The sequence below is a fragment of the Ptychodera flava genome, chromosome 14, assembly GCF_041260155.1.
Source record: "Ptychodera flava strain L36383 chromosome 14, AS_Pfla_20210202, whole genome shotgun sequence".
NCBI lineage: Eukaryota > Metazoa > Hemichordata > Enteropneusta > Ptychoderidae > Ptychodera > Ptychodera flava.
In genome coordinates, this window is record NC_091941.1 from 29,033,257 (window position 1) to 29,105,345 (window position 72,089).

The 72,089-nt window shown below is 36.4% G+C and overlaps 2 protein-coding genes across 3 annotated transcripts; both read left to right on the top strand.

Annotated features, from left to right (window-relative positions):
• The first annotated feature begins 11,513 nt into the window (after positions 1-11,513).
• Positions 11,514-39,247, top strand: LOC139150071 (sodium-dependent multivitamin transporter-like). Its single transcript, XM_070722227.1, has 15 exons — positions 11,514-11,695; positions 12,356-12,575; positions 14,062-14,179; positions 15,363-15,430; positions 16,875-17,026; positions 25,087-25,224; positions 26,248-26,333; positions 29,308-29,361; positions 31,208-31,287; positions 31,837-31,925; positions 32,618-32,760; positions 33,060-33,213; positions 33,885-33,990; positions 34,541-34,680; positions 34,805-39,247. The coding sequence occupies exons 1-15, from the start codon at positions 11,568-11,570 to the stop codon at positions 34,959-34,961; spliced, it is 1,833 nt and encodes a 610-aa protein (XP_070578328.1). The 5' UTR covers positions 11,514-11,567; the 3' UTR covers positions 34,962-39,247.
• Positions 39,248-44,871: 5,624 nt separating this feature from the next.
• LOC139150072 (sodium-dependent multivitamin transporter-like) lies at positions 44,872-71,220 on the top strand. 2 transcript variants are annotated; one of them, XR_011556185.1, is made up of 16 exons: positions 44,872-44,962; positions 46,107-46,294; positions 46,930-47,149; positions 47,741-47,858; positions 48,720-48,787; positions 49,138-49,289; positions 53,972-54,109; positions 55,771-55,856; positions 58,744-58,797; positions 59,110-59,189; positions 59,886-59,974; positions 60,732-60,874; positions 61,176-61,329; positions 69,294-69,399; positions 69,985-70,120; positions 70,244-71,220. XR_011556185.1 is itself a non-coding variant. In XM_070722228.1 (16 exons), the coding sequence occupies exons 2-16, from the start codon at positions 46,167-46,169 to the stop codon at positions 70,398-70,400; spliced, it is 1,833 nt and encodes a 610-aa protein (XP_070578329.1). In that variant the 5' UTR covers positions 44,872-44,962; positions 46,107-46,166; the 3' UTR covers positions 70,401-71,220. The 2 variants fall into 2 exon arrangements, 1 of the variants encoding a protein (XP_070578329.1); XM_070722228.1 differs by having other exon boundaries at positions 69,981-70,120.
• The last annotated feature ends 869 nt before the right edge of the window (positions 71,221-72,089 follow it).

The following is a 72,089-nucleotide window of genomic DNA, read 5'->3' on the forward strand; positions in this document are numbered from 1 at the left end:
TCAGCTATTTCCAAAGAAAAGCCGACAACAACATGAAATTCAACAACAACCTATCATCGCTCAAACTATGAAACTCCGAAAATAGTACTAGGCAAAAGCCTTAAAATTCATTCGGACACCAACAAAACCAAACAGAATAAAACCACCTCAGGATTTCAACAAATAAAGTCGTATAATGTGACTACGCTACATCATGAGACACAAACAATCGCAACAACACCAATTCAAAGAAAAGTCAAATTGGACTCCACGAACAACAAAAAAAACAAAAACTTGAAAGCTATCTGAAGCTGCTAAACTCGCACTTCTAGAGATACCCTTTCAAACAAGGAAACAAAACATGTCGCGTGCCAAAAGAATCGCGATAAACCAGCTTGCAAACATTGGACAAATTTTGGGAAAATAACCCTTCGACAAGGGTCGGTTTTTCGTTATTGTCAACACAAACGATTACGTACTCGGATGCGAAAGGCAATTACGTAACACTCAGTATTATACACAACAAGCCAGAACAAACAGTAAACAAAGTAAATGAACTATTAATTAAAATGTACGAGAACAAGCACATCAACCAGGATACTTGTAAGTATCTTGATCCAATAAAAATAAAATCCGTACCCCGCAGTGGTACTTATTGCCTAAAAATTCACAACCTCCGCAAAAATGTAAAAGACACACCAGTCAAAACAAAATTTACCGAAGTAAAGAAATATAGAACAAACAAACCGAACCACCAAACGGACTCACAACGTGACCAAAATTAATATACTTGCCTCGCTAATCGGAAAGCAAGACCACTAAAATGCATTAAAATAAATTTTCACAAACACAAACTAAGGAAAGAATCTACACTGCGACTGATGAGAAACCACACTCGGGTTTCGAAACGCAAGCGTCAAAGGGCGACTCTATCAACTTTTGTAACAACATAGGTCCGGCTGCGTCTCGCCATAACCTTTCCCCACACAAACAAAACATTACCGTACACACTAATCCAAACTTCTCTACAAATATCCAAAGCGAAACAAACATTTCATTAACACAAACAATCGGATAAGAATGTAGGAACACATTTTCGAAACGAATCAAACACAAACTCGACACAAAAACATTTAGGATAGTTAGGTGGGGAGCCTGTTTCACATTTTTTACATCTCGCTATACTGTCTATGATTCTAAAAATAAAGTCATCTGCCACTTTTTCTGTATACGCGGTTTGGCAAAACTCATCTCTTCAATCGAAAGTCGGGCGATTTCATGGTTCTTTGGGGCACTTAAGTGTACGTCGAGCTTAAGGAATGTAGTTACATTCGCGATGTTTTTTCGAAAATTATTTATTCCTTCAAGGGCAAATGCACATAATTTATGCTGTTGGAAATACTGGCCGCTCATAAACAAGACAATAAACTCAATATATGTGCATTTTTACTTATATTGTCAAAGTACCACCGACACCCACAAAAAACCAAATGGTTCAGTCCAGGTATTTGCAACTGTGCCATCCGACTGGTCAACAGGAAATCAACCATAGGTGTCTTTTGGCACGCGTATACGCCAGTCACCTAGGCGACGGTAATCTGCACCACTTATCACCATCGGGAAGGTACTCCTCCCCATATACCACTGGTGATCCCACCCTCAAGGCACTGCGTCATTCGACCAAGCATTGTTATTGTAATTTCCTGCATAAAATTAACAGCGAGGTCAACCGGTCAAACTCTCTCGGCATTTTCTCTCATGTTCGTTTAGGTTGTTGAAAAAATTTAGTTCTATTTAGGCAAGCTAGTAACGAAAATATACGAGCAGACGATGTACAGCGCTGTAAATACCTTTTAAATGTTTTATTCGTCAGTATAGCAACAAAATGTACATGAACGCTATATAGCTTACAGTGTACTCACGTCACGTTTTCCCTTATCCGCTCACAAATTCCTTTCTAAGATGGTAAATTCGGCATATTTGACGTCTGAGGACAATTTATTTCTTGAGGATAAACAGCTACTATATCAACTTTGCATTCATAGATGTCGCAGAACTGCTTGCCCTGTGCTCTCAGCTCTTCATACCCGATTTTTGGCGGGCCCCATAACTTTCGCGAAGGGATGACGTATGCACTTTCAAAACACGAAAACACACTCATTTTACACACTCCAGCCCATGTTTTACATCCATCGCCATTCTAATCTTAAAATAAACCTTCTTCAAATTGTGAAAACCTTCGTCTACATCTTAATATTTTAGCTGTTCACTTTATAAGTGTACCATAAACCCTCCCTTAAAGTGGAATGGCCTAACAGCTGAATAATATCAATAAGTGATACGGTTGCCATCACTCTCTAGCAACCAACTTTTTATGAGTAAAGTGAGGAGCAAGTAAGGTCGATTTCAGTTGGTCCCTAATTTCTGAACGTCCGTAGAAAAAGTCGTAACCAAAGCATGCATGTATGATAAAGGAGCTATTACACGAAGGTTGGTCGATACCGTGTCGTATTCTCGAGATGTGTCCGCATTTTGACTCGTTGCTTCGCAACTCGTTAAAATACGGACACATCACTCGTAACAGTCATGAAAGTTGTTTTAGCAGTTTTAGATAAAGTTATTACTAATTTGCATATCTAAATAACTTTCCTAGTCAGGGATGTGTATCTGAATTGACTCGATCAAAGTTGACAACACTTGTGATGGACATTGAAGATACTAAGTTAAAGCATTATTGACTTCAGCTTATTACTAATTTGCATATTTAATGATCTTTCCTTATTAGCGTATCAACTTGTATACCCTTGTTGTCTTACTCGGGTAATTTCGTCAGTTTAAGCCCCAAATGCAGAAAACGTACGTCTTACAGATCGAACGTCGGAAATTCAGCGCCCGTGACCGTGCATTTTAATACGGTTTGGTTTACGTCGACAACACAAGCTTACAACGATAACATATTCATTACAATCGTCAACATTTCATTAATATTTACATGCAACACCACACTTTATAAAACTACCTGCTGCAGGCACAGATACGGTTCAAGAGTTCAAAGGAAAAAACGTATCAATATTTTTCGTAAATTTACACAAGAACAATAGTCCTGGGTATTTTATTCTTTTTATGCATACTGAATATAGATTTGTTCCATTTCTGTACGGTATGCGCCAACCTTCGCAAGGTTTAGAGGTGGTCCAGTGAGGTTACAGGTTCTATTTTTAATGGATGATTTGGATTGATAATTTGATGGATAATATGTACCAGAAAATGTTCAGTTTTTAAAAAACTCCAGATATTGGATGACTGCAACTGTGATGAACGGTTGAGCAGAGTGTGTTGCCTGATTCAACGAGAGCTGGACGCTGACACTGCATCGTATTGCATCTTATGTCGACTTTCATCGCAGTCGCCAGGAATCATCGCGTTGTTATTTTGACATTCTTGGGCTACATCGTAAGAACATCCTGGTCTATTATAGTCCAAACTTTGGGAAGGAATATCTGACATACCGTTACTGTGAGGAAGAGTCAATGTAATTGTGTATGAACGGATACAAGCTAACTGCATTTTAATGAGCAATATGTCGCGTCTCAAGCAAACAGCCCTATGTGCTGTTACCCAATACATTTGTGTACATCATCACACCCAAATAAATGTGCTGCTTCATCATTTCTTTCATCATCGACCTCCACTTATTTTCACCAACAGGTGAGTTAAATTTTATCTCTGTATCAAAATTCGGACTCCGGCCTTTGAAACAAAGCGGACTGATTCGGATTAAGTTTAGATAGGTATGTTAAAATGTACCGACTGAGCAATTTTCAAAAATGCTGGTTTAAGGGCCCGTTTTAGCACTGTTATCAGTGCTAAAACAGCATTTTAGCATCGGTAGCGTAAGCTCTCGTCCAATTAGAATGGCGCATGATAGCATTATATAATATAATTACTAATTTGCACATCAACAAACTTTCTTAATTAGGGATATATCTCTCGATGGACTTCATCAAAATTAACTATACTTGATCTGTACATCGAAAAAACTATACGACCAAAAGTCTGATTACTTATGTGCATATTCAACGAACCTTCCTAATTAGAGAAATATATGTAGATTGGCGTAATCAAAGTTGACAAAACGTCCTGTATACATTGAAGATACTACGACATAACATTATTCAAGTCATTTAGCATTTTTACAAATTTGCATATGTAACAAACTTTCCCAAATAGGGATGTATGTCTTGATTTACGACCAAAGTTGAAGAAATTTGCTTTGTATATCCATATCGTAGATACTATGATATAATATTACCGAAAGTACAAAATGTAACCTGGTATTCAGTTAAGTTGAGCTTCAATCACTAATTTGCTTTTTTGATAATAAGACTTTTTCTAAAATTTACTCAAGCCAATATGATGATTCTATGTACATATTTTGATCTTCCTATAATGGTGACTGCGTTGAGTGTTTGGTTGGATTTGATGTTCTTTGCCACTGCATTGTCTCCCTTATAAATACCGATTGGCCACGGTGTCCTATCCGGGTCATTTCCAAAATTGGCGATGCTATACCATAATATTATTTACATGATTAGCTAATCACCGATCAGATTACGTCATCGATACGATTGCAGTCACTTCAGGTTCGCCAGCATTATATGAAGTATCGGCCTGCCCATGGCTCTCCGAGGCCTCTTGGGCTGTAACATCCAAAGCTTCGCACTTCTTTCGCGATAAACACGATCCTATGTTTTCCAAGAACACTTTGCAAAACTATAAGACCATAAAGCAAAGCATTAACCAAGATATTTACGATAAATTCGATTCCCCCTTTCCTTATTTCCTTCATCTTTCAAGCGTAGAATTTTTGATAGCTGCCATCTTCGATATAAATACGGTTTTCTGAACGATCTTGGTAGGTATGCGATTTATATTTCGCAGGACTTCAGGCCAGAGTCCGGTCATATTAATATATGGGGTTTTGTTGTCTGAGCTAGACAAAAATGTGTGTTGACAGAGTAGCCACACAACTGCTCGAGACCATGACAGAATACGGCGCGATTGTTTATTTCACAGACGACATTCGTATTTCCATGAAATGTGCGACACCAATTGTTTTGGCAAAACCCCTCTTTCATAACTGACAGTATTTTGACACGGATCTACAATAATACATGAAAAAAGCATTTTGGAGAGGTACCCAGTACAACATATTAAAAGTTTACTCGAATCTACCTTGGAAAAATATGTCTAATTTGCATAAATCAAATATGGTTGCCAGCTGTCTTACAAAATAACATTATTGGCCATATATTACATGTTAAAGAACCTAAAAAGTGATTTTATAGTCATTACTAATTTGACACAGGAAATCATTTTCGAGATACATTGTTTGACGAATGAACTTTGATAATTTTCATAAAACCAATATATGACTGATTACATTCCCACAAAATAACATCTCCCCCTGAACATCACGTCATAAACGAGATATTTCTGTTATTTTTAAGTCAAAGTACATTTTTTTGGTATGGACAAACCGATTTTGGAGGTACAGTGTTTCACATAGGCATTTTAATAAATGTATAACTCCAATATGGCGGCCAAAATTCCTACAAATGACATTTTCTGTAATACACCACGTATTAAAGCAAGCTATTTCAGTGATTTTTAAGTTGAAATATATTTCTTGGGCATAAAGGAACACTTTTAAGGTTCAGTGTTTTAAAAAAACATTATGATAATTTGCATAAATCCAACATGGCTGCCAAATTAATCCCCTATGCTCAACAGTTTCTAATATGAACAGGTTCTGGTATATTTTTAGCACTAGGAATCTATCAAAAAGAAACTGAAGTCCTTGGATATTTATTTTTAAAAATACGGAAAATATGCTATAAACCTATTTATAACGACGACCCGTTTAACATTGAAAGCATAATGTAATAGGTTTGTAGGGCACCTGAATGTGTTAAAATACTCCATCTGTACTTTGTAAAGAAAATTTAAGGGTGATCGAGCCACTAAAATTTTTACCAACAATTTTCGTTACTTTTCTCTGACAGTAAGACTTATATGTGACGAAAAAATCAATATGGCACCAGCATGGTACCAGCATATTGCCAAAAATTGGAAATAGATCCACTTTATCCCATTCGAATGACAGAAATTATGAATTTCCTATAAGCGTTGCCCAACCCAATATATTAACTTTCAGTTCCTTTCTTGAAATGCTGCACTTGTTTTATTTACATGTGAACTACATTGAATAATGAAAGAAAGTTTTAGCGATTTTTCTGCTGAAAATGTGCGTAAAAATTTAAATTATCACTTCTCAGGCCTTCCAAAACAACAGTTTAAGCTGTTAAATATTAAAAATAATTACACCTTATCCATACTTTGTAGAATTATTTAGATTTCCAATCAAACAATTTTGTTTATTTTTACCTAAATTATTGTTCAGATATTTTACATTATATGCATCAAATAAAAATATCCGGGGGTCACAAGCTTAACATCAGCCCCTCCCCATATATGAAACGGTAAAAATCACAGTTTGATGAGAAATACATCCTTTTCAAATTATTTTGTTGGCATTTTTAAATACTTTGTAAATATATCGACATTCAAACATTTAAAACATACAACTCGAAGATAATTTAATTATCATTCAATCATCACTAAAAACGTCCGCTTTCTTGCTTAAAGCTCTGACAATAAGTTGTATGAAGGTAGGTTGTCATCAAAACCACTGTGTAATTTTTACAGTGAGCACGGTCCCGTACGGTGGACGCACATGTCGTAGAGTGCGCGTTCTATTGTTTGTAGGTATGATGACGTAGAAAGGGACTCGATCACCCTTAAGCTGATTTTAGAGACTTCCATATATGACTTACAAACAGATAAAAGCAAGTTATATAATGATATGCCTTTACTACTAAGATGTTAGAAAGTCATGCGATTCTAATTGTATCGTAATATTTCTTTATATGAGACTTGTTAATCATTGTAAGTAGTCTAAATCATTCATTATCTTTCTTGATACAACATTGGCTTACTTTGTATGTGTGATTTGTAGTGGTTTTTAATACCATGCTGTGACAAAACATGTAATCTCTAAAGTTTACAGTTAAAACAGCCGTGTACATTTTTTTTACTTGTTAATTTAGACAGATCCACCTCATTATGAATGAGTTTATCTTTAGTACATTCCCCTAAATGATAGGTAGGATGGCTTCACACATAATGAAAAAGATATAATAAACACAACAAAGCTAATAAACTCTAGGAAAAAAGAATAATAATAAGATGTCAGACTATCACCACACGAAGTAAAAATTTTAAAACGGTATTTTTATTTTTTTGTATGCGACGATTGGTTGTTTTAGAAAACAGATTCTTAAATGTTTTGGGGGTTTTTCCAAGCTCATTCGAGTTTTCTGTCAGGGCTTATATGATTCTCTTTGTTCTAATTTATGGATTACATTGATGTGAACAATAGACTCTCGTCCTTTGTTTGGTTTGCTACTTTTTTCCACTTGCCTTCTTGTTTTATGTTCTTTTACCCCTACGATGTGTTGTATTTCCCGTTTTTAGTATAGTCTACATCATGTCACTTTCTGCATAAAAATAGTCTTTGTTCTTGCATTATACTTAATTTTTCATTTTTAATGAGGCCTTTGAGTATTGCAATAGAATGATATTGCTTTCTGTGTAAGAACCGGAATGTATCAGCTGCTCTTGTGTGTTCCGGAGGGAAAAATCTTCTTTGTTGTATCGCTAAACTGTAAAGATGATTAGGCCTGAATATTGGATTTGTTTATCAGAGTTCCAAACACAAATTTGAAAATTGGATGACTTAGGTACATACATCATCTCAGAATCTCTGCCAGAGCGATATTTGTTTGTATGTTGCCGTAATATTCTCATTTCTGTCTCATGAAATGTAATATCAGGTATTTCCAGTATTTCGTTTTTCATTCATTTCGTGCCATTTGCTGTTAACTTTGTGTAGTATCACTGTATCACTGTGTAGTATCACTGGTTGTCCAGTTGTCACTGACATTTCCTTTGTATGTTATCATCAGTGCCCACCTTAAGTTGCTGTTCTCGTGTCTTATCAAATGTTTGATTGTTATCTTCTCCTTTTAGATGGTATTTTCAATGCGTTGCGTCCTGCAAGCATCATGTGATTCTTTTAAGGAACGTTCACAGGGACCAGTTACGCAGCTTTCAGACAGTTTTCTAAACTTTGTGTTTTCTGTTGTATGTGTGGTCCATTTTGATTTTCATTATATAGAAGTGTCTTTTTTTTCCAAATGAATTTATTTGTATTGTTTAAAAGTTTGATGCTGCTTAGATAAATATGTGTTTGAATAAGTTTAAACCGTTTTTAATCATGTAGTTTTCAATCTTTATGAGTTTGTTTGGTGACAAGGTTGTTATGAATCTAATATTGTCTGCTAAAGTGCTAGGTTTTAATTTGTATGCATTGTGTTATTTTGTTGTTTTTGTCATATCGTTTTTTGTGTCTATGTTTACATTCGTTTTATTCATACTATTTTTGCTGTTAAGTATGTCATTGAGTACTTCTTGCCCATCATCTAGGGTGGGTCTACTAAAGATATTCTCATCCATAATGAGGGCGTAGAGTCTAAATAAAAACTACACATTTTGTACATGTCTGTTTTAACAGTAAGCACACATATTACATGGTTTGTCACTGTAAAGCATACAAATTACAAATAACGCTTTACACAAGTGAATCCGATGTACATTAGGAAGGAGAATAAATGATTTAGATGACTTGCAATCATTACTATTGTACTTCTCAATCAAAAGCTGTCATGTATAGAAAATCACAAAAGAATAACTTCGCACGAATTTCTTACATCTTAATAGTAAAAGCTATCAGTATATCACTTGCTTTATGGAAGTCTCTAAAATCACCCTAAACGTTCTATACAAAATAAAGTATATTTATGAAGTATTTAAACACATTCAGGTGCCCCACAAACCTATTAAAATATACTTTCAGTGTTAAATTGCTCGTTGTTTTAAATAGGTTTTTAGCATATTTTCCATATTTTTTAAAATAAATGTCCTAGGACTTCAGTTTCTTTTTTATAAAGTCCTAGTACTAAAAATATACCAGAACCTTATTCATATTAGAAACTAGTAAGCAATGGGCATTAATTTGCCAGCAATGTTGGATTTATGCAAATTATCATATTGCTTTTGTAAAACATTGAAACTCCAAAAACTGTTCCTTTATGCCAAAGAAATATATTTCAACTTTAAATTCACTTGAAATAGCTTGTTTTAATACGTGGTGTACGACTGAAATGTCATTTGTAGGAATTTTGGCCGCCGTATGGGATTTATACCGATTATTAAAATGCGCATATAAAATATTGTACCTCCAAAATCGTTTGGCCATTGCAAATAAATGTGTTGTGGCTTAAAAATCACAGAAATAGCTTGTCGATTACGTAATGTACGGGCGAAAATGTTATTATGTAGGAATGTTGGCAGTCATATTAGATTTAATGCAAATTGTCGAATTTCCTATTTCAAACATTATATCTGCAAAATGATTCTCTCTGCTAAATAAGTAACGTTAGACTTTAAAATCACTGATATACTATGTTTAACATGTGATAGGTGGTCAATAATGATGTTTTGTCAGACAGCCGGCAGCCATATTTGATTTATGCAGGTTAGACATATTTCCCCATGATAGATTCGAGTAAAGTTTTATTATGTTGATCTGGGTACTTCTCTCAAATGCTTTCTGAAGAAAAATTATGTTGCAATTTGTGGTGCCATGGGTCGGATGGCAAAATGTAGATGGCCTGGACTATTTGGGGTTGCTAAAGGGGAGGCAAATCATTTGAAAGGGAGAGGGAAGATGAAAGTTTTTGTTGTTTGAGTAACAGTCAAGAACTTTGAAATAGGGAAAGGGCCATCACGGAGTTTTTCAAGAGGAGAGGGGAATACTATTTGGTGGGAGGAATATTTTGTCGAAAATTTGCGGGAGGACAGTTGCGAGAAGCTTTCATTTGCCTCTCGAAATATATTATTCTGGGGTATTGACGAAGGATAACACATCCAGCTGGAAATTCTCAACTCTGCTGATTAGCTGCCCCTGATTACTAAATTTGACATCTTTGACAACGCAGTCCACTCTTCAACGAGAGTACCAGTTGGTAAAGAACATACAGTTGGCATCAGATATACGAACTACAAAGTTGATGTGTTGTAAAATAACAGTGCAATTCAATGACAAGTGTATAAAAATTTCGAACAGATGCCGTGCCGTCATACTGGGAGACATTTTCATTGTTGTGCCATTGCATTGCCCACTTTCAGCCGTTTGCTTGCTGTTTTCACACCGTTAGCTTGTACCAAAAGGTAATTTTCCGTCAACAAATGAATCAATCAATGTTTCATTGACCTTTTAAATTTGAAGAGGCAGTCGATCAGCCTATTTTGTTAAAATTGTCGCTAGGAATCTTTTACATGTAAATATATTCTGTTGCTCTATATGTAAAACGAACTTAAAGATTTTATACACAATTTATGGGGAAAGCAGTTCGCGACTTCTCATTCTACTATTTGAAAATTAAAATTTTTTCCCAATTCCAAGCCACATGAACTCCCTGTAGCGGAACTTTATAGCCCTATTTTCCTGTCAAGTGATTTCGCCCTTCCAGTTTGAAAGCCACCGCAAACAACTAAAGCGTTCATCTTATTTAGACACTCTACTTTTTTAAAGTTTTCTGCAAAGTAAACTCGAATTTGTCCATATTATTGATGGTAAAATGCTGTCCACCCGCCCTAAGCGTTCTCTGAAACGTAAAAAATCCTCTTACTCCGACAAAAATCTCTTTCTGAACCCTTGTTGTCACGAACAGTCTCATTGGCTACCTATGGGTTTGTTTGTTTGGGGTTATTTTTACTTATCAACGAGAGAGGTTTTCAGTCGTTAAACCTTGGCTGACAGTCTGTTATACTCCTCGATACAATCTCGCATTGAACCTTTGTCCTCAAATACGACCCCGTATCTTTTACACTCAATAAGCGTAATTGCGCACCATACGTCAAAGTTCTATATCGCTTCCAAGGCAAGCTAATAACCTAGATAGGTGACGTTATTCGCTTTCCAAGAACACGCTGATAAGGTAAGGTAAGCCGCCATTCATGCCCTAGCCGTTCCATCTCCTCTCATGTCAAGTTTAAGATGAGGTTTTCTGAGATGAAAGAGAAATAAATCATGAGAGTCGAAAAGATGTACGCTGACCTGGTTTAGCTAGTATCGAAAATCATTCATCAAATTTTATGTGGAACATATGCCAAGGTGACATGACTAACAGTGTGCGCAGATTGATAGTTATGTTCTATAGTCTAGATCTGAAGTCATATTTGAAAGTCTGATAATAGTCTGGTTATACGCTTCACGCTATAAAGGTGCAAGGATTTGATTTCCAGCAGAGTGAGTAATTTCATAAACTGTAAATTTTGTTCAGGCTTACAGTACCAAAGAGAAAGGGTAATTATTCTCAGTTTATCGTGTCGCATATCACAAGATGTCTGACGGGCTGGCGACTCCACTGGGTGTAGTGGACTGGATAGTCTTTATCGCAGTGCTGGCTGTATCTGCTATCACTGGTGTGTATTTTTGTTTAGCAAAAGGAGGCCAGAAGACAACCCCAAAGTGAGTGTTTTCAAAGCAACCTTTTTTCAATCGAAGCCTTTACCTTAGCTTCAAATATTATAAAAGTCATTTCATTGAAATAAATTCCTCCAGTGCACCCTCACAATAGTTTCTTCGAAATGTGTAAGCAAATTTGTACCTGTATTGTATTTGTACATGTATTGTAATTTACAATCATTAATTTGCGCACCTTATCTCACGCATGTTGACATGTCTCAAATATCAATTCCGCTCAATCATGTACTATATCTACTATGTACTATGTACTGCGGTGCAAGCTTGCCCGCAATGCTAAAGCATCCTGCGGATGTCTGGAAGTAGTTTGCCTTCTAACAATCATCATCTGTAGTCATAACAACAAAATAAGATCTCTCGTGTCACTTTTCTCAGCGGCTTTCAATCCTTGTGTAATATTTGCGATTTATCAATTGCAAGAATTATATCAAGAAAGTTTTTGATATTGCCTGATATAAAACCGGACGTAGACTACAAGATAACACCCCTCGTCTAAAGCGCATTCAATTTATCTCATGAAATATTTTAGTTTATTGATCACATAGTTCGTTTATGCTGTCTGATTTGCCCATAACGCCACAGTGATCTTGAGTGAACATTGATGAATATATTAATCATTGCCTCTGATATTTTACATCTATTCAGATATTTTTTGGCCAATCGTAAGCTCGGATGTGTAGTGCTGGCGACGTCATATTTTGTGACCTTCACATCTAGCATGTCAATCCTCGGGCTGCCTGCTGAAATATACGTCAACGGTATAGCATTTGTGTTTGCTTTGATTGGAGTGGTCCTTTCTGGTTTGTTGGTTGTGTTCACCTTTGTACCTGTTATCCGAGGGCTGGACATTATAAGTGTTTACGAGGTATGTTGGCTTTGATGGACTGTCGGGGTAATACGCATCGCGAGTTGTTGTTGGTGTTCTTGTTATTGTTGTTGTTGTTGTTGTTGTTGTTTTGTAATGCGTGTGCGCGTGTATGTGTGTGTGTTTTGAAGTTAAAATTCTCCCAGGGTTTATGGGGCCAATCAAACCACAACTAAACATTTTTGCTTGGCGAGAGTATCCTGCAGTTTGGACAAATGTGGTTGGAACAGTTGGCAACAGATACCAGCCAGCAATACTTCCTTTCTTGATTAAATGTTGCTTTCCCAGCAGAGTTTCCGAAATCAGAAAAATTAATCAACATGGATAGGTACATTATTCAGAGTGTAAATAAAAACATGGTGAACGCAATGTCGGTTGATCGTTCAGAACAAATAGGACTTTCTGAGAAAAATCAATTAAAAATCTGCAAATTTCAAAAGCATGGTTCTGCTAAATCCACGACTGTGATGGAACATACTGTGTGCAGTTAGGATGATCTTGACTGTTATCTTATCATATTGTACAAACAACGTCAGGAAGCCGTCATTATTTACGGCCTAGACGGTCGGAGGAATGTGAGGGGGTCATCTAAATATGTGAAAGCTACAAGGAGGGTTGCTCAAAATGTGGAGGAAAAGAAGGAGAAGTTACTCAATTTTTGGTGCAAAATGGATTCAAACAACTCTCAGATTGTACCACGGCACTCAATTTCTCAAATTTTTCGATGCGAGAGGGGGCACACCCCCTCTCGTGCTCTAACACCTAGGGGTGTTCTAACAGTTTTACTTGGTAAAAATACACATTAAAAAACATCTCAGATTGCACCAGACTGGATCATTGCACACATTAATTTCTCAAAATTTTCGACGCAAGAGAGGGGACAACCCCCTCTGACACTTTCTCCCCAAGCCTCTGCGTGTTCTCCCCCTGTACTTTCAGTTTCTGCCCTGTCAGATATCTTACTGAAGCCCTGTCATGATACCATATGGTTGGATACTGGTTAAAACGTGAGCATTTATATCTACATTTTGTTGCATCTTTGAATTTCATTTTGTTGACTTCACTTTTTCCACCATCCTGAGATAACCGATGATAATCTAGCAGGGCACAACAGGCTTTGAAAGGTCTTTACTATTGCTGTATTTTTGTATAGTTTACAAATACATCTATTAATATTTTACTTTTCCACGAGGGGGTCAGTATATATTTCTGTGTAAGACAGGGGGTTACTCAAATTCATCATAGTTGGCAGGGGGGGGGGTTACTCAAAATTTCAGAGTTTTCGATGAAATTCCTCTGGACCCCTCCAACAGCCGTTAATAATGACAGCTCCCTTATGGAACTTGTGTATAATTGCAAATGGCTGTTATGAAACATATCCTTATTTGGTCTCCATGGTGCCTAAAATAAGCAGCTTTAATTACACTAACTTACTTGTTATCGATTCCGTTAGTCGTATTAGCATTCATTTTCTTCATATTTTCAGTACATGGCATTGAGGTTCCATCCCGCCGTACAAATCACTTGCGCTGGTTGCTTTGCTTTTCTCGTGTTGCTTTACATGGGGAGTACGATGATTGGACCAGGGATCGCTTTGGAAGCCAGTAAGAACGAAAAGAAATTTCAAACAAGGGGAGCATGAAAGCAATAAGCCTCCCTCCACCAGTGACGATTGTATTACGACATTTGACAAGTTCACGACATATACACACGAGCGACACATACATTCAACAGAGTGGACTGGTTAAAAACGAACAGTATACCCGTCGCTAGGGTAGTTTGTCACCATATTCTCTTATAAAGGTTACGTGCTATATGGAATCCGAAATATAAATATGACTAATTAAAGTTGACAATCCCGCACAGCTTACATGAGATTCTGCGAGCGCACATTATAGACTAACAGATTCAACGACATCACTAATAGTGAAGAATTTGTAAGCGACTTGGTTTAAAATGGAGAAAAAATTCACTGCAATCATTTTATCTCATTTGAATTATTTGAATAGATAAATCCGTACTGCACTTATTTAATACATCTTACTGAACTTCGTTGATCAAGTATGCACGATGCAGAAAATTCATTTTATTTCTGAACCAGTTCGACGGGTTCAGAATGAAATATATCATGAATGCCGGCCAATCTAATCACTCTATTTCGCTATCAAATTGATATAAGTTCCTGTGTATGCGTAAGCCTATTTTCTTTCCCGAAAAATTATACGGGGTTTCTGCTCTTGTTGTTCTGCACCACGACATTCTGCACCTACTTCTGATTTTGTTGAGTCGAAACCAGTTTAAGTCGATATTCGACATACTTGTATATGTCTCCGGTAGCCGGTATTTATCCGCGGTCGAAAATCAAGACTAACGTGAAAATTTCAAAAAAGTCAATTGTCAGTATTAAAATATTGCAAGGTATATCCACGCTGTAAATTTTGAGTGTGTGTGTGGTGTTGTTTAATCGCCGATGCGGAGGTTCGTATTCGTATGCATAGAGACCAGATGATTAAAAATAAAATGGACAGATGGCTACGTTTCCATCTTTGCTTGTCCTTCACAATCTCGTCAGCAAAAGAACTAACAAAGGTGGATATGTCGCTATCTCTATATTTGATTTTAGTCACATTGGTCTGGACACGAACGTCTCAACCATTGAGATATAATGATGCCTGAATCTACAAAAATGGGGGGTTCTGTGTCCCGACAGCACGTTGGGCCCCGAAGTTGTGATAGACTACTAGTTACATGTCCTTCAATGAAATTTATTGATTGTTTTTTCAACAGCTGATAATGCAGCTTACTGGATCACAGTCGTGGCTACTGGTTCTGTTTGCACTTTCTACACAACCCTTGTGAGTAAAATATAGACCTATTTTAGAGTTGATTACGTTTACGTCGTATGTATGTATGTATGTATGTATACGGCTAGTTTTCAATCGGATTCGAACCCACAACATACGGCATCAGTCGCCTAGCTGAGAGGCCATAGACAGAACCGCTCGTATGTATGTATGTATGTATGTATGTATGTATGTATGTATGTATGTATCAATCACAGTCACTTGTGATCGGCCTATTCCGCTCGGTGATTTTCGGCCGAATTCGACGGACACATCGCTAAAACATAAGCGTGAGCAACATTCCGGTCACCTCATAGTTGACGTTGGGCATCTCCACTTTACTGACGTTAGCGCCGCGTACCCATGAGGGGTAACTGGAAGATTGCTCACGCCTTATGAAAATCACACGAAAATTCATACCTGATACTTCATCTGCTAAGAAAATGCTCGTTTCGTGTGATTTTCGGCCGAGTTCGAAAGACACCTCACCAAAACATAAGCGTGAGCAACATTTCAGTCACCCTTCATGGGTAGGCGGCGCCAACGTCCGTAAAGTGGAGGTACCAAAGAGGTTACCGGAATGTCGCTCACGCAAATGCTTATGCTTATGTGTCCGTCGAATTCGGCCGAAAATCACACGAAACGAGCGTTTTTGAAGCAAATTAAGTACCAGGTATGAATTTTGAGAATGATAGGGAACGATCGACGGTTACATGATAGATGAACGTGCTACTTTTCACGTTAAAAATCGAACGTCGAAGATGACATGGTGGCATAATCCCTAGGAAATAGCCATTCGGTTTCCTGACTTGGTTTTTCTCAGGCATATGTACACACGTCTATGAGGGCATAGACGCCGAGCGGAATAGACCGATCACAAGTGACTGTGGTATGTATGTATGTATGTATGTATGTATGCATGCATGTATGTATGTATGTATGTATGTATGTATGTATGTATGTATGTATGTATGTATGTATGTATGTATGTATGTATGTATGTATGTATGTATGCATCTATGTATCTATGTATCTATCTATCTATCTATCTATCTATCTATCTATCTATCTATCTATCTATCTATCTATCTATCTGTGTTTCTATGTATCTATCTCTGTAACTATGTATGTATGTATCTCTGTATCTATTCATGTTTCTATGTATGTATTCGTTATAGTAAAAAAGTAAGCTTATATTCTTAATTTTATTTTTATTGCAGATAATTTGGGTTTTTTTACGTTTGAAAAAATATATATACTACATGCAGAAAACGATGTTATTTTTATTGACTCGAGAAATCTCACTCCCAACGCATGTGCAATGTTTAATGGTCATCAGATCGGGTTAATTGTCCGCCTATTAAGAAAAAGCGTCATTCTTGAACCCAAAATCGATAATTGTTTTACCCAAAGTTATTATCTTACCCTTAATGCGTAAATGTTTTTACCCAAAAAGGGTGGCCTGAGTGCTGTTGTTTGGTCTGACGTGTTTCAATTCATGGTGATGTTTGCGTCAATCGTCGCTGTGTTAGTCATTGGAACGATCGATTCTGGCGGGATTACAGAGGTTCTTCGGCGCAACTATCAGAAAGGACATTTGCAAATTGAGTAAGTTTACTGCGTGGTATAACATCGACAACCATATATTTATACAATGTTGCAGTTGTCTATAAATTGTAACTTTTGCTACAAGTTTGCAACTTCACTGAAACTGCTATGATCAACATCATAAATGATATTCAAGACAGGTGAATGCCAAAGGTCATCAAGTATACAAATATGTAATTAGCTGAAATACTATTACTTAATCTCTCTGACTGCTGTCATTGTATCACCACTTTGTATAGCAAGTGTATAGCCTTTGGTCGAGGTCTTCAAGCTTTATGCCAAACTGTAAAAGCTCATTGGATATGCGAATTATAAATTAAAAGAATTGGGGGAAAATATTATTATACTACTACATAAAAACGATGACACCAGAAGTCTAAATAATTATAGAGGTATTTCATTGAGCTCAGTCATTGGGAAAATATACGATAGAATCACAGGAAAAGAGGTAACAAAGTCAGTTGAATCGATGGATATTTTAGATGAAATTCAAGGCGAACAATTGACCAAATTTTCATTTTAAAAGGATTAACAACAATTCGAAAACATGAAAATAAACACACATATCTTGCTTTTTGAGACTTCAGGATAGCTTATGACGGCGTTTGGAGAGACGGATTATGGTACACATTGTGGAATTATGGAATCAAAGGGAAAATGTGATAAAACATACATACGATTAATGACATTTTGAAAGTAAAGTGTCTTTGATGACATTGAGACAGAAGTGTCTTTGATGACATTGAGACAGATTACAGTGGTTTGCTTTGAAGCATTGGCATTAGACGAACTAGACATATTGTCTAAAGCGAGGTGTTGCAAACACTGTTGGATGCAATTAACAGCTAAGCGGTAACATGAGTCGATCATGAAAAAATCAACTCTGCAAAAGCTGAAACATTGTCTATCAGGAGGTCAGACGTAGTCTAAACAACACCACCACATATGTCCAAACACTGTCCAAGTCTTATCGTTTGCTTTCAGGTGTAGTTGTTTCGACTACATCTAACCTGCTGTAAGACAATGTTTCAACTTTGGCAGAGTTGATTTCTGTGTGATCGACTTGAATTACTGCCCAGCTGATAATTACACCTGACAGTGTTAGCAACACCTCAATTTAGACATATGTCTACTTCGCGTAATGCCAATGCTTCAAAGCAAACCATTGTATTTTGACCAAAATAAGGGTCTCAGGCAAGGATGTGTTTTAGCACCAATTTTATTTGTAGTGTACATCAATGAATTCAAAAGCAACTTAATGAATCACTTGGAGTATACCTTGATTCAGTACTCACAAGTGGCCTGTTTTAGCTAATAATGTAGTCCTTATGGCACCAAATGAAAAACAAATGAAGTATGTGTTATGCATTGCTAATAAATATTGTAAACTATGGAACATGTCAATGAATAAAGAAAAGTAATATTTTGATAGTAAATAAGAAAGTTGATGAAGATAAAGAATGGACGATCGGTAATCTTAAGATTAAAGAATCATCTTATTGTAACTATCTAGGCTACTGGATGTCACATAATCTTTCTGACCATACTCATTTTATGAAAATGACAACAAATTTCGACAGCTTGTTTCCTCCATGAGGGGATTGGCCGGCACAAACCATTTAGGTAGACTAATCCCCTGAGAGCGGAAAAATTCCGCATACCGAATTAACGGCTTATGACTCCCCAGAGAGTAAATAAACTACCGATCAAGTAGAACAAAAGATCACAATGTTTATGAATATGACATCACTCGTGATATTTGTAGAGCAATCACCGATTGACAGTCAGTTCACACGTCAAGTAAGGTATTTTTTCATATGGAAATGATTTCGAACCTACAGCGTTTGTGCCAGGGAATCTTGGCATGTTATGAAAGTAATCCTTCGCAATCATGCAAACATTGATAGAACTGATTATTGTTTGTCATCATGGAATCATATTGTACGTCCTGCTTTAGAATATACGGGAGAAATATTGATACTTAGTACAACTGACACAGAAAGTCTTGAAATAATGCAACGCCTAGTGGGTAAATTCATCCTAAAAACATGCAGATATGCAGCAAATGAAACGATTCTCGGTGACCTTGGTTGTAATACTATGAGAAGTAGACTTAATATTATGAAACTTAAATATTTTAAGAGACTGTGTGATATGGATAATTCAAGGTAGACAAAACTTGCCTTTAATCACCTGAAGTTAATTAACGATGAAGCCGAACGCTAACCAAAAGTTGTGTGGAACAGGACGAAATCTGCCAATGACATAATGACGAATTTAAACATAACAAACATTGAACAGCTCACTGATCAAAATATTGAACAAATTGTCCTTGACTATGATGAAAATGAAAGGAGAGAAAATATTACTTAAAACATCTACCCTAGCTCCCTATCAAAGACTTAAAAACAAGCTGCAATGTGAAGATTATCTAAAATCTATCAATGATTTCAAGGGTGCTCAATTAAAGTTTAAAGCAAGATCATATTCTTTTGGTCTGAAATGTGAAACGAGAAGGTTGGAAAACAATGAAGATGATTGAATATGCCATTGCTGTGGAAAAGAAGCTGAGACATTGGAACATTTTTCTTTTCACATGTGATCAATTCACAAAAATTAATGATACTGAACAAATGCTGTTGAATAATAGCAAATCGACCTTACTCAAGGATTTCAGAGAAAGAAGGGAGTTGATATGTTTTTCCTGGGTGATTCTACAAAGAATTACAAAAAATGTCTGTACAAAGAAATTAACAACTTTTTCAGACCTTTCTAAAGAGATGTAGTATATAGAAAGAAGGAACCTTTAATTTAACTAACATTTCCTTTTCAGCTTTAGTCACTGAGTAAAGATATGGTTTTGTTGATAATAATGGCTCTTTTTCTTTGTAAGATATTTTCAGCTAGCTCTTCTTTAACTTTTTATTTGCATTTCCAGTGCCCAGTGTAATTTGCTGCTCCTTTCGTTTTTAGTGAGCCCCTGCTTTAAAAGGATTGCAAAAAAATAAAATAAATAAATAAATGAATTAGCTGACGTGAAATGCAAAATAACTTTTCACTGATACAGTGTAATTATTTAATCAATATACACAGTAAGTTTCATAAAGTATGGTAGTATCCTTCCGGTTATATTTTCCCAATTTGGAAAGTTAGTTCAATGTTCAAATAAGAAGCTTGTGTAAAAATGCTTAGAGACTTTAAGTAATATTTTATTATAGTATCGTTAATGAACTTAGCATGTTTTGTCAACTTCGATCAAGTCTATAAGATATATCTCTCTTTAAGAAAGTTCTAGATATATCCCTAATTAAGAAAGTTCATTAGATATGCAAATGACTTATCAGTTTATCTAAACATGTTAATACAACTTTCATGAATGTTATATCATAGTTTTCCCAATCTACCACTGAGCGCGTTCATTGTACGTCCATTGTACGATTTGCTATTGTCCGAATACCCCGGCTGCACGGTACAAAAATGTTATATTTTGTGAATAACCTTATGTAGAGTGCACAGAACAGAGGACAGTATATAGCGAGAGGAATATACTTAGACTAAAAAACTAAAAGTGTTCTTCTGTACTTCAAAAGGAGTTAGCACATACTGCACTTCTAAGTCAGTTATTTTCTTAATGTTTATAATTGCTTTTATTAAGTGTGTTATATGTTGCATAACGCAATGGGTATGTTAGTTTATGATCATGTTCTGGTGCGTGCCAGAATGTCCACAAGATGAAAATCTAGATTTATGCGCAGCATAAAGGTGACATAAAGTTGCATAAAGATGATCTGTAGGCGCATTAGATCCAGTTTTATTCTAAACCTGGGAAATTTTAGCCCAGAATTTATTAACGGAACACAGTCCCTGATGTAGACTGGCCCCAGTCGCGCTTTCTCTTCAGTTGAGTTACTTGCTGACCAAGCGCCATTCACTCCACGAGCCATGAAACAGCCTACCATTAGCACAACGATTTGCCGATGTTTAGTCCTTCAATATGTTTTGATATGCCGGAAGACTTTGAGAAGTCTATCCCTGATACTCTTACACTTACATACCAAATAAGCAAACCTGGTGGTCACACCGTAATATGAGATACAACGTTTGCAACTCTAAGATCTGACCAGAAAATACTTGGTACACTGGAAGCACTAGGAAAAATTTAAAAAAAAGAAGACAATCTTAATTACCTACCAGAGCAAAATAATTTGACCTTACAGCATTGATGTATCTTTTCACATTCATGCTTACCGATGGCTGGCTGTAGCGATTTACTCATATGGATAAGTAGGTTCGCTTTGAGAGTATTTCAAATTACTTGTGCCATCAGCTACAGCAAAGTATTTTCAGTAATGTCGATTCTGTGTTCAGCATTTAATTTTACTCATCATTTTAAAACATTCCTTGTTCGATTTTGAAAGGTAGTCGATTCGCCAGATAATTGCTATGCACTCGCCAGGGCACGGGCGACTTGATAGTAACTATGCGAAACCCCCACGATGCAAATGAGAAGTTGTATCATAGAGTTTTCGTCAAGGCACAGACCCTCTGCACACAAACGACGTTTGAAGCATTCGTGCACCAGAGTGTTCATAACATTATGCCATACACTTAATGTGGGAGGACATCAGGCAACCTCTCCACATTCCGACATTGACCACGGTAATTAGGGAAGTCCCTGCCCTGACAATGCTTCTTGCACACACAAACAAATAATTCCCCTTGTCTGTGTTGCACACTTCACCCTGACTGTACTGCATATGCGTTGTGACCACAGAGTGCATACCGGGGGCCTTGGTTCGAACACTTAATATCGAAAAGGACTGAATCATCTAGATAAAATGACCAATACATTCACAATTTTCAAATTTGATAATGGTCTTCCCGTCTCTGCAGTCTCCGACTTTTGCCATGGTAGTCGGCTGAGGTCGAGTAAGACAGCAAACAAAGGCTGTTTCAATCACGGCTATCACGGTCATCTTTATTTCACGCAAAACTACTCAAGTTACTTTTTGGAGTGTAGACGTTCTTAAAAGTTGTAGAATGCACTAAAAGTGGAGTCTGTGCGGTCATGGATGTAAGGGTACAGGACGGCCTGATAATCCCTTTCACACCTATTATTTTATCTTTGTCGACGCTGGCCTTTTCAGCTGTGTCATGGCTGCCATTATCAGGACGGCCAAGACACTCCATGGACGTATCTGTGGTACGTCCAGGGACACACACACACACACAAACTTCACTGATAATTTTCTATGCATCACAAAAATCTTTCAAATTTATGACATTCCTTTTTTCATCCATAGTGCAGTAGGGCTGACAGCGATCCTGCAAATGTGATTTCGGGTGCAACTCCATGACAATGCGTTCAATCAACTTTTAAAAGAAAACAAGTTTACAAGAATTTGATGTAAATTGCAGACTTGAACAAAGTCTATTTTCAGTTAAACTTTCTAGCAACAGTGACTGAAGCAAGAAAACCGCTTTTGTTTATACATTCAAGGGGTTCCTCCTGATTGTTGTTAATGACATATGGCTATTTACACCTTGAGACAATGGAGCAATGAATCAGAGCCCTGCATGACTTGCCATTACCTGACCTATCACTATTTTCTTCATGATATACCGGTGCAAAATGTAATGCAGGTCTCCTGGTTATGTGTCAAATAAGCAATTTTGGTAGCAGGTCATATCTTTTTTTTCACAAAGTCGAACTCGCAAGAGGGCAGATCGTCTGTGCAGCCGACACGAACACAAACTGTCTGATACTGGCTACCAAATACTATCACAAGATAGGCAGTCATCTACTGACTCCACACATTTTTCATTTGAATGAACAATGACGAAAAGGGAAGAATCCCATGTGTAACTGCTGTGGCGATATCGATGGCAACCTTTCTGATATGTTAATGACATATGGCTATTTACACCTTGAGACAATGGAGCAATGAATCAGAGCCGTGCATGATTTGCCATTGCCTGAACCATTTTACATCCATGCCTGAACTATCACTATTTTCGTCATGACTGCAACAACATATACTGTGGTATACAAAACGCAATCTTTATTTCGGTTGAAAGATAAAGAGACAGTTGCAAAATGATAAGAATTAAAGGAGGGGGATGTGTCTTCTACAGTGCGGGGACTCCAAAGTGCAAACCCTAAGCCCTTCAAGATGGTTTCCAGATGGGTAGAGTGAACGTTAGAAATGTGAGCTCAGGGAAGTGACTAGATGTTTCTCACTATACATCCAGCTATTCTTTAACACATATAGTCCTTTCCAATTTGTAGAGACTGTAAATTGTCATCCTCAGTGTTGTTTTACAATCTTTACCTCACACGTAAAATTATGCAACTTTATTGGATTGCATAAAGGTGCATAATTTTAGTGAGCCATTAAACCCTTTTATACAAGTGCATAAAGATGCATATAGGCACCACCACTGACACCATGTTTACACACCTTTATGCACTGCATAAAGGTGCGTAAAGGAGCTGACCAACTTTATGCAAATTTATGCAATTGCATAAAGAATGTTAAATTTGGCTTTTGATCCTGTGGTCTGATACAATAACATTTTGAAGTTGACGTGTTAACACACGTGAGCTGATGTCGCAGTGATGTCAGCCTGACTGTCTGTCTGTCAGTCTGTCTGTCTTTCTGTCTGTCTGTCTATCCATTGGCGCGATATCTAAAGAACAGGTTATCGGATCAGAATGAAATCTGGTAAGTACTTTTAGTTTGAAAATTGCAAGAGGGTGTGGCTTGCATATTTTAAACTCATTTGCATAATTAGTGATTGTAGAAAAATGGATCTACGATGAGAACGGATGTACACAATTTGATGAGAATTGCTAGCAATGTTGATCGCAGTAGAATATATCAACGATGAAGATACCAAGGATTTACGTGGAAGTTAATTGCTAATTTGCATATTTAATAATTTTTCCTTATAAGGGATATATCTGGATTGACTCAATAAAAGTTTATAAAATTTGCTGTGTACATTGGCGATACCATGATATAACAACAGTAAAAGTTGTTCAGCATTTTGAGAGAAGCTTATTACTAATTTGCATATTGAACGGACTTTCCTAATTAGCTATTCATCTGAATTGAGCTGATCAAAGTTTACGAAATTTGCGATATACATTAGAGATACTATGACATAACAAAAATAAAAGTTGCTTAGCATTTTGAGATAAGCTAATTACTACTTTAGATATTTAACAAAAATTTCCTAAATAGTTATATATCTAAATTGGCCTGATCAAAGTTTACGAAACTTGATTTGTCCATTGGCAATAGATAACATTACTGAAAGTCGTGACGCATTTTTACTTCAGCTATTGCTATTTTGCATATGTGATGAATTTTAGTCACTTAGATCAAGTCAATCTAGATACATATCCCGAAACTTGATAGTTACATACTGATAGCGCACAAATTGTTTTGGTTCTTTTCAGAAAAAGAATTCAATTCTACCTTACTTAAATCCGTTGTTTTCATAGTTGCAGTGTACACCGTGTCTACGCTTTCCATGCTCACCGAGATTTAGTTTTATTTATTCATCTGTTTATTTTTTGCATTCTTTGAAAAGCCACTATTCATGACTTGTCATCAGATTTTAATTTTTTACAGACAGTTATAATTTCTTTTTCTTCTCCTCAAGCGTGTCAAGATACACAGAGTTTAGCTTGTTGAACCAGACTATACATGTGTAAACTGGTTTGTGATTGTTGATTGACGAGTGATTTCTGGTCCGGACACAAAGTGAACAACATTGCATTTTACACTTACAGACTCTGTGTTGACAGGCCACACGGTTTATGTTTCATCATGCTAACGGGAATCAGTACAAGAACTTTCAATTGATACACAGAACAAAAAAAAAAGTGAAGTTACGTATACAGCTACTGGCTCTTTTATCTCGAACTTCACAAGAGAAGTATAAAATGTCGCGGCCTCGTACTTTCCTAATATGAAAATCTTCACATTACAGCATATCAAAGGCAAATATTTATCATATTTTATAAGAACGATTAACCTGCTTCCTTTTAGCACACGGTTTGATCTCACAGCACGCTCATCGATGTGGTCTATGCTTCTTAGTGGAATAATGACAGCTTTAATTAACGTTATTAACCAAGGCGCTGTCCAACGTATCATGGCCGCCAAGTCTGTACGCAGAGCGCAGGGGTGAGTTCAGTATCAACTCATGAGTTTCACCTTGAATGCAAATAACGCGTCATATTCAGTAGTGTGAAAGTCGTGTTAAACGAAGTTATGCATGTTCTGCATCCAATAATGGGTATACAGTTAACTGCAAGAAATTCCATGGATCTTGACAGTCATTTACAAACAGACAAGAGCCAAACAGGCCTATGAATACTGTTGTGGTGTTCTCCATATTGCAGACTCAGGAACAGAGGCTACTACACATGGAATATATGTTTCTGTCTTTAAATTAGAGATAACTCAAAAGATCTTGGAAGGGTTGGTACAAGTGTGCAACTGTTTTCTCACAAATACACGACAATGCAAACTTTCTCTTAGGCGGTGTATTCATACCTTTTTATTAAGTCAATATTTTTGTGAAATACGGTCGACCTAGCCCTGTCTTTAATTTTTTCATTTTTATTATGTTTTTTTTTTGACAAATTCCTTTCAAAATGTAATGACAGTTTTCACTACCCTAAATAGCCTTGTCAAACTGAATGACAATTAAATACATTGTGGGTTAAAAGTCGACTTCTCGTTATAGCAAGATAGTGATTAGATAAAAACTTAGAGAAAATGCAATCGTTTTCATGGCAAGAGAAACTGGCTAAACTCTTTCATCTCGTGTTAGGCATTTCTTGTATGAAATTCCTGTACAACCTAAAGTTCAACTTTAGCTTCTGTAATCGTATGTGTTTTACCTTTAGAAATCCGCCAAGTTGAAAATATGGTCGACCGCCTGAGACCTTAATGACTCAGTCAAGTGCCAAATGCTAATAAAGGTACAGGGTCAAAGATGATCGGTTGTGGCGATATTTTCCCTCTCGATACAAATGAACATTCTAGAATTTATGATCCCATGGTTTTTTTTAATCAACATTGTGTGACGATATTAATTTTAGGCATCCTTATAGCCCACCAGTTGATACTTTGTCGCATCGGTTCCTTAAAGAAGAAGCCTATTCCGAACCGGATGAATGAGTTATTGCTTTTTCCTTCCAGGACATTGCTTTTGACCGTACCGTTCAAACTAGCCGTATATTCAATGATGATTCTTACTGGTCTGGCGCTCTTCTCCTTTTATAACAGTAAGTTGCCTTTTTTCCCACGCTCTACAAACATAACATTCCTAAGTCTATCATCCGCTGGGGTGATTAACCAACCCTTGTCTGTCATAACAGCAACAGTACAAGTTCCCCGATCCATTGTCTCACTATTTCCAAAGACTGTCTGGGCAACAGACAGTACCGGTGGGAAATAAATGTATACTAAATAGTCGAATATGACCAGTAAATATTTATGATAGATCTCACCTAATTTCCTCACTGAAAAATCGAAAATTTTTCTGCTATTATATTACTCGTCTCAGTAGTAGAACACCGCCAACTTTGTGCACATTTCCGGAATGTGAACATGCGTATAGATTGGGCTTTCAAATTTACCCAGGTAGCAGTTGTCATGACTCTTACAAGGTCGGAAAAAAACTACGAAACTGTTAACTAGTAAGGCAGTCATCGATATTCACGGCCCTTGGAGATCGGTGGAATCTTAGAGGTATCATTCAGAAAATTGAGCTACGACAATGGGGTGGGGGTGCTTAAAATGTGGAAGGAAAGAAGGTGGTTACTAAATTTTTGGTGCAAATGAAACACTTTTCAGATAGCACAATTTCACAAATCAATTTTTCGGTATTTTCATTGCGAGGGGGGTTATAACGTGAGCTTTCATGACTACATTTTGTTGTTACTTTGAATTACATTTTGTAGGTGTCACCTTTTTTCAACCGTCATGTAATAACCGATGATAATTAGTAGGGCAACACCAGGAGTTAAAAGGTCTTTACTAATGCTATATTTGGGTAAATGTTATGAATATATGTATTGGTATTTTAACTTTTCTAATGGGGGTTCAGTCAAAATGTCTGTGTTAGAGAAGTTCAGTTACTCAAATTCATCATGGTCGGTAGGGGGCGGTTACTCGAAATTTAAGAGTTTCCGATGAAATTCCTCCGACCCCAAGGCCGTAAATAATGATGGCTCTCTAGGTTATTTTTGCATTATCAACGCCAACATGACATTTACCTGTTGACCATACAATGACGAGTCACGATAGAGATTTGGATGCTGTGTGTTGCAAAAGATATGACGATATTGAATAGTTAGGCTAAAAGCAAGAACTGATTACCTAAAAATAATATCAAGAGGGTTTTCGTTTTGTTTGTTTGTTTGTGTTTGTCTGTTTGTTTGTCTAGGAGAGCGGTCGTAAAAAAAATGTACCATTACAGTGACTATGCTTTTTTTATGTCTGATTGCGGTTGTGTTCGGTGGCTTTGTCGATCATTTTCTGTCACACATTGCAAAAATTCCCGGTCTGAACCCCTTACTGAGTGTTGATGCACTACGTCGCTAGGTGTGGCGGCGCGAGTGATTCGGATGAAGGAGCCTTCAGTTAGTACAGGGGTGGGCCGGGGAATTCCATGCACACCTGTGCTGTAAAATGTAACCCTCCCCTGTTCTCCTGTCTAAAATGACACTCTCTCCCCTGTCCGACATTCTAAAACTTCTCCTTCCCAACCACTGCAGTATCCTCCGGAGGAAAAACTGAAACAGGATCAATTAATTTCCATAACACTTGATTTAATTGTTTTGTAAGTGAGGCACAGAAATTACAGGGGAAGAGCTGGCGTTTTGTGAGGGAAGGTCGCAATTTATCAAGCAAGCATTTTTGAAGGGACATGACATTTCGTAAATTAAATTTTGTAGGAGGGTCACCATATTTTGCGCAACTATAAGAAGGCAAGATGTGGCTGATATAGTGCTTCTCCCAAAAATATCAAATCATAACACATAGGAGTCTATGAGGCAAACTATTGACAATCCCCCCCAAAAAAAATCAAAACAAAACAAGTTATATCTATACATTTATATTGTTTGATCATACATTTAAATTAACTTTACTGGAAGTGGGAAGTAAAAGGTGCATTTTTGTGCAAGAAATTAGATTTTGTATTTCATCGAAAGTGTTGATTCACTATACATGGTAGTCTATGAGAGAACCATGAACAATTTTTTCAAACATAAAACCAGCAATATCTGTTCATTTATGAATTGATATAAATGTTCTTCATTAGACTGGGGTGGCTACAAGTCCGTGTGTGTGCGAGGAATTTGATTTTTTCACTTCCGCGTCTTCATACTCTAAAAAGTCTAGGGTCGGCGGATAAAAAATAGGGTAGGTCGGCTTATCGGAAGAGCTAATTATTTTTGTTTGGCCTAACTTCTTTTCTCTATTCAGTAGAAGTCTCATTGTCATATATAGACTTACTTCTTTCGGGGTTTCTAGGTCTGTATTGCGCACGTTTGATACGTTTTAGATGCACATTTTTTGATACATGATTTTGTTATCTACCTGTAATTCTTCGGTGCATTTGTAGTGTTACCTTAGGTGAATATTTTGCATTTTGCAGCTGTTAAGTTTGCTTGGGTAGTCTTTCACATACCATAATTGCTACGTCCATTCTTTACTAAAGTCAAAGGATAAAAACAAAATCAAGAGCAAAACCTGCACACCTTTGAGTTCACGATGTGGTCTGGAATTCAGTATGCCACTCACTCCTTGTATTTCTTACTGATATCCGGGTTGTTAGGTTACCCTTTATTCGTTGACGTTACTTTACCAACCGGTAACAGAGAATTGATACACAAAATATAAAACAAGACTTCGTTGTAAATAAAAGGTGTTCGTATCATTACAGTCATTTTACTGCACCAACATTGATTTGTTACCAGGTTGGACCTTCTTGGGATTGTATAGTACTATATCGTTTTTTGTCGGACCAACCCATATTTTATAGACCTTGTGGTGAGAAACAAACGAACAAGTCCAAACGTCAAGAACGATTGATTTGTCTAAATAGTAACAGATGTTGTATTTGTGGTAACTCGAATGGACAAAGATATTATCATTTCCTGTTGCTGGTTTTTGGGTTTTTCGTTTCTGTGTTTTTCGTTGTTTGTTTGTTACCGTTTGCGTTAATGATGTCTTCGATTTGTCAATTCGTAGATAAGCTTACACCTCTGTTTCCGCCGATTAACGGAACATTCTCACCGACTGAAAGTAAGTATACTTGAAACTACCGAGCGAAAACAACGCACTGAAATTTGGCTTTATCATCAAAATACTGTAAAAGATAGAGGAAACAAGATACACACAAATCTTAATGATTGCCTCACTCTGCGATTATTCTGAGATGCAATTCTCGTTATTTTATAAATACAATCCTCTCATTGATCCAATACCATTAAAAATCATACTCCAGAGAACATATTAAAAACACTGCAAGAATAAACGCTCGAAGGCAATATGTGCTACATCATCAAAAAAACCAGATATGAACTGAAAATCCTCACGTGTTTCAGTATAAATTGCAGTTGCCTGTAAATTTAAACTTTTGCCGCATGTTTACCATTTGAAAGTGTTATGATCAACATCATGAACATTATTTACCACAAAGTAATTCCAAAGGTCATTAAAGATACAAATGTGTAATTATCGGAAATAAAGATGCTAAATTTCTTTGACTGCTGTCATTTGGATGACGATGACGATCAGGAAAGAAAGATTACGGACAAATTAAATCAGGTGAAAACACCTTCAGCAATATTCAATAAATTCACTGAACTTCAGTGGTTCATTGACAGGAAACAAGTTAATATTTCTCAGTGTAGGCCAGATATCTTTCACTTTCTGATATGTAGCAAGTGTAATAAGACGTGGTTAAGTAATTTTGACTCATATTACTAATTACAAAAGTTCATTAAATATGCACATACGCCTTAATTGACACGGCTAAACGCTTCACTTAAGAGTAAGATATCTGTCAAATCGATATCTGTAGCAGCCTTCATCGAGTTAGGTAATGTTGAGTCAAATTACTAATTACAAAATTAATCAATGTTCTACAGTACAATCAGACATCTGCCAGATCAATATCTGTAGCAACTTTCATCACAATTTTGTGTTGTAATTTCGTCTGTATATTACTATTATAATATATGCAAAGGAACCATGAATTGAGTAGTCTCTGCAAAATGCTTCACTGAACAATAAATGTCTGTAGTGGGCTTCATCAAATTTGGTGCTGTGATTTCGGAGCTATATAACTAATTACAAAGATATAATATAAGCAAAGAGCCATTAATGAACTTGACACTGCTAATTGCTTCAGAGAACAATCAGATATCATTCAGGTCAGTATCTGTAGCATGTGTCATCAACTTTCACACAGGACTTTCGGAGTTAAATCACTAATTACAAAACTTTTAATGCGCAAAATTAGCAGTTTATAGACTTGACACGGCTCAATGCTTCATTTGACAATTAGATGCTCCATTATTTCGGAGTTATATAACTAACCAGAAAACTTCATTAAATATGCAAACGAGCTGTTTGTTAACTTGACACTGCTCAATGCTTTTCAGTACAATTAGATATTCATCAGATCGATATTTTTAGCAGATATCTTCCAATGTAGTTAAGGAATTTGGGAGTTATATCACTAAATACAAAAGTTCATTAAATAAACGAATGAGCAAACAGTTGCCATGAGACTCACAGTGTCATCATATTTTCTTGGATTATCGGCAGCGAAGTTGCATAAAATTTTGTGCAGTATTCCTTGATGCACGTGTCATAATTGTCTCCATAGGGAACCAATTACTTGAAAGAAATTATATTTCTTAACTTCCATTAGCATATGGTATCTCTCTACTAAATCTGACTTGACTTGAGTTATCATTTAAACAAAACGACTGACTGACAGACAGACAGACAGACAGACAGACAGATAGACAGATACACAAACACACACATACACACACAGACATCGGTACTACATATGCTCACATGTATGAACACTTTAGCTAGACTTGTACATGTGCTGTTGGTATTATTTACTTTACAGACTTCACCGTTAACTTAGAGCTACTGTACGAAGAGTTGGATACAGTTAACTACGAACCTCATTTTAAAAGACCGGATCAGGTAGAATACATACAATATATATATATATATATATATATATATATATATATATATATATATATATATATATATATATATATATATATATATATATATATATATATATATATATATATATATTGTATCTTCTCAAAGGGGTAAAGTGCCGTATGCATGGATGCAAAGCAATATTACAATTAACATGAGAACACATCAAGTATGTTTGTTACCTATTGCTCGAGTTTCAAGCATTCACGCGATCGCCAAATAGCTAGATTTTATTGAAATAAAATCTACCTTTTTAACAATCGCGTATATGCGTGAAACACGAGTAATAGGTACCAAACATGCTTGATGTGTCCTCATAATAAATACATAAATACAATATATATATATATATATATATATATATATATATATATATGTATGTATATGTGTGTAATATTACCTTTTCGAACATTAAGCACAACATAGACAAATCAACGTCGATATATCATCTCTCATGACCCTTAAAGACTTTTATTGCATCACGCTTAGCTTAAACTAATGATTGCTTGTTTTCTTCCCAAGATACTTGTGTATTTCGTGAGTGGCACGCTTGGTTATATCCCGGGTATACAGGGACTCTTCATTTCATCTTTATTCGCTGGATCGCTCAGGTATGGGATTTTTTCAACCGGCACTTGACAGCTGCGACGCACAGCGCAATTTAAGACAATCTTCAAAACAACGTACACAATGTCAGTCCATCTAATCCGTGAAACTTCTCTTTTCTTTTTTCTCTTTTAATTTCCGTAAACAAGAAAGATATGTATGTGAGTGTGACTGTATATGTGTATATTTGAGTGTGAGTGTATTACATATTAACACAGACACAGACTTTATATATATATATATATATATATATATATATATATATATATATATATATATATATATATATATATATATATATATATATATATCAATGCTTATTATGGGTGATATATCTGAATTCTAAGCTTTATTACTGGAACTAAGTTCATCTTAGCTCAGATGAATCGCATTTTTCAGACTAAACACTGTATTTGGTTCGATGTCTAAATATAATAGTGTCCGTTGAATTTAAGTCTCAATCACAGATTATAAAACCATGTGCAACAATAGTTTTATCAAACTGAATGAGATTTTGTCGATAGAAACGTTGTTGACATTTTTCCTGGAAACTAATCATTTTGACGCTCAAAGTGAAACGCTGTGAGCCCTAACATTGCAGCATAGAATGTTTGTCATTTTGCAATTTATCATTCTGTTATGTTTTGCCTGAGAAGCTAAATTTAAAAGTATCTATGCTTACACCCCACCCTTTTAGTTCAATCTCATCTGGTCTGAATGCAATGGTAGCTGTGGCTCTTAGGGATATTGTTAAACCTTGGCGGCGATGGCGATCAAGGCGCTCAAATTGTCCGCTCCAAGAAAGTGACGCAAGGGATATTGTAATATCCAAAATATTAAGTAAGTGGACCGTACTAACCGAAGAAAGATTATATCATTTGGTACATCATTCTCAGTCTTTTCGATATCACAAGATTTGAAGTAACAATTTATAACGATTGCGCGGAACAATTTCGAAGAACTTTCGATACAAACAAATCTAAATGCAGATCATGTGAGGTTGTTTTGCTCCAATCTTCAAATTTGGTATAATGTCTTTTATGTTGTGAAGGGTTCATGAAATCACCACCTATTGTAATAATCTGACATCCCAAGGTACATTGTAAACGGGGATACCGACTATCTATTATTCTCCACAGCTCTGGTCTTCGGTTTAATCAGTACGGCTCTGGCTCTCGTCTTACCTCACCTTGGTACTTTGATTAATATCTCCATGATAACATTTGGCGCTATTGGAGGACCAATCGCAGGTGCCTTCACATTAGGCTTGTCCTATCCAAGAGCGAACTCATGGTATGAGATTGGAAAGTTGACATTTATATTATATCCTTGTTGTTGAACTTCTCAGTGGGATATAAGGTCTCTGCTGCAAAAAATTATTATTATTATTATTATTATTATTATTGTTGTTGTTGTTGTTGTTGTTGTTGTTATTGTTGTTTGTTTGTTTGTTAATGGAAGGCTGTTCGAATAGAGGCCCCCAGAAGACTGACATACAACAATAAAACGTACAATCACTATAGGAAAAAATATTTCATATGACACTTATTATATGGTATATATAGCGCAAGCTCGTAATCGAGGGAAGACCCACATTATTAATTTTTTAAATTGGGTATGAAGAAAAGAATACAATCCAGTTATTAACCTTTTCAAGATAACAATGTTGCTTAAACAGAGGGAAATTTGTTTTTAATTTTGAAGGGCTGCACCGTTGTCGATTAAATTTGTTGATGTTGTTGTTGGTGGTGTTCTTCTTCTTCTTCTTAAATTAAAATCTGGTGCTGTCTACCTTCATTACCAATGTAACCATGGTAATGTTCGTTCACGTACAAAGTTTATGCCTGAAGGACGGATCCAAGAATCAGCCATGTCTACAGTGCTTCCCTGCCTCAGTAAAGTTCGAATACATTAACAGTTTTCACTTCTGTACAATTTTAACTCGGTGATTTTTCTACTCTAAGGGGCACGCTTGTTGGTATTTGTATTGGAATATTGCTCGGTATGTGGATCGGTGTAGGAACGATGCTCGCACGGATGGGCACAGCAACGATGTTACCAGTTTACAAAGTAAGTTCGAAGAACAAGTAGATTAGACTTCATAGCATTCATCTCTCCTCTCAATGACAAGAGAGCTATGCGTAGATAGATTAACTTGAGTGCCGTTGTTCAGTACTCTAGATTTGTATTATTGCGCAAGTTTATCGTGTGAAAGAAAGACAAGCAAGCCGTTTGACGTAAACCTCAATATCTCTAATTACGCCTTCGTCGATGATTTGACGATAATCAGGTTTCCATCAACAACTCCCTTAATATTGCTACAGATGAACACTTGTTTGTTTAAGATGAACACTTGTTTGTTTGAAAGTTATCTATGTGCTTTGGATTGTGAAATCTTCAAGCTACTTAAATACGCCAATGCATTTTCTGCGGTCATACAACCATTCCGGGATAAATATTTCGGGTTGCTTGCACTGTGAACAAATACACCAGCCTCTTTGTTTATGGACAATGTGTATCAATTTTGATGATCATAAGGTTTGTTTCGTCCCCTCTGAATTCTCAGACTGCACAAAGTGATACGATTTATGACTGACAAGTGTTTTCCCCATTTTACAAGATAACTCCACCTTTGTATGGCATGGCGAGTTTCGTTGTGACTATATCCGTTGGGATACTTATCAGTGAAATTGTAAGGTGTATCAAACCGTCAGAAAAGCGTAAGAATGTGGACCCAAAACTTCTGATACCGTGCTTCAGGTGAGCATGAAAGTTTAATACTCGTTAGTGGCATTTTATTTTGCTCCTTGGTCTGCCAGTTCATTAGCTGTGACCTATCAAGAAAATCGCAGTTACAAACCAGAGCGTGTATCTTTTCCTACAGGCCTAAAGAAGTCAAACCAGATAATATTGATATTCCGGGTGAATTCATTCCCTCGAACGATAACAGCAACACGCCTGACAAGTCTTGGAGACACTGGGAACCAGCAACAACAGAGAAACGATTCGGAAGAATGCAATCAAAAGAGACATACCTGTGATGTAGATGAAATTTAACAAATATTACAAAAATGGTGAATAATTTATAGCGATGATTGAGGATTTGTAGTCTAAGAACCTATACATCTCGTCTTTTGTAAAGCGAGTTATTTTCACAATTTAAGATTGCGAACGTTATTTTATTACGTTCTGTCAGTAAATACATAATATCATTTAGGCCTCAACCTTGTTCGGGTTGCAGTGCGAAAATTTACCACGACCTGTTGACCGGACTCATCGTTCCTGTATTCAGACATCTTGGCATAATTTGTTTGCCATAGAAATTGCCAACACTTCATGAATCACTGACAAATTGCGTCCACCCCTTCTGATGTCGAAATTCTTGATATATCATATTCTAAAACACTTGTTCTGACATTTTTGATTTGAAATTACGATAATCTAAGTCGCGACAATGCACCGGTACTCAAACGTTCACTGTGAACGTTTGAAGACCGGGGCATTGTCATGACTTAGGTCATCGAAATTTCAAACCGAAAATGTCAAAAGAAGTGTTTTAGAATATGATATATCAAGCATTTAGACATCAGTAGGAGTGGACGCAATTTGTCAGGGATTTTCATGCTATCTTGCCATCCTCTGTGGATTTCTCTCCAACTATATTGATACAACCCCAGGACACAGGATAATTTAGCATAAACTGTTTTCTGGTGAAAAAAATACATTGTACCATGCTTTGATGTCAATACGTTCCAAATACTCAAACTTTCTGTGTGACAATTGAGTTTTTGTTTAGACCTGGCCTTTCGAATCCTTTCTCGATTTAACCGACCGTAAATTTTATGAGCAATTTATTTGTTTACTCAATGTTCCGACACTCTCATCTAATCTTATATCTGTATTGTAACACTTGTGTGCGTTACGTATTTTCATACATAGCTCTTTGGTTTAAAACGTAATGGGGAGTCTACGTTTGAGACTGTTTCAAAAATAACACAGAAATTTGCCAATTTGAAATTCGGATTTGTCACTAAATTGAAGAAAACATTGTGCGTACAATTTAAAAGTTATTGCACGGCAAGTCAGATTTATTCGTACTTTATATCCTGAAATAGCATTTTCCATGCCGAGAATAAAAAGAGTATTGGCACAATGATATAGAGGCTTTAGAAATCATTCAATTTACACGAGAAAGGTGCAAGCTTGTTTCGTTTTGAGCAAATCAACTGTAAACACTGGCTGGCTCTGGTGGAGGATACAGTAGGAATGCCCCCTCCCCGACATCGGGTAACGGACATCAGTAGATGAGGAAGTACGGCTCCTGTTAAGACAGTGTAGTCATTTACCATATAGTAAATAATACAGATTATGTCGAAATGTGACATTCAACAAGTGAACTTATCAAAAATCCTTTCATCCTCTGCATTTTCTCCCTAATATATACCAATTGGCCACAGTGTCCACTTAACAGTCCGGGTCATTTCCGAAATTGGGGGCACTATACCACAACATGATTTCCACGAGTAACCAATCACCGATCCGATTACGTCATCGACCAAATTGCAGTCACTGCTGGCTCGCCAGCATTGTATGAATCATTATTGGGCTACCTTTGGCCCTCGGAGGCCTCGTGTGGGCCGAAAAATCCAAAGTTTCGCACTTCTTTCGTGATAAACATGATCCTTTAACAAACAATAAGACCATCAAGCAAATCAGTAACCAAGATATTTCACTTTCAGCCGTTTGCTTGCTGTTTGAACACCGTAAACGTGTACCCGGTACCAAAAGGTAATTTGCCGTCCACAAATGAATCAGTCAATTTGTCAGCGAGCTGTTAAGTTTTTAGGGGCAATCTACAAACCGATTTTGTTAAAATTGCCGCTAGGAATGTTTTACACTAAATATATTCTGTTGCTGGATATGTTAAATATACTTAAAAACTGTATGCACAATTTATGGGAAAGTAGTTCGCGACTGATCTTTCTACTATTTGAAAAAAATTGTCCACCCACCCGCCAGTCTTTTCCCATTCAAAACCACATGAATTCCTCGTAGCGGAAGCTGTAATGCTCTATTTCCCCATCATGTGATTTCGCCCTTCAAGTCTGCTAGCCACCGCAAACAACGTAATCCTACATCTTAGGGAGCGTTCAGTTATTATGGCCGGGGGTGGGCCGGCAAATTCTTCCTGCGCATCAGTCAAAATAAGTGAACCCCCTACCCATTGTACCAAAAAATTGATGACCCCCCTTTCAAGATGACAAAAATTTCATGACCCCCCCCCCCCCACATTGATTGAGTAAAGCTGCACACACAAACACCTGGGGGGTATGGAGCAATAAAATCCCCCAAAAGAGCTTAGATTTTTTCAAATGATCTTCCTTACAGACTCAAAAGGTGTTAATGCTCAGATTTCCCTTCTGACTTGCTATAATTTGAAATTACCCCTCAAAGGGGTTGGACAGAAATTACTGGTGGATCACAATATTTTTGCGCAAGCGTGTGTGTACAAATTTTTATATTTGGATTTAATTAAAAATCAGCTGTTGATAATGTTGATTCACCATACATGGTATACAATATTTTCTCATACATGTATGAGAAATCTATGTAATACTTTTTCAATGCAAAACTATATCTGTGCATGTATAGATATTTGATAATTTACATAAATGTACTTAAATGAAATAGGGTTGTTACAACTGGCATGTGGACAAAGAGTTTGACCTTAGAATTTCACCAAAAATGTTCATCCACTATACATGGGAGTCAATGATAAAATTGTGAATAATTTTTTTCAATGAAAAACTTGGTATACTTGTGCATATACAGATGTTCAATAATTAACATAATTTTACTTGATTAGAAAATGATGGTTAAAGGTGCATATTATGTGTAAAAGAAATCTGATTATGGAACTTCTTGAAAATGTTCATCCACTATACATGGGAGTCTATGAGGAAAGTATGAATAATTTTTTTTTTCAAACGAGGCTGGACATGTGATCGATCCAGACGTCTTTTTCGAACGCTCCTCCGGCTGCATGGCAAATTTGCAGAATCAGACCCGAAAAGAGTTTAGCAGAGGTTGAATTTAGGACTAAGAACATATATAGTACTTACAGAAACAGCAATGCCTCCGAGAGTGGACAAGAAAAAGGGAAAGAAAGAGAAAACAGGCAAGTCAGTTGAGCCAAGGTTATCTCGAGCACGTGGAGCCACGTCACCGCTGAGTCTACATACGCAAGAAGAAATGAGCGATGAAAGTGTAGAAGAAAGTCAAACGGAAGAAAACGTAACGATTGAAATGGTTTTCAGTCTTCTGCAAAAGTTGGACAGAAAGACAGATAAACAACACAAAGATATCGAAGCAGCTTTGAGAAGGCTGAATGAAGTAGAAGACAAACAGACGCAGTTGCAAGAAAAGATAGACGAAATTACCGACGCGGTGAAAAACCTCGACTACCAAGAAACTCAGATACAGTTAGAACGTATGGAGGCAGAGCTGAAAGATACGAAAGCTGAGACGGAGAAATTAAAGGAGGAAAATCTAAGAATGCAGAGATATACGCATGGATTTAATTTGAGATTCGGTGGAATCAAGGAAACTGAAGGTGAAAACTCTATAGAAAAGTTGCAACTTTTACTGCAAGAGACACTCAATATAGACGCCGACGCTGTTGAATATGCACACCGTACAGGTCAACCACGTGGAGGTCCACGACACATTATTGCCAGATTTGTGAGACGTACTACACGTCGCCAAGTATGGATGAAGAAGGAAAAATTGAAGGAAAAGGGTGTCTTTGTAAAAGATGACCTATGTGATGCAGATTTCAGAATGAAAATGAAAGTAAAACCGCTAATGAAGGAAGCATTTGAAAAAGGCCATAAGGTGAGCTTCAGAAATGGGTCCCTATTTATCGATGGACATCGGCATCGGGGAGGAGAAATTGTTAACCGAAACAAGTAAAGTACAATATTTGGGATGTGCAGACGTATAGAATGATTTAAATTGAAGTGTGAATATGCACGGGCAAACTTTTATTTAACTGAGGATATGATGAAACCGATACGCCGTCTCTGTCGGCGAGAGGCACAGCAAGGGTGAAAGTGTTTCCTGGCTGACAAGCAGGATTTGCTCCCGGGCCAACGCGGCTTGGAACATCGTTCGTCGACCGCCCGCGCTCGTTTGGTGTGCACGACATGGAATTTAGTTGTCGATAAAAGGGGACTGGCTGTGAACACAGGTGTAAATTTTTTCGTTGTTGGAGGTGATTGGACAAAAGGTCTGAACACATTAAAACAAAGTGTGAAGTAGTTTATTTAAAAAAAATTGTATAAAAGATTGTAATGTTAGAGTGCAGCTGGGGGAGTTCCGATTTTTTTGCCTGTTCCCCTTTTCTGTTTCTTTTGCTGCAGATATTGCAGCTGTTTTCGTGTACATGCCTTCCTACTGTGGTAGGAACTGTTTTGTTTGTTTTTTTGTTTTTGTTTTTTTTTCGCCTTTTCTGTTTGCATTGTTTTGTTTTTGTCCTTTTTGTCTTTTTTTTTTCTCTGTAAATTTTTCAAAATGGGTTACAAAAATAAGAGGTTGTATGAGTGTATTGTATACAAAATAAGTGAAAAATCATGGTATGTAATATAAAAATTATAAGTGTGAACACTAGAGGTCTTGGACATTACAAAAAACGTAAGAGTTTATTTAAGTGGATATCTGAGAGAAATCCAAACATAATTTTGCTACAAGAAACACACAGCACAAATGAAACCTCCAAATACTGGTCTTCCCAATTGAAAGGTCATAAAATTTTTGCTCATGGTTCTAGTAATAGTAAAGGAGTTCTTACTGTATTTAATGGTATGGATTTTAATGTAAACAAAGTGGTAAGTGATCCTTGGGGACGATTTATTATATCTGATATTGACATTTCAGACAAAAATTTATTATAGTTAATTCATATCCACCAAATGAGGAAAAAAGTCACATGTCATTTTTGAAAGACTTATTTTTAAATATGAAAAAATTTTGCTCAAGATCCAAATGTTAACATTATCTGGGTGGGGACCATAACATTGTGCTTGATCCAATTAAAGATAGAATGGGGGGTAACCCTAGACCCTGGAAGCACTCATGTAAGATCTTTAAAGAGATCTAGATAATGGAGTCCTTTGAGTTAGTAGATATTTGGAGAGTGAGAAATCCAGATAACAATGCTTTTACTTGGAAAAGGTATAGACCAGATTTAATACAGAGTAGACTAGACTACTTTATAATCAGTGATAATTTACAGTTAGACATCCAAAATACTGGTATAATACCTTGCTTTCTATCAGATCATTCTGCTATCACCCTTGAAGTGGGTTGGGAGGAAACAATAAGAGGCCCGTCTTATTGGAAGCTGAATAATAGCTTTTTGAAGGATAATGATTATATTGAGTTGATTGAGGATAATTTTCAGTCATGGGTTCAAGAAAGTATGTGTATAGAGGATCCCCGAGTCAAGTGGGACTGGCTGAAATATAAAATCAAACAGAAGTCAATAGAGTATGGTAAAAAGAAAGCAAAGAAGCGCAAGAATGTTATGAATGATTTAGAACAGAAACTCTGGTTCATTTGGAAAAACAATTGAGTGATGCCCCTAGTGAAGAAATTATTTCTGAAATTGAAAGGGTTCAAAATGATATTCAAAATGAGTTTGACAAAAAAATAGAGGGATTAATCATTAGGTCAAGGTGTAACTGGGTGGAAAACGGGGAAAAAAATACCAAGTATTTTCTGCAATTAGAAAAATATAATAGTAGTAGAAGCCAAATAAATAAACTTACTAGGGAGGATGGAATTGAAATTAGGGGATTAGATAAAATAAATCAGGAAATTAAGAATTTTTATCAGAACTTGTATTCATCTAAGCTTGACCATAATATAAGTAGTATGCTAGAAAGTGAAGGTTTTTTCCTAAATAATTGTAACATTCCAAAATTAGATGATGAAATGTCAAATTCATGTGATGGTCATATTACTGAAGATGAAGCATTAACAGCCTTGAAATCCATGAAAAAAATAAGACTCCTGGGAATGATGGTATAACTTGTGAATTTTATTTACAATTTTGGGCACTTGTTAAAACATTTTTGTTCAACTCCTTTATTGCTTCTTTTGAACATGGTGAATTTTCACCATCCCAAAGACAAGGTGTTATTTCCCTTATTGAAAAAAAAGGGAAAGATAAAAGGTATATTCGTAACTGGAGACCTGTTACTTTATTAAATGTTGATTATAAGATAGTAACAAAGTGTTTGGCAAAAAGGTTGGACAATATTCTTCCTGTGTTAATACATGAAACTCAGTCAGCTTTTGTAAGAAACAGATATATTGGTGATGTAATCAGACTTATTGAAGGGGTGATGGATTACACAGAAGATATGAATTTTCCTGGTATTTTAATAACAGTTGATTTAGAAAAAGCATTTGACTCACTTGAATGTTATACCTGTTTAAAGTTCTAAAAACTTTAAATTTTGGACAAAGTTTTATAAGTTGGATTAAAACATGTTATAAAAATAGTGAAAGCTGTGTCATGAATAAGGGCACAAGTACAGTTTAACTATTCAGGGGAGTCAGACAAGGAGATTGTATATCACCAATGTTATTTGTGCTGGCTTTGGAATTTTTTTTGATTTCTCTCAGGTCTGAGAAAGATATAGAAGGTATTGATGTACATGGGGAAGAAATTAAAAATGCTTCATTTGCAGATGATCTTACTTGTTTTATACAAGATGTAAATTCTGCAAGAAATATGTTTAAATTATTGGACAGATTTACATGTGTTTCAGGTCTCAAAGTAAATATAAATAAAAGTGAAGCTATGTGGCTTGGAAAACAAAAACACTGTAAAGATAAACCTTTGGAGGTAAAATGGACAGATGACCAAATTAAAGTTGTTGGAATTTATATTTCATACGATAGAGAAAGAGCTCTCCATATGAATTTAGCAGAACCTTTAGAAAAACTTAGATGTAGCTTAAATTTTTGGAAAAGTAGAGACCTGACTATTCTGGGAAAAATTCAAATAATTAAAAGTATGGGCATTTCTAGAATTCAGTATGTAATGAATATGATTGAAATTCCATGTATTGATTTGAAAAGGGTTAATTCTTTGATTTACAAGTTTCTTTGAAGGGTCCTGATAAGATCTCTCGACAAACAATGATTGGTACTGTAGAACAAGGGGGAATCTCTATGCCAGATATTAGAACAATTTATAAAGCTCAGCGTATTAATTGGATTAGAAGATTATGTGATTCTGGTATAAGACACCGTGGAAAAGAATTTTTATGAAAGAATTGGAAAGAATTGGGGGTATAGAAATGTTGTTAAATTGTAATTTTAATGTTAAGAAATTATCTGTGAATTTTTCTAATTTTCTCAGATGTATGTTACAGGTTTGGTCTGAGATTAATAATTATGCAAAATGTGATGAAGAAAGTGTATTTTATCAAATAATCTGGAATAATCAAAACATTTTATTTCAGGGGAATCATGTTCTTTAAAGAATTTGTACGAGCAAATATTGTGTATCTGGGACAATTGTTTGATCAAAATGGTAAAATTATTTCATGGGAAAAAGTAAGACAAATGGGAGTTCCAAATTCATCTGTGCTGCGATGGTTTGGAATTATTAATGCCATACCACAAAAAACTGGAAACGTAAAGTAGATAAGCAGATGATTGACAGTTTTAGAGTTCCTGAACAAGAGATTTTATTTAAGATTGGCACAGTGTGTACAGAGATAAAATGTTGTAATACAAGAAATGTGTCCAAGTGGATAAATGATTGTAATTTTATTACCCCAAAATCTGAGTTCTTTTTTACTAGAGTGTTTAATGAGTTTATTGAAGATTGGGATTTGCTGTATCAGTTACCTTATAAAGTGACAATTGATAATAAGCTTAGAGCATTCCAGTTTAAAGTACTGCATAATATACTTCCAACCAATATAACGTTATCAAAAATGACACCACCTAGAGTTGACTCTGAGAAATGTACCTTTTGTGAGGATCAGAGTGAAACACTGGTTCATTTGTTTCATGAATGTGTATTTGTGGTGGAATTTTGGGAGGGAATTTATAGGGTATGGGGAAATAGAATTGGATTTCAGAGTCACCCAACTGTTAGACAAATTATTCTTGGAAATGGAAGATTTTCTTTATTTTTAAACTTTGTAATCCTTGCTGCTATTAAAATACTACATTTATAGATCAAAATATCAAAAACAAAAACCAAGTTTGGGTGCTTTCAAAAAATATCTGCAAAATATTCAAAACTTGGAATTTCATATTTCTAACAAAAAGAATAAGTTGAACTCTCATCTTAAGAAATGGGGACAGTTTCTAAGATTATAAGTTTTCTTTTTCTCTTTCTTTCTGTCTCTTGTGTGTGTCAACTTGATATTCCTTTTATTTACAAGCACAAGACCTGTATTATTATTATTATTATTATTATTATTATTATAATCTGTATTACTACATGAAAATCATAAGATATGTAAAATACATTCATGTAACAATTGGAAAACAACTTTTTTTGTAAACCTCAAGTAACCCAATAAAATATTTAATACAAAACAAAAGTATGAATAATTTTTTTCCAATACAAAAATAGGTAAACCCATGTATTTATGTACTCTCGATTATTGATATCAATGTACTTGATTAGATTAGGATGGTAACAAATGGATGTGTTCGCCAGAAATTGGATTTTGAAATTATACCAAAATGCGGTAGATTCACTGTACATGGGAGTCTATGAGGAAAATGAATAATTTTTTTCCAATACAAATCTATCAAAATCTGTGTATTTATAGACATTTGATAATTCATTTTAAAGTACTTAGTTAGCCTAGGATGGTTAAAGGTTGATATGTGTGCAAGAAATTGGATTTTGGAATTTCACCGAAATGTTGATTCACTATACATTGGAGTCTATGAGAAAACTAAGAATAATTTTTTTACAATGCTGAACTAAATTAATTTGTGCTTTTATAAGTGTTTGATAATTGATACAAATGTACTTGATTCAAATAGGGTATTTAAAAGTTCAGATGTGGACAACAATTATGATATTGGGATTTCACCTAAAAGTATTATTTAACTTTTCATGGTACCCTCAGTACAGGTAACTGTTAAATAATTTCCCTGACAAAACTTGCTATATCTCTAATATGTAAGTAATAGGAATTGTTCATCGCCCTCAGTGGAGTGAGCTTGATTTACAATAAGACAAGCCTCAGAGTTGTCAAGTCAAGATGTTCATGTGACAGATAATTATACTTTTGTTCAGATTTACAGGTGAATAACTTCAGAGAATGAAATCATGCACTAAATCATTTTTTTTATCTCCCAGAACATTTCTGAACACTGAAACTGCTTTTTGACTGGACGGATACTTATGAAAATTAAGTGACCTCCCCTCTGAGTTGTTTGAAAAATACATGACCCCCCCCCCCCTTTGCAGTTTTCAAATTTGAGGTGAAACCCCCCCCCCCTGGATTTTGCCGGCCCACCCCCGGCCATAATAACTGAACGCTCCCTTATTCGGACACTCTGCTTTTTTAAAAGTTTTCTGCAAAGTAAAATAATTGGATCTGTCCGTATCCTTGATGGTAAAATGCTGTCCATCCGTCCTAACCACCCAGTGAAACTTTAAAAATGCCTCCCCTTCCGACAAAAGTCTGTTCGTGAAACCCTTTTTTTACGATCAGCCTCATTTGGCTACCTCTGGGTTTGTTTGGTTGGTTTGTTTTGTTTTCTTTACTTATCAACTCAAGAGATGTTGAGTCGGTGGACCTTGGGTGACAGTCCTTTATACCCCGCCCCTGATACAATCTCGCATTGAACCGCTGTCCTCAAATCAGACCCATATTTTTTACACTCAATGAGTGTAATTGTGCACCACAGGTCCAAATTCTATATCGCTTCCACGGCAAGCTAATAACCTAGACAGGTGACGTTATTCGCTCTCCAAGAACACACTGATAAGGTAAGGTTAACTCTGCTGTCACAGTGTGATTTAATTGTACAACGATGACTTGCCTTTCCAAGTCGTAGTATCCTTTTAATGTGTGTAGCTCCAGGTGTGCTACCACGTGGCACAAAAAGTCTTTCAAAAACCACTTAAATACACTCTGCCATTTCCAATGAAGAAAAACTCTCTGTTAAATTCCGCTGGTTTGCAACTTTGGGCCAGTGTCAATACTTCAGGGTACACGTTCATTTCAGATTCTTGATACAGCCGTCTTCAGAATGATCCTTCGGTCTCCTGGTGCATTGTGTTAATGTGCTTGCGTACGTGAACGTGATAAGTTGGACATATCATAAATGAAAATTTCATGGTCACTTTTTAATGTAGGAATAAAATATCACGCCTGGCATTACGTGTGATTTCTTCGCCACTGAAATCTGTGCTGAAGTATCTCATGTAATACCTCTACAATGTTTTTTTTTTCTTTTAGCGCATGCTTCTTTGCTGACCTAATACAGTTAGTCAGTCCTTGTAAAATATGCTTGCTTGTGATTACACTGATAAGACGATACAATACACTACGCCTACTTGACATATTAACTTAAGCAAAGTTTACTGTAACTCAGGCCATTCCAAGTCTAGTCCTTTCATGATTATTACGATTCTTACAACTCTCCGCTCACCAGTAGTCCTGAAGCAATACTTTCCATTCTAGATTGTAGCATTTTAAGTTACCATGACGCGCCAAACGAACGACCTCCATAACGAACGTCGAGTCATGATCCTGCTCAAGAGGTCATAAAATACTAATTTGTTGACCTCTGATCATGCACGTTGAAGTCGCCATTCGTGCCCTAGCCGTTCCATCTCCTCTCAGGTCAACGTTAAGATAAGGTTTTTCTAGATAAAAGAGAAATAAATCAAGAAAGTCTGCAAGGAGAATCTCTACCTGGTCTAGCTAAAGGGTCGATCTTATTTTATTTTGAATATGTGCCAAGGTGACATGACATTACTGTGTGCATACACATATTGACAGTTACGTCTTAAAGTCTAAAGTCAGATTTGAAGGTCCGATAATAGTCGGTTTATACGCTTTACACTATAAAGGTGTAAGTGTTTGATTTCGATCAGAGTAATTTCATAAATTGCAAATTTTGTTCAGGCTTACAGAGCCAAAGAGAAAGGGCAAAGGTTCTCAGTTTATCGTGTCGGATACCACAAGATGTCTGACGGGCAAGTGACGCCACTAGGTGTAGTGGACTGGATAGTGTTCATCGCAGTGCTAGCCGTATCAGCTTTCACTGGTGTGTATTTTTGTCTGGTAAAAGGAGGCCAGAAGACAACCTCAAAGTGAGTGCTTACAAAGCAAGCTTTTTCACTCAAAGCGTGTTCATCTTTGATTAAATGTTACAAAACTCATTTCATCTAAACACATTGGAAAATGGAAAGAAGCCGCATATGTTTTTCATTGCATTCTCAAAATAATTTCTTTGAACGGTGTAAGCAAATTAACATGACTAGAAGATCAAATGCCGTAAACATCTATTGATATTCACCTTATCTCACGCATGTTGATATGTCTAAAATATCGACTCACTCAATCATGTACTACAGTGCAAGCATGTCCGTAATGCTAAAGTATCCTGCGGGTGTTTTGAAGTACCTTGTCTTCGGACAATCATCATCTGTAGTCATAGCAACAAAATAGGATCTCTCGTATCTGTTTTCTCAGCAGCGTTTCAAACTTGTGAAAGATTTGTGGTTTATCGATTGCAAGAATGATATCAAGAAAGTTTTTGATATTTCCTGATATAAGACCGGATGTAAACCCCTCGTCTAAAGCGCATTCAATGTATCTTGTGAAATTTTCTAGTTTACTGATCACATAGTTCTTTTATGCTGTCTGATTGCACATAACGCCACAGTGATCTTGAGGGAATATTGATGAATATATTAATCATTGCCTCTATTTTACATGTATCCAGATATCTTTTGGCCAATCGTAAGCTCGGATGTGTAGTGCTAGCGATGTCATATTTTGTGACCTTCACATCTGGCATGTCAATCCTCGGGCTGCCTGCTGAAATATACGTCAACGGTGTAGCACTTGTGTGTTCTTTCATTGGAGCGGCCGTTTCTGGTTTGTTGGTTACGTTCACCTTTGTACCTGTTATCCGAGGGCTGGGCATAGTAAGCGTTTATGAGGTATGTCGGCTGTGATGGGCTGTCGGGGTAACGCATGGCGAGTTGTTGTTTTTTTTTTGAACTTTTTAGAAGTTCTCCAATGGCCAATTCAACCACAATTAAATATTTGTTGCTTGGCGAGAGTATTGGCGTAATCCTGTAGTTTTGACAAATATGGTTCAAGTTGGAACAGTTGACAACAGATACCAGCCAGCACTACTATCTTTCTTGATTAAATGTTAATCAACATGGATAGGTACATTTTTCTGAGTGCAAATAAAAAGATGGTGAACACAATGTCGAATGATCGTTAAGAACAAATAGGCCAATCTGAGAAAAAATAATTAAAAAATATGAAAATGGCCAAAGCATAGCTCTGCGAAATCCATGACTTCTGATGTAATAGACTGTGTGCAGTTAGGACGGCTTTGACTTTAATCTTATCACATCGTACAAAAAAAATTATGAAAGTTGTTTTTAATTGCCAATGACTGTTATGGAACTTATCTTAATTTGGTTCAAAGCGAATAAAATAATCAGCTTGAATTACACGAACTTCCTTGTTAACGACCCCGTCAGCTGTATTTATACTCATTTTCTTTAAATTTACAGTACATGGCATTGAGGTTCCACCCCACCGTACAAATCACTTGCGCTGGCTGCTTTGCTTTTCTCGTGTTGCTTTACATGGGAAGTACGATGATTGGACCAGGGATCGCATTAGAAGCAAGTAGGAACGAAAATAAATGAAACGAGGGTAGCATGGATAAGCCCCCTCAAGCGACGATTGTATTACGAGATTTTGACCGGTTCACGACATATTTGCTCGAGCGACACATACAATAACGGAGTGGACTGGTCAAAATCGAATGGTATACCCGTCGCTTGGGTGGTTTGTTGCTATTATAGTATAACATTATATTTGAATTTGATGTGAAGCCTTTTATTTATGATTTCTCTGTACCTACAAATCCCTTATATGGATTACTTGCTATATGGACCCGAAATATGACTAATTACAGTTAAAAATTCCGTACAGCTTACGTGAGTTTCTGAGAATGCGCATTGAGACTGACAGATTCGACGACTTCACTAATAATCAAGAATTTGTAAGCGACATTCTGCAAAATTCTGACGTGAAAATTTCATAACAATCAGTTCTTAGTATTAAAATCTTGCAAGGTATATCCACTCAGCAAATTTTGAGTGTTGGTGGTGTAGTTTAGTCGCCAATGCTGAGGTTGCTATTCGTATGCAATGCACAATATGATTTGAAATAAAATGAAAAGATGGCGACGTTTCCATCTTTGCCTGTCCTTAGCAGTCTCGTCAGCAAATAACTAACAAAGGTGGAGATGTTGCCATCGCTGTATTTGTTTTTAATCAGATTGGCATAGACCCGAACACTTTAAGCATGATCGTATGTTGATGTTTGAATCTACAAAAATGGGGGTTCTGTGTCTCGGCCCCACGTTGAGCCCCGAAATCGTGATAGACTACGACGAAAATAATCGCAATAGTTACATTCCACTGTCCATACCTTACTAGTTAAATATCTTTCAGTTAAATTTATTATTTGTTATTTCTACAGCCAATAATGCAGCTTACTGGATCACAGTCGTGGTTTCTGGTTCTATTTGTACTTTCTACACAACCCTTGTGAGTAAACTATAGACCTACTATCGAGTTGAGTATGTATGTATGTATGTATGTTTGTATTCTTAATAGTAAACTTTGTATGTTCTGCATTTATTTTAATAGCAGATAATATTTGTTTTTACGTTTGAAAAACAAAAACCTACTACATGCAGAAAACGTTGTTATCTTTATTGACTTGAGAAATCTCACTCCAAACATATGTATATATTTAATTGGCGTCAGTTCAAGTTGATTTTCGGCGTATTGAGAAAAACGCGTTATTATTTTACCCTAAATCGGGTAACTGTTTTATCCAAAGAAAAATGTGTCACCATCTAACCCCAAAATGCGCAATATTTTTAACCAAAAAGGGTGGCCTGAGTGCTGTTGTTTGGTCTGACGTATTTCAATTCATGGTGATGCTTGCATCAATCGTCGCTGTGTTAGTCATTGGAACGATCGATTCTGGCGGGATTACAGAGGTTCTTCGGCACAACTATCAAGAAGGACATTTGCAAATTGAGTAAGTTTACTGCGTGTTACAACATCAACAACCAGATATGAACTGAAAATGCTTACGTGTTTCAGCAGATGTTGCAGTTGTCTGTAAATCGAACTTTTGCTACAAGTTTGCAACTTCATTGAAACTGTTATGATCAACATCATGAATGATACAAATATGTAATTAGCTGAAATAAAAATACTTAATTTCTTTGACTGCTGTCATTGTATCACCACTTTATACAGCAAGCGTTATTGCATTTGGCCAAGTTCTATAAGCTTATATATGCCAAAGTGTAAAGCTAATTGAATATGCGAGTTATAAATTAGCTGACATTAAAATGCAAAATAACTATTTAACCGTCTCATCAATATACAGAAAAAATTTCATAAAGTGTGGTAGTGTTCTTCCAGTAAAATGTCCCGAATTTGGAAAGTTAGATCAACATGCAAATTAGTAACCAGCTGGTGTAAAAATGCTAAACGACTTTCAGTAATATTTCATCATAGTATCTTAATGAAACTGGCATGTTTTGTCAACTTCGATCAAGTCTATTCAGATATATCCCTTAATATGAAAGTTCATTATATAAGCAAATGAGTTATCAGTTTATCGAAAAATGCTTACACAACTTTCATTAATGTTATATTATACTATCCCCAAAAATACATAGTCAAGTTTCGACACTTTTGATGAAGTCAATCCAGATGTATATTCCTAATTAGAAAAGTTCATTAAATATGCAAATTAGTAAAAGCTGAAGTTAAAATACGCCATGACTTTCAGCAATGTTATATCACAGTATCTCCAGTGTACGTAGCAAGTTTCTTAATCTTTGATCTGGTCAATTCAGATATATAACTTATAAGGAAAGTTCGTGATATATGCAAATTAGTCATTAGTTTATCTCAAAATCCTTCACAACTTTTATTATTGTTATATCATTGTATCTCCAATGAACATAGCAAGTTTCATAAAGTGATACATCGTCAGGCATATTCTAGTACGCACCAGAACATGCTCATAAACGTATATGCCCATTTGCTTTATAAGTTCACGTGTCCACACTCGTGAGCTAATGTCTTAGCGATGTCTATCTGTCTGTGTCTGTCTGTCTGTCTGTCTGTCTGTCTGTCTGTCTGTCTGTGTGTTAACACGATATCTCAAAATTGCCTGAACGGATTCAACTCAGATTTGATAGACAGTTACCACATGCTAATGGCAAGAAGTGATTAGATTTTGATTAGTTTGCATATTTCATCAACTTTCCTAATTAGGGATATATATCGGAATTGACTCAATCAAAATTTACAAAACGTTGTACGTATATTGAAGATACTATGATTTAATATTACTGAAAGTCCTTAAGCATTTTCACTTCAGCCAATTCCTAATTTCAATATCTAATGATCTTCCCTGATTAGGGTTATATATCTTGATTGACATGACCAAAGTTGACTAAACTTTCAATGTACATTGAAGATACTATGATACAACATTATTGATAGTCATGAAGCATTTTTACTTCAGTCATTTCCTAATTTGCATATTCAATGAACTTTCTTAATTTGGGCAATGTATCTGGATTGCCTTGATCGAAATTGACAAAACTTGTTCTGTATATAGCAGAAACTATAAGACCAAAAGTCTTTTGTGATTTTGTATAACATCTAATTACTAATTTGCATATTTAACAAACTTTTCTAATAGGGGATATATCTTGATTGACTTTATCAAAGTCGATGAAAACTTATATGCACATTGAAGAAATATGATAAAATATCAATGAAAGTTGTTCAGCATTTTCACATCAGCAATTCCCATATTTAACTAACTTTCCTAATTAGGGATATAAGACTGAAAGGACTCTTAGAAAAGTATATTAAACTTGCTATGTATATTGATGAGACACTTGTGTTGTATAAGTGAAGGATAATTTACTTTTTCATGTCAGCTAATTTATAATTAGGATATCCCATGAGCTTTCACAGTTTAGCATATATAGCTTATAGGACAAGACCAAAGGCAATCACACATGCTATATAAAGTGGTGATACAATGACAGCAGTCAAAGAGATTACGTATTCTTATTTCAGCTAATTATATATCTATACATTTAATGACCTTTGGAAATCATCTGTGATTAATCTTGTTGCCAAAACACTTGTGTTAACATTATTTCATTACGTTTACATATTTCGTTTTCTAATTGTGTTTGCATTCTTATTTCATTATTTTTTTTCATTTTTATTTCATTTTGTTTGCATTTTTACTTGTTTGAATTTTTATTTCGATTTCTCATTTTATTTGTATTTTTATTTTATTATGTTTGAATTTTTGTTTCGTTTTCTGTTTTTGTTTGCATTTTTATTTCATTGTTTAAACTTATCTTTCATTCTTTCACTTTGTTTACATTTTATTTCATTGTGTTTGCATTTTTGTTTCTTTTTCCTATTTTCTTTACATTTTCTTCATTATGTTCGCATTTTTGTTTCACTTTCTCGTGTTGTTTGCATTTTTATTTGAATATGTTTACATCTTCATTTCGTTTTCTATTTTTATTTGCATTTTATTTCATTCAGTTTACATGTATATTTTAATTTTTTCATTTTGTTTGTAGTTTTATTTCGCAATGTTTAAATTTTTATTTCGTTTTCTCATTTTGTTTGCATTTTTATTTTCATTATGCTTGCATTTTTTATTTATATTGTTTGCATTTTTATTTTGTTCTATCAATTTTATTTTATTATGTGTACATTTTTATTTAGTTTTCTCATTTTGTTTGCATTTTTATTCATAATGTTAGCATTTTTATTTCATTATTTTGATATTTTGATTTATCTAAACAAAAAAAGAATGAAATAATGTAAACACGAAACAAAAATGCGAACATAATAAAATAAAAATGCAAAGAAAATGAGAAAACGAAATAAAAACTCAAACATAATATAAGAATGAAATAAAATGTTAACATAAGTAAATAAAAACACAAACAAATTGATTAATGAAATGAAAATTAAATAAGTGAAACGAAATGAAAATATAAACATAATAAAGTAAAAATGAGAAAAATGAGAAAACGAAAAAAGAAACTAAACAATGAAATAAAAATACAAACAAAATGAGAGAGTGAAATAAAAATGTACACAGAATGAAATAAAAATGCAAACAAAATAAAGCAATGAAACAAAAATGTAAACATAATAAAATAGAAACACTAATGAAATCAAAGAATGAAATAAAATTTAAACAAAATAAACGAGTGAAAAAAAATGTACACAAATTGAAAATTGAAATAAAAATGTAAAGATAATGAAATAAAAATGCAAACAAAATAAGAGAATGTGATTAAAATACAAATATAATGAGAACATAAGACAATTGATTAAAAATGTAAACACAATAAAAAAGTTACATCAAAATAAAAATAATGTTAACACAAGTGATTTGGCACTAATCTCATCCTGTACTATGTACATGAGGGCAATATCGCAAGTCTGTACCCGGAGGGACGATGCGTTACAAGAAATGCATCACTATTCCCAAAGGCCGTAGACCAAAGGGCATAGGGATTTGTTTCTGGTTGAGGCCACGAGGAGTAATGAACAGGTGATATGCCCCGAATAATGACCAGGTTATAGATGTTTAACAGACTACATAAATCCATTATCAGAAATTTACTTGGCGATTTCTCCTCCTTGGTAACAGTATTACTAATTTCTTCACAAAAAGAGCAAAATTATCCTAAGCATACCACTCAACGTCCATTAGTGTACTTACATCTTTGTTGGACGATAAGCTGTTCAAGTTCCTTACGGAATGAAGGCTCGTCGCTCATCATGTTCTAGTCACCAAACATATCACGTGACCACTATTTTCCAAGGAGAAGTTTTTTCAAAAATACCCACCTCTAATGTCACTTTTATCGAGCCAATTGGGACTAGTGTATCTATTTTCTCACCACTTAACGTATATTCTGGCGAATCACAACGCGGAATGAGCACATGACATGTTATAATGTGTGTCTTTCGTACATTTGGTACGATCCTTTGGTCGGAGCATATATCTACTGATAGCACGCCCAAATTGTTATGTTTCTTTTCAGAAAAAGAATCAAATCTACCTGACTTAAAATCCGGGGTTTTTCATAGTTACAGTTTCGTACACTGTGTCTACACCTTTCAGGCTCAGTTTTATTTTCATTTATTTATTTGGTTATTTTGCATGCTTTGGAAAGCCACTTTGATGACTTTTCGTTAGATTTTAATTTTTTACCGTCAATTTCAATTTCTTGTTCAACTTCCCGAATCGTGTTTAGATACACAGTGTTTAGCTTATCAACCCAGCCTGTACATGTCAGTGTAAACAGTTTTTAATTGTTGATGGACGAGTGATTTCTGGTCCGGAAAAACAGTGAACAGCATATACGCATATAGACGCAATGTTGACAAAACCATTCAGTTTGTGTTTCATCATGCTCGCCGGAATCAGTACAAGATCTTGCAATTGATATAAAAAACAAAAAAGTGAAGTTACAGCAACTTGCTCTTTCATTCAGAACTTCATTTGAGAAGTATAAAATGGCGCAGCTTTGGCCTTCAAAATATGATTATCTTCACATTACTGCATATTAAGGGCAAACATTTATCATGTGTATAAATATAAGTCCACTTTATAAGAACGATTAACGTGCTTCTTTGCAGCACACGGTTTGATCTCACAGCACGCGCATCGATGTGGTCGATGCTTGCTAATGGAATAATGTTAACGTTCGCTACCGTTGTTAACCAAGGCGCTGTCCAACGTGTCATGGCCTCCAAGTCTGTACGAAGAGCACAGGGGTGAGTTCAGTTTCTCAACTCATGCGTTTTATCTTGAATGCAAATGATGCGTTATATTCAGCAGTGTAAAGGCCGCGTAAATCGAAATTATGCATGCTTTGCATCCGGTAATGGTGTACAGTTCTACTGTATGAAAAGTCCATGGATGTTGACAGTCATGCACGAACATACAGACCAGACCCAAACAGGTCACTCTATGAATATTGTGCATGAATACTGGTGATCTCCATATTGCAGACTCATGGACAGAGGTTACTACACATGGAGTCTGTTTCCGTTTTTAAGGGTTGGTAAAAGTGTGCAAGTGCAAATGTTTTCGTCACGAATATATATTCGACGACATACACTTTATCGTAGGCGGTGCATTCATATATTTTAGTTAAGGGGTTGCTGCAACAAACACAGCGTATTTAGCTCAAAAAATCACCTTTTTGCAAATATTTATTCGATTTCAATTAATTTGTTGATCCAAGATTAAAATATTGATTCGGTTCACTCATTGGCTTTTCAAGCAATTGTAAGTTGCGTGATAAAGAAGTGTCAATTTATGCAAATCACCCGATTTCCTGGAATTTAACTCCGCTCAGGCTGCGTCCAATTTTCTTAAATTTTCACATTATGTCCTCTAAATACTAATTAAATTTTGCTGATCATGATTTTAATCACTTCTTTTGAGCGTAAGTTTTTCAACCTTTGCCATTTTACGATGAGGATAGGTAATGCTAATTAAAATAGTCGTTTTTATCTACATATACTCCTCTTTTAAGTGAAATATTACCAGGAAATAGCGTCATTTTTTACTTAAATTAATTGTAATCAGTAATGCCAAAATTGAGGTTTTTACCCCAAATAATCACCCACTTCATCCTTCGAGTAAGCTACTGCTACCGTACTTTACTTAAGATTCTCTACGTTTTGAAAATATATAGTATGAGGGAATTTCCTTGTATCTGTGATGAGAAATATTGCTTTGAAAAAAACTGTGTTGGCAACATGCAGCGCCACCATGTCAATATTTCTGCGAAATACAGTCGATCTAGCCCTGTTTTTAACTTTATCATTTTATTGTTGGTTGTTTTTTACGATTTCCTTTCAAAATGTAATGACAATTCTCACTACCCTAAATAGTTTTTTGTCAAACTGCATAACATTGAAATGTATTGTGGGTAAAACGTCGACTTCTCACTACAGCAAGAGTTTACGAAAGTGATCAGATAAATACTTTTACAGAAAATGCAATCGTTTTCATGACTAAAAGAAACTTGCTAAACTCTTGCAGCTTTCATCTCGTTTTAGGCATCTCTGGTAAGAAATTCCTGCATAACCTAAACTTCCACTTTGGATTGTGTAATCTTATGTTTTTCTACCTGTAGAAATCCGCCATGTTGAAAATATGGTCGACCGACTGAGACTTTAATGACTCAGTCAGGTGCCAAAATCGTAATTAAGGTACCGGAAATTACTGTTCTGGCGATAATTTCCCTCTCGTTAAGTGAACATCCTAAATTTTATGATCCTTTGGCTGAATTATCAACATTGTATGAGGATTTTAATGTTAGGAATGCATATAGCGCATGAGTTGCCACTTTGTCGCATCGGTTCCTTGAAGGAGAAGCCTATTCGAACCGGATGAATGAGTTATTGGTTTTTTTTCCTTCCAGTACAATGCTTTTGACCATACCATTCAAACTAGCTGTATATTCAATGATGACTCTCACTGGTCTGGTGCTCGTCGCATTTTATAACAGTAAGTTGCCTTTTCCAAGTAGGTTGCCTCTGCAAACATCACATTCCTAATGCTATCATCCGGTGGTGTATTTGAGCTACCATCGTCTGTCATGACAGCAACAGTACAAGTTCCCCGATGCATTGTCTCCCCTTTTCCAAAGATTGTCTGGGCTAACGGACAGTTCCGGTGGGAAATAAATGTATAATAAATAGTCGAATATGACCAGTGAATATTTATGATAGATCTCACCTAATTTCCTCAATGCAGAATCGAAAATTGTTCTACTATCACTAGTCTCAGCAGTAAAACACCGCCACCTTTGTGCACATTTCCGGAATGGGAACATGCGTAGATGGGCTTTCAAACTCACCCAGGTAGCAGTTGCCATGACTCGTACAAGGTCGGGAACAGTTACGAAACTGTTAGCTATTATCAACATGTATCAGCGCCAAGATTGACATATACTAGGTGACCGTACAATGACTGATTACCTAAAAATAGTTATCTAAAGGGGTTTCCTTTTTGTTTGTGTGTTTGTTTGGTTTGTTTGTTGGGAAATTGGCTGTTTGCAAAATGTACCATTACAGTGAGTTTGTTACGTTTATGACTGACTGCGGTTGTGTTAGGTAGCTTTGTCGATCGTTTTCGGGCATACATCGCACGATTCCACTAAGGTCTGAACCTCTTTTTGAGTACACGTGCGCCACGTCGCATGGTGTAGCGGTGCGAGTGATTTGGATAAAAATATGATTTGGTGAATATGCAGTGTCGATTCGCGTTTGTTCTCCAGCATGGAACCACTTTTCTCTGTTCAATAGAAGTCTTACTGTCAGGTATAGAATTACTTCTATTGGGTTGTCTAGGTTTGTATTGCGCAAGTTGTATGCGTTTTGGGTGCACATTTCTTCGATACATGCTTGTGCTATGTACTTATATTTCTTTGGTGCATTCATGGTGTTGTCGTTGGTGAAGACTGCGTTGTGCATATTTTTGGGTAGTTTTTCACGTACCATAATTACTACGCCTATTCTTTATCAAAGTCAAAGGGTGAAAACAAAATCAAGAGCAGAACCTGAACATCTTTAAAGTTCATGATGTACTCTAGAATTCAGTATATCATTCATTCCTTTACAGTGTTGTTTATATCAGTTCGTTTTCGAACGACTGCGCTTGCCCAGATCTCAACTCGATTACGTCACTGACTTCAAAGTCTTCGTGTTTGCTTTGGGACATCGGCTAATTTCGGCCTTTGTTTTAACGCTATGCAAGGCCAAGTTGGGAAAAAATCGGTCACGGTTAACCTCGTGACTAACCTCACTACAACATCATGGCAGCAAGAGAGCATGGCAAATAGTAATTTGCCAACTTTTCGAGCTTTCTGTTTGACGTAGTGCGATCGTCACCTCAATGTTTTCAGTATCGGCAGTGACAGGTCAAGCACCTGCAGTTCAAAAAAGTCCCATTTTCGCGTACTTATGTGTTTGTGAGCAATGTCATTCGAGTTATTCAATCGATAAATATACATGAACAAAGGATGGCAGTTTCATTGAGCTACGTTGACAGGGGACGTTGGGGACATTTTTGAAAATCGGTTACCCTTCCAAATTGTATTCGTTTAGCCTGGTCAAGCCAGCGAAATTGATGAACGCCGAACTGTGGATGGTTCAAAGACTGGAAGTGCAGATTTTTGATAAAGAGCTATGTTTATTGACTGAATGTTTCAAAGTTGTCTTTCCCGGGGTTGATGCATTTGACAAACTTAATAAGATTATTTCCAAATACCCCACACTAGGGTAGTACGTGGGTAGGGGCTGACATTGACTTCGTACTTTCCACTGTCCCTATACACTCCCTTCGCCTGTTCTCAGCCAGTATCTATTCTCGGCCAGGGCATGAAAAAGAGTTCCGTAGTTAAACCACATCGTAACAATATGTTGAAGCTTCAGCATGCTCGAGATACATGTTTTAATACAGATACACTGCTGTAACTAGTCAAACACGTGTATGTCACACATTCAGAACCGACCTAGACACATTGGGCATGGAGTAAAATCAGTTACTTTGCACGTCGCCTTCAAGTTCAACTTAATTCGCATTCCGAAACTTCATCATTTAGTAGGCCTACATACAGTGGTAATACCAATGAATTATCCCCGGGCATTCACCAATGCATGATGGGCGCTCAGTTATGAATACAGAGGAAAATGTGAGGCGAAGCCAAACTTGAGGTCTAAATCGGCTTGAAATTGGTGTGTAAACAACCTATTTATCTTCGCTAAGTGATCGGTCCCGGCATTATTACCACTTGCCCGGCTGCACTGTGGCAGATCACCGTCCATTTCCGAGTGAGTACAGTTCAATAGTTGATTCTCGCTGTAATCTGTGTGACGTAATCGGGATTGAATAGGCATGCGCGTATCAAAGTTCACGAGGTCGTACAATCTGCGATTGCGCGAACGAACCTCCAAATTAAGAGTGGCAACGAACTCTATATTTCTGAGTGATATCCTCGACAATTGTTAGGTTAGCTTGACCCGTTGACGTGACCTCACCAACCGGCAACAGAGAATTGATACGCAAAATATAAAACAAGACTTCGTTGTAAATAAAAGGTGTTCGTATCCTAACAGTCATTTTACTGAACCAACATTGTTTTGTTACCAGGCTGGACCTTCTTGGAATTGTATAGAACTATGTCGTCTTTTTGTCGGACCAACCCATATTTTATCGACCTTACGGTGAGAAATAAATGAACAACCCTAAATGTCAAGAACAATTCAAATTACCTAAATAGTAACAAAGGGTATACTTGAGTAAACTCGAAGATATAGTCATTTCCTTTTTGTTTGCTTTTTTGTTTGTTACGGTTTGCGTAAATGATGTCTTTTGATTTGTCGATTTGTAGATAAGCTTACACCTCTATTTCCGCCGATTAATGGAACATTCTCACCGACTGAAAGTAAGTATACTTTAAAATACCGAGCGAAAACAGCGCACTGAGATTTTGGCTTCATCATCAAAATACTTTAAAAGACAGAGAAAACACTAACACACAACTCTTAACGACTGCCTCACTCCTTGATACTTATTACTTTGAGATGCAATTCTCCATATTCTATAAATTCAATTATTTCATTGATCCAAAACCAGAAAGAAATCATACTCAACAGAGCATATTAAAAACACTCCCAGAATGGGCAATCGCAGAGAGTATGTTTCATCAAAGTTAAAAAACATGTACAAGTGCCGTTTTGCATGATTTACTTTACAGACTTCACCACTGACTTAGAGCTACTGTACGAAGAGTTGGATACAGTTCACTACGAACCTCGGTTTAAAAGACCGGATCAGGTAGGACACATACATACATGGCATACATTCATAAAAACATAATATATCACCTTTATGTACATTAAAGCACACATACATACATACATACATACATACATACATACATACATACATACATACATACATATATATCACCTCTCTCTCTCTCTTCCCCCCCCCCCCTCCCCAAATAAAAGTACCGCCATAACACTTAGGGATTTTTAAAGGCGGAGCCTCCCTTTAAAAGGGGGCCAACCTATGGCGGCGTTCATTGTGTAAGTGGACACCAAGCAGGTAACATGAGGGCACACGCTCCAGAAAATGCCACTTTTTAGTTTTTTTCCGACCGCAAAAACGCTGACAGACTGCCAAGCGGTCAGCACAAAGCTGCTGCCGATCGAACTCAGTGGTTATATTCAAATTCTAACATGACTGGAAGACGTTTTTTAAGGAAATTCGAGTGTGGTGCTGGGGAATAAATGACCGTTGGCAATTTGAACCGACCGTCAATCAAACGATTATATAAGCTCTGTTTGCAGGATTAGCAAAAGGTGACAAAAGATTGAAATCAGTTTGTGTAATTAATGTTATAGAAATCAAACATCGTACTGGCCATGTGTTTGACTGGGAGGAGAACTCCACTAATGCGAGAACCAGGGATTGAAAAGTGCGGCTTTAATGCATTCACCCTTAATGATAGCTTGTTTCCTTCCCCAGATACTTGTTTATTTCGTGAGTGGCACGCTTGGTCATATCCCTGGGATACAGGGACTCTTCATTTCATCTTTATTCGCTGGATCACTCAGGTAGGGAAATCTTTCAACCGCCACATGATCGCTGCGATGCATAGCGCGGACTATCTTCAAAACAGCACATACATGTACACTGCGTCAGTCCATCTAATCCATGAAATCTCTCTTTTACTTTTTTTCTTTTTAATTTCCGTGAACAAGAAAGATGTATGTGAGTATATACATATATATATATATATATATATATATATATATATATATATATATATATATGTTATATATTATAAATATGACCTTGCCTTATATATATATATATATATATATATATATATATATATATATATATATATATATATATATATATAATATATATATTTGAAAGTCACTGCTCAGCAAGGGTAATGTATGTACATTCTAAGCTGAAATTAACAGAAACTGAGTATATCTAAGCTCAGATGAATTTGTGTTTCGCCGACTAGTTTGATCCCTAAATAGAGTGTTCGTTGAATCTTAGTGTCAATAGTTGGAATTAAATCATCATCTTTGCAATTATGTCTTCAAGCATAAGAATGTGTGCAAAATGAGTTTTATTAAATTGAATTGAATTTTGTCAATAGAAACGTTGTTGACATTTTGCCTAGAAAATAATCATTTTGACGCTCAAGTTGAAACGTTGTGACCTCAACATTGTAGCACATGTTTGTTCATGGTCTATTTTTAATTCACAAAATCATTTTGCGATTTATCATTCTATTATGTTTTGCTTGAGAAGCTAATTAAAAGTATTTATGTTTTCACCCTATTTTTTCAGTTCAATTTCATCCGGTCTGAATGCAATGGTAGCTGTGGCTCTCAGGGATATTGTTAAACCTTGGCGGCGATGGCGATCAAGGCGCTCAAAAAGTCCGCTCCAAGAAAGTGACGCAAGGGATATTGTAATGTCCAAAATATTAAGTAAGTACACCGTAACAGCCGAAGAAAGATTATATCACTTGATACATAATTTTCAGTCTTTTCGATATCACAATATTTGAAGTAACAATTTATAACGATTGTGTGGAACACTTTCGAAGAACTTTCGATACAAACAAATCTAAATCAGATCATGTGAGGCTGTTTATTCCAAATCTTCAAATTTGGTATAATGTCTTTTATGTTGTCTGAAGATCCGTGAAATCACCACCTATTCTAATAAATTGTAACATCCCAAGGTACATTGTAAACGGGGATACCGACTGTCTATTATTCTCCACAGCTCTGGTCTTCGGTATAATCAGCACGGCTCTGGCGCTCGGCTTACCTTACCTTGGCAGTTTGGTGAGTATCTCCATGATAACATTTGGCACGATTGGAGGACCCATCGCAGGTGCCTTCACATTAGGCATGGCCTATCCAAGAGCGAACTCATGGTAAGAGATTGGAAAGTTGACATTTAGATTATATCCTTGATGTTGTACATCTCAGTGGAATATACATAGACTTCTGCTTCCAACTAGTAGTAGTAGTAGTAGTAGTAGTAGTAGTAGTAGTAGTAGTTTTTCAAATATCTTTATTTCACATAGGTCCCTACATACTAAAACTGTAAAAAGAAATTTTACATTTCACGGAACCAAAAGAAATATAAGATACAAATAAAATAAAATCACTATAAAGTGATGGTCGGCATTGAACAGAAAACGTCATGAATGACAACAGTAAATGTCAGCAAGAAAGACATATCTTAAACCTATCACATAATATTTCAAAGATGACACAACCTGGCGATGCACAAAAGCAGGGTAGTATCTTAAATGTGAAAATTGAGTTGACCATCATGTGTGTCACAAAGAATATCATCAAAAGCCCAAGTAATATTAAAAGAATGTAAATTTTCATTGAACGATGATATTCAAATTCAAGTCTCAATCTGGTGAAAATCTTGCTTTTAAATATGTCCAAAGGATCAACAGGACCCTGGTTTCTAAACACATTTCTTCTTGCTAAATGTATACACAACTTAGCCATTGTAGATAGGTAAATAAAAAGAGACATTGCACGTCTATGAATAAATACAGAGTTTTTAACAGGAGGATTAATGAAAAACCATGCAATGTTTACAGCTTGCCCAGGTAAAACTAAACGAGATGTTATAGTGGAAATGACACCTAGAAGCGGTTGAATGTTTGGACACTCAAGGAAAGTATGTAAAAGTGAATCAATGTCATTACAGAGAGAACAGTTTGCATCTGAACGAAAACCAGCACGGAACAAAAAAGAACTAGTTTGATAGGCTCCGTGCATAATGCGCCATTGTAAATCCCCTTCTTTCTTTATGATGAGATCACAATAACATGAAACAAAGTTTGGTTTGATGGAATGTGGAATGCTCAAAATGTCCCTCCAGATGGTGTCTAATCTGTCTGGTAAACATGCATAATGATGAGCCATTATCAAGTACTTGTAAATTGCACCTTTTTCTATTTTACACAGAAAATAATTGTGCTCTGTAGTATGTTGCAGCTGAAAAGAATACACAGTATCTGGCGCATTGTTTGGATTGTTGTTACAAAAATGATTTTCAATGACGGATTTCAAACGAATAGGAATAGCCTTGTAAACGCATTGTAAAGACATAGAAATAATACGCTGTGAATGAATCGCAACTCTATCACACAAATCTGAAGAAGTTAACCAACGATTTTCCACAGTATTGAAAAGATCACCTATAGTGGTAACTTGAGCGTTGACAAAGGCTGGTACAGTAAAAGGAGACTTATGAACGGGATGCATAATGAGTGGATTTTGAAAAAGAGGCTCTTTAAGAATGTCAGGAACACTCAATGGGATTCCTTTACGAATTTTGTCAACAGAATTCCAACAATGTAATAAATCACGATGAAAAGCAGGAATAGCAGTATTACCAAAATCAATGTCAGTCGTGAGAAGTAACTGTTTGTCATAATTGAGACCACCAACTCTTCTAAAATAAAAATCTGTGAAATAATACGACGGATGATGAACATCCTGATACAAATACTTTTGAATGTAACTGAGACGTAAAGAAATACAACGAGTTTTAAGATGAATAAGGCCTTGGCCACCTTGAATGAGAGGTAAATACAGTGTTTCTGAAGGAATCCAATGACGTCCTTGCCAGAAAAATCTCAGAAAAAGGGTTTGAAGGTAAGAAAAAGTTTGAACATCGGGAGTTGTACAAGTCAATCTGTGAAGTAATTTTGATGCAATGAGCTGATTAATGACTAAAACACGACCTCTGTAAGACATGCCAGGTGCAAAAGACGACCAAATTTCACCTTGTTTTCAGTGATGTTCACTAATTCAGACCAATTTTTCTGACAATAATTATTTGAGTTACCAACATACACACCGAGCAGTTTTAATCCTGTGAGTTCCATTTGATATTTAATGGCGTGTCAGTACGATTACGCCAACTACCAGCCCAGAGACCTTCAGATTTCTTGAGGTTAACTTTTGCATTAGATGCATTTTCATATAACTTAAGAGTGGACTTTAGTTACTAAAATCTTCATCTCGAGTAATAAAAGCTTCAACATCGTCGGCATACGCTGAAAGGCATGTAGGACTAGGAGCTTCTGGTATAATCAATCCCCTTATGTTACTGCTATTCCTAATTTTATCTAAAAATGGTTCTAAGGCAATCACATAAAGTTGACCAGAAAGAGAGCAACCTTGACGAATCCCACGATTAATTGAAATTGGAGAGGTAATGGAACTATTTATCTTTAAAACTGACTGAATATCTGTGTAGAGAGTTTTAATGTAATTAATAAAGCGGGGCCAAAACCAAAAGAACACAAAGTTTTAAAAAGGTAATCATGACTGACACGGTCAAAAGCCTTTTCCTGGTCTAGAGCAACAATACCCAGAGGTGAGTTTGTATCATTGGCATAGAAAATACTATCTTGCAATAAATTCACATTATCAAATATGTGACGATTTGGAATAGAGCAGGACTGATCAACGTGAATTATTTTTGAAAGAACATTACGTAAACGAATTGACAGAGCTTTCGTGACAATTTTATAGTCGCTACATAACAAGCTAATGGGTCTCCAGTTCTTGACTAAAGTGTTGTCTCCAGCTTTCGGGTGAAGACTTAGCACTGCTCTCCGACAAGAAATAGGAAGCTGATCATTACGGAAACATTCAATGAAAACTTTATGAAGGTCTTGACCAATAATAGACCAGAATGTTTTGTAAAATTCATTGGGCAAACCATCCATACCTGGAGTACGGTCAGTTGAAAGTTGCTTAACAGCAAAAGTAAGTTCATCAAGAGTAATTTCACCATCAAGGTAATCACGATCTTCCTCGTTCAATTGCACTAAATTGTCGAGAATTGCAGACTGGGCGTCAACGTCAACATGTTCAGCAGAATAAAGATCCTTGTAGAAACTGTAAAAAATGTCACGAATTTCATCGGGATTTTCCGTTATTGATCCGTCAGCACGTTTCATGTGTATAATTGGCTTTGACCTTCCCCTTTCTCGTTCAAGTGCAAAAAGAAACTGTTCGAAACATCACTGTGAGTAAGTAATTGGTGACGAGATCGTACTGCTGCACCTCTGCTCTCCAGTCTACCAACTGAGCCAGAGAACTTTTCTTTTGTTGATATTCATCCAAGAGACTTTTATCTTCGTGTAAACTTTTCTCAAGTTCTCGAATTTCCTTTTCCAATCGCAATTTATCCCATTTCAGATTGTACTGGTTTGAAGCACAATACTGCTGAGTTAAAAGTTTGATTTTCCATTTTCCAATCTCCCACCATGTCCACAAATCACAATATTTATTCTGTTGCTGTCTCCAGTTTAACCAAAAATGCGTAATGATATCTTTATAGAGTTCATGCTTCAAGATGCTTGTATTGAGACACCATATTGGGTTGCGGTGTTTGACTTCTTTCTGTGTCACCCTTAACTTTACCAATGAATGATCAGAAAACGTGAGCGCAGAATGATGAATTGAAGCCACTGTGATGCGTGATTTCATCCACTTGTTGATGTAAATCCTGTCAAGACGAGCCTTTTTGTCATTTCTGTGCCAGGTGTAATTACGGCTGTCCCCATGATAGTGACGCCAACTGTCAACAAGCCTGTACTTGTGAATTAAATTAGTAAAATAGCGAACTGCACACATGTCAGACTCCTTACAATTGATTCTGTCCAATTCTTCATTCAGAGTACAATTAAAGTCTCCACCAAGGATAATTACACTGTCAACATCTAAGCTTGATAGTAAATCATTCAGCTTGGTAAAACACCACAACCGTTCATTGGAGGTAGTATGTCCATACACATTAATAATGTTGACTAGGCTGCCATCAACGTTTGCTTGCACGTGCAGTAAATGTCCAGGAATTGGTTCTGATGTGCGAATGATATCAATTGTAGAGGAGGGCGAAAACAATATTGCAACACCTGCACTGTTTGCTGAACCATGTGACAAAATGCAACGTCCTCTCCAAATCAAAGGCCATACTTTTTCGTCACTGGGAATACTGTGAGTTTCTTGTAAAAGGTAACAAGAAGCCGGGTTGGTATGCTTGAGAAAATCAAAAACTTGAAAGCGTTTCATCGAGTCTCGACACCCACGAACATTCAGCGTTACACAGGACAGAGCCATGCATGTAAACAGGAATGAGAGATGCTTCCACATAACGAAAATGAATTAAAGTGAAGACTCAATCGCAGTTGACCTACCAGTAGTTCTGATATAGTCCTTGATTTTACGTACCAGTTTGTAGATGCGAGCTCTCGTTGCGCTGTTCACAGGCTGTGAAGAGCGATATCCCAGCAACATTTTCGCAAGCTCTTTCAAATTTGGATGAAAGTCAAAACAATCCTGAATAAACTTCTTTGAGTGCTTTGTATTTTCCAAGAAATCTGCAATCGATTGAGTCGATACATCATGAAAAACGAAGAATCTGAAATGTCCGACAGCACAGATTCATTGTCATCAGTTTCTCTCTGTGATGAATCTTTCAAACTGTCTTCTGTTGACTGGCTTGCAATGCGTTGATTAGAAAGCGGTGAGAATGAGATGCTCTGAGAAACATCTGCAGACATATCCATGTTCATCGATGCATTGGTCTTGTCTGCAATGTCTTGAGAATCCGGAACGAAATCAGAAAGTCCGGAAAGAACAAGCGAAGGAGTGCAAGCCGGGGAAGAAACTGAGGATTCCGAAGCTTGCGTAAACACAGGTCCGGAGAAGTGGGGAAAGGCAAAGGAGGGGTTCGTACCCTCTCATCATCAGTAACAACATCATCTACCTTTGAAATTCCATTGTTGTTCGTTCCGTCAGTGTTCAAGACAGTTTCTGGATCAACTTTTGAAGACGGTTCACGTTGAACAATGTCATTTTCGTTATTACAAACCATACTTTCTTGTTCTTCATTACCATGGTCATCACTGGGCTGTTGCGAGCTATTGTGAGTATCGATAACGTTTACACCAGAAATGTCCGCGACGTTGTGACCATCAATATTGTCATCCATCGTTGTGTTTTCATTTTCACGTTGTTGAACAACTTTGTCCTGATTGGAGACAGTCGACGAATCACCACAGATTGGTTCCATCGGACGTTGAGCAGAATCATCGTTGTTGGTCGGAATTTTGACACCTCTTTCAATTTGACCGTTGTTAATTACAGTGATATTGTCTTTTTCTTGCAATGTAGCAGATGGTTCGTTTTGGGGTGATTGTTGACAGTCACGCTGAACATGTCCCTTTTGACCGCACTTGAAACATTTCATTTCTTCCGTTGAAAGATAAATTCTGTACCTTTTACCTTCGTACTCTACAGTCAAAGGTCCTTCCATGTACCGTGAAAGTCAGCATCAATCAGTACCAGAGCTTGTCTTCGGAAAGATCTTACATGCTTTAAATGTTCGCTCTTGCATCCGAGAGGAATCGTTTTGATTTTACTGACAAGTTTACCAAATGTAAGAAGTTCGGTTTCAATAACATGATTCGGAATAAAAGGTGGAACGCCAGACACTATGACTTTTGTCGCTGGTTTTACAACAGGTTCAACTTGAATTGAGTAACCGTTCAGTTCGAAACCATTGACACACACGTTTTCCACCCAAGTAACGGAATTGAAATAAACGATAACTGAACCGTAAACTCTGGAAGCAGCGATGATATTCTGTGGACCAGTAATCGTTGAAATAGCTTGTAGATACTTTTCGACAGAGACTCCTTCCATGGATTCACACTTCACACCATGTTTCCTCGTGAGACCGGCAAACGTAGCTAAGCGTCCATTGTCAATGAATGGCGCGGCCATCTTGGCCTAGGAAACAGCACACGGAAACCACTGAGGGAATCCGCAAAAATCTCTTCAATCGAAAGTTGAAACGCACAAAAAACTTGACAGCAGCAGTCCACAACCGGAGCAAAATCAGATGAAACACCGATGTAAGTCCGGAAAACACTGAAGGACTCAAAAACTGTAGCAAAACTCAGAGCACACTACCACGACGTCTACACATGCGTAGTAGTAGTAGTAGTAGTAGTAGTAGTATATTGGTGTTGTTGTTGCAGTTGTTTGTTTATGTAATGTTGTCCGATTACAAATTTGCATTGCAATTCGAATAGAGGCCTCAGAAGACTGACATGCAACAATAAAACGTACCATCACTATAGGAAAAATATCATATATGAGACACTTAATATCAGGTATATGTAGCGCAAACTCGTAATCGATCGCGAGGGAAGACCCGCATTCTTAAATTTGGTATGGAGGAAAGCATATAACCTCATTATGAATCTTGGCAAGGTAACAATGTTGCTTATACAGACGGAAATTTATCTGTAATTTTGAAGGGCTGAACCGATTAAATTTCTGTTCAGTCGTCTTAAATAGGAATATGCTTACAAAAGCACCTGTATAGGTATTGACAGAAGTAATTTCAACTTCGAGGTGCCTGACCACTAAGGATTTCAAACGTCCGTACAACGGTAAACCAATTAATTTAAAAGCCGATTGGCGATCAGTGAAGCAGTAAGTATGTGTGCGAGAAGAAAATATGACATCTGCTCAGACCATCAATCTTTTATAATTTTGGAAACCTTGTAAATTGGCTTTAGTGGACTACCAATTAAAGTATAGCAATAACCAAACCGGAAAAAGTTTCCAGTTCGGCCTTTGATAATTTCGTGTTTCTCATGGGCCGTTAAATTAGCATTGAGTTACCACAGCAATGCCTGTATGGTAAATTATGTTTAGTCTCTTTTGGACAAGGAATCCCTCAGAACGGGACAAGGTCTCCAACATGCGTCCATATCTACATACATATTGCATTCATAGTTCAAAGGTGCAGTGAACAAAAAGTACATAAGCCACAGTACCTGTCTCGTCTTAAATCGCCTGGTACATTCCCGAGTGTACACTTCACAAAATACGGCAGCAACTCGGAAGCTTGCAACAAGTTGGTTGACTGAAGCTCATTGTTCTTACTGGATTTTTTCCATTAGGCCAATTGGGTAGGAAATGACCGCGGTTTCATAGTTCTTAAGTTGCTTTGATAATGACAATCCACTATTTGGATCTAACCTTTCTATCCACTGCGCATTGCGAGTTAATTATCGCTAGTACTTCATTTCAACCTATCTAGACATTAACTTTTGACAGATGTCTCTGCACACTTGTGCAGTATTTCGACGGTGCTTTCGCAATTGAGAGCTCATTCGACATCAGATACTCCGAAACTGTATGAGAGAGATTAAACCCCGAGTTTTAAAGACCCTTCCTCTTCGAAGTTCATACCTCAAAATCACATGCCATTATCTAATATCAGAAAATAGAAGTAGCCTACACAACTCATAATGCAAATTTGAATAGGCCTAAGATGGAGTCCAGAATAGTGTATATATGCATGCAATATATGCTTTCCCATTTCTTTTTAACTATTTGCCATTTAGCATTAATCCTTCTTAACTTTCCTTTGGGTACTTGCCTTCACAAACACAAAATAAACATAGGAAAGGGAAATACCAATGATTTACTAAGGGTATATTCTCTACAACATGTGCACTTGTACGAGTTGTACGATCACCCTTTATATTTGTTTGTTTGTCTGCCCTATGTCACTTAGGAATTCTTCTCATGGCAATACAAATGTAAACATAGTTGATTTCTTGTGGAAAACATGAAAAGAAAGTATAAAGTATACCAATGTAACCATGGTAAAATTCGCTCACGTTCAAAGTTTATGCCTCAATGACGGATCCAAGAAACAGTCTCTAACTAGCCATAACTACAGTGCTTCCCTGCTTAATTAAAATTCGAATACATTAACACCTTTCACTTCTGCTCAGTTTTAACTAAGTGATTTTTCTACTCTCAGGGGAGCGTTTGTTGGTATTTGTATCGGAATATTGCTCGGTATGTGGATCGGTATAGGGACGATTTTCGCACGGATGGGCACAGCAAAGATGTTACCAGTTTACAAAGTAAGTTCGAAAAACAAGTAGATTAGACTTCTAGGCTGGATGGCATTCATCTCTCCTCTCCTCTCAACAACAATAGAGCTATGCGTAGATAGATTAACTTGAGTACCGTTGTTCATCAATACTCGACATTTTTATTATTGTGCACGTTTATCCTGTGAAAGAAAGACAAGCAAGCCGTTTGTTGTAAACCTCAATAAATCAAATTACGCCTTTGTACGTGACCGACATTTTGAAGATAATCAGGTTTCCATCAACAACCACATTGGTACTGCTATAGATGAAACACTTGTTTCTCTGAAAATTAACTCTCTGCTTTGGATTTTGCGATCTTCAAGCTACTAGTACTTCAAAAAGGCCAATGCATTTTCTGTGTTCATACAACTTACTAAAGGTAAACCGTTCCGGGATAGTGATTTCGGATTGCTTGCACTGTGACCAAATACACCAGCCTCTTTTGTTTGAGGATAATGTGTATAATTTTTCTATGATCATAACGTTTGTTTCGTCCACTCTGAATTCTCAGACTGCACAATGTGTTACGATTGTATGACTGCCACGTGTTTTTACCCCATTTTCACAAGATAGCTAAACCTTGGTATGGCATGCTGTGTTTCGTTATGACTATATCCGTTGGGATACTTGTCAGTGAAATTGTAAGGTGCATCAAACCGTCAGAAAGGCGAAAGAATGTGGACCCAAAGCTTCTGATACCGTGCTTCAGGTGAGCATTAAAGTTTAATGCACATTAAAACCATTTTATTTTGCTACTTGGTCGGTCAGTTCATTAGCCTTGACCTATGAAGAAATTGCAGTTACAAACCAGATCGTTCGTCTTTTTCTACAGGCCTAAAGAAGTCAAACCAGACAATGTGGATATTCCGAGTGAATTCGTTCCCTTGAACGATGACAGCGACACACCTGACACGTCTTGGAGACACTGGGAACCAGCAACAACAGAGAAACGATTCGGAAAAATTCAATCAAAAGAGACATACCTGTAACATAGATGAAATTTAATGAATATTACAAAAATGTTGAAATAATTTATAGCGATGATTAAGGATTTCTAGTCTAAGAACCTATCCATCTCGTTATTGTAAAGCGAGTTATTTCATAATTTAAGGTTGCGACTGTTGCGTTCTGTCAGTAAACAGATAATATAATTTTGGCTTCAGCCTCGTTCGGGTTGCAGTGCGATAATTATACCACAAACTGTTGACTGGTCTCATCGTTCCTATATTCAGACATCTTGTCAAAATTTGTTTGCCATAGAAATGGTCAACACTTCATGCTATCTTGCCATCCTGTGTTGATTTCTTTCAAACGGGATACAACCCCAGGATGCAGGATAATTTAGCACAAACTGTTTTCTGGTGAAAAGATATACATCGTACCATACTCTGATGTCAATACGTTCCAATTACTCGAAATTTCTGTGTAACAATTTAGTTTTTGTGTAGACTTGGCCTTTCGAATCCTTTCTCAATTTAACCGACCGTAATTTTTTATGAGCAATTTATTTGTTTACTCAATGTTCCGATACTTTCATCTGATCTGCTATCTGTATCGTAACACTTGTGTGCGTTACGTATTTTTATACATAGCTCTTTGGTTAAAAATGTAATGGGGAGTCTACCTTTGAGACCGTTTCCAAAAGAACTCAGAAATTCGCCTGTTTGAAATTCGGATTTGTCACTAAATTGAAGAAAACATTGTGTGTTGAATTCGAAAGTTACCGCACGGCAAGTCAGATTTATTCATACTTTACATCCTGAAATAGCATTTTCCATGCCGAGAATAAAAACAGTATTGGCACAATGATATATCGGTGCACGCTTGTTTCGTCTTGAGCAGATCAAGTATCAACCCTGGCTTGCTCTGATGGAGGATACAGTCACGGTAGGCGTGCCCCCTCCCCGACATCGGGTAACGGACATCAGTAGATGTGGAAGTACGGTTCCTGTTAAGACAGTGTAGTCATTTACCATAGAGTAAAGGATACACATTACGTCGAACAGCGATATTCAACAAGTGAACTTATCAACGATCCCTTCATCCTCTGTGAAACAGATAATAGGATGATGGCCTATGAAGTAAGTTGCTCAAACTCTGCGATCGCAGGCACTTAAAATTCCCGACCCAAAACTAGACACTGCAGCTTGAGATCAATGAGAAGGTACTAGTATTTATACCGCTGTCAGTAGCTGAATTTGGAGAGTTCAGAAATATTCATTATGTCGATATATTTCGGCCATCTTCTAAAATTCAATTCAATGGTGTCTCTCATCTACAATTAAAATGGGATACACTGTGAGGAGTTCTTAGGTCGAATCCAGGCCTTTAGGCCTGTGGAAAGCCCGACAAAAGCAAGAACAGAATTAACTGGAGATTGGCACTTTTCTAAAATTGGATGCCTGAAAAATCCTTACCCTCTCCTGATTCCTTCTGACCCTCCCTAGTCCCGAATAATGACGGGTTCCAGGGAATTTGGTAGATTTTAAAAATTTCCTATAGAAGTGCCAATTTAACAAATATTTGCCTTGTTAACATAGACTCTGTACATAGACTCTGCACAAGTATGTGAAAAGCCAAATAATTGCAAACTACACATGTTAATGTGTTTTCTCCAGGCCAAAGTCGGTCAAACATCGGACATACCACATGAATTTGTGAGCTCGAATGTGACACGG

What these genes read in the sequence shown, in the direction of transcription:
- LOC139150072 (XM_070722228.1), top strand. Translation starts at nt 46,167, where the DNA reads ATGTCTGACGGGCAAGTGACGCCACTAGGTGTAGTGGACTGGATAGTG. An exon ending in GGTTTAAAAGACCGGATCAG is followed by an intron (nt 59,190 to 59,885) that starts GTAGGACACATA and finishes TTCCTTCCCCAG; the next exon opens with ATACTTGTTTATTTCGTGAG. An exon ending in AGATGTTACCAGTTTACAAA is followed by an intron (nt 69,400 to 69,980) that starts GTAAGTTCGAAA and finishes CATTTTCACAAG; the next exon opens with ATAGCTAAACCTTGGTATGG.
- LOC139150071 (XM_070722227.1), top strand. Translation starts at nt 11,568, where the DNA reads ATGTCTGACGGGCTGGCGACTCCACTGGGTGTAGTGGACTGGATAGTC. An exon ending in TGTAATATCCAAAATATTAA is followed by an intron (nt 32,761 to 33,059) that starts GTAAGTGGACCG and finishes TATTCTCCACAG; the next exon opens with CTCTGGTCTTCGGTTTAATC. An exon ending in TATCCAAGAGCGAACTCATG is followed by an intron (nt 33,214 to 33,884) that starts GTATGAGATTGG and finishes TTCTACTCTAAG; the next exon opens with GGGCACGCTTGTTGGTATTT.